The sequence below is a fragment of the Larimichthys crocea genome, chromosome X (assembly GCF_000972845.2).
Source record: "Larimichthys crocea isolate SSNF chromosome X, L_crocea_2.0, whole genome shotgun sequence".
Taxonomy (NCBI): domain Eukaryota; kingdom Metazoa; phylum Chordata; class Actinopteri; family Sciaenidae; genus Larimichthys; species Larimichthys crocea.
In genome coordinates, this window is record NC_040020.1 from 38,334,665 (window position 1) to 38,406,753 (window position 72,089).

The 72,089-nt window shown below is 41.4% G+C and overlaps 1 protein-coding gene across 2 annotated transcripts; it reads right to left on the reverse strand.

The window, feature by feature from the left end:
• Positions 1-6,379: 6,379 nt before the first annotated feature.
• Positions 6,380-26,200, reverse strand: pcdh10a (protocadherin 10a). 2 transcript variants are annotated; one of them, XM_027283456.1, is made up of 5 exons: positions 23,045-26,200; positions 21,699-21,757; positions 21,026-21,132; positions 10,346-10,506; positions 6,380-8,041 (listed from the first exon to the last, which is right to left on the reverse strand). In XM_027283456.1, the coding sequence occupies exons 1-5, from the start codon at positions 25,589-25,591 to the stop codon at positions 7,988-7,990; spliced, it is 2,928 nt and encodes a 975-aa protein (XP_027139257.1). In that variant the 5' UTR covers positions 25,592-26,200; the 3' UTR covers positions 6,380-7,987. The 2 variants fall into 2 exon arrangements, with proteins under 2 accessions (XP_027139257.1, XP_027139256.1); XM_027283455.1 differs by having other exon boundaries at positions 10,123-10,506.
• Positions 26,201-72,089: the final 45,889 nt, after the last annotated feature.

Genomic DNA, 72,089 nt, shown 5'->3' on the forward strand with positions numbered 1-72,089 from the left:
CTACTCAACGGCGTGCAAAGATCCTGCGTGATGAACCGAAGATTTGAAATTTTGATTAATCAGTCCATAATACCTTCTTCCAGTCTTCAGTAGTCCAGTGGCGGTGTTTCATTGCCCAGGAGAGCCTCTTTGTCTTATTCTGACGTCTTAGCAATGGCTTTCTTGCTGCAACTCGTCCTGTCAAACCTGCAGCTCGAAGTCTTCTCTTCACAGTTGAAACTGAGACTTGCTTACTACGACCACTATTAAGCTGTGCTTGAAGCTGTTGTCCTGTGAGCCGCCTATCACGCAAGCTGTTAACTCTCAGAAACTTGTCCTCTGATTCAGTTGTGGCTTTGGGTCTGCCAGACCGCTTCCTGTCAGAGTTTCCCCCAGTTTCTGAGTGCCTTTTGATGGTGAAGAAAACTGTATTCACTGACACCTTGAATTTCTTTGCAATTTCTCTGTAGGAAAGACATTTTTAAGTGTTATAATGGTCTGTCTCTTGTTCATTGTTAATTGCCTTTTTCTTGCCATTTTTGTAGCAACACACTACTTTTTGCAGTATGGTACTGTTCACCTGATGCTCATGAGGGTCTGGTACCACAGTGTGTTCCAACACTGCTTTTATGCAGACAGAGGGGGTTATAAGTAATCCAGAAAAGTTGGAACACCTGTAGGAATTAGTAGCACCAGCGTTCAAGCCTGATTCAACCTTCATTGCTACAGAACAACTTTACATTGTTAACCCACTTTGTCTTCCCTGAAAATGGCCTTTCTGTATAATTCTAAAATGAATTTTTCAGTTTTGGGTAACCAAACCTTTTTATTAACCTCTGGCTGTTCAGTACTTACCTTTGTACCATTTCAAGCTATTCATTGGGCTTGCACGACTTGAATTGCAAAAAAAAAAAAATTTTTGGTTGCTGAACAGCTGCCTACTGCCAGAACAGGAAGTTGGCATTAAAGCTAAAACAATTAGCTAAAAAATGTCAACACAGTCCATAATACTTTGATTAATGCGGCTTTAAAATGAACTAAAAATATGTTATTTGAGACTTATAGAGTTATGCAGAGTTTTTTTTGCGAGTGGATGCTAGACACGCATGCAAAAACTAGTTTCAGGAGTCTCACAGAGGATACAATACGTGCAGATAGAACTAACTCTGGCTTCAGTGGTTTGGAGAAGGTCATCTTAGGAAACTGAAAGAGTACCTGACTCCCATTCATTCCTGGGGATAGATAAGAAAAGCAGAGATGGAGGTAATTTCAACCACAATGTCTTTCTGGTACAGTCTGTTCACAGTGTTATCAGACTGTAAAAGAAGATGTCAACAGCATCTCTAATAAGACCTGTTAACTATAGGAAACATTAATAAAAGTAGAATGTGTGAACCGCAGATTAAATAACCACATCATGTTTCATCTAAACTAATAAAATCTCTTTTGTTCTGACGTTGAAAATGTTGACATTCAGAGGATTAAATTCTTAAAGCGATTTAATTAAAAAGTAATCTTTGGCGTTATGATGCGACATTATGCATTCAAATGATTGTTTTAGGTTATAAGTTTGAAGGTGTGATGATTTTAGAAAAATTGAACTGAAACATGATTCATGCTGACAGGTCATTGCTCTTCTGTAACGTCCTGATCGTGACAGTCCAGACAACTATTTGGCCCAGGTGGCAAACACAATGTCAAACCCGTCCTTCTGCCTAAGGTGAAATGAATAAAATGAAGTTGTTGTTGGATGGAGTTTGGCGGGTGAAACGATAGCAGGCATTCCGTTAAACGCTCACAGAGTATGTGCAGGTCAACGGGGCAGCGAGGCTACGTCTCAGGTCAATAGGTTGTTGCAGTCCAAACCGGCCAGCAGATAAGGAAAGAGATGGGAGGAGAAATGGGCATCGGAGCACACACTGTAATAGCTGTCTGGTCTTGCCTGATGAGGTGGCTGGGGAATAGAGCCCAAGGATGCCTGAGTATATGTGTCTGAAAGTGTATGTGCGTGTGCGTTGACTGATAGGATGGTGAGGAATAAGAAGGCGAAGGAGAAAGGAGAAGCAATATGTGTGTCCAGATCGCACATGCAAGCCTGCATGGGCATGCCATGTAGTGCATGTGTGAATAGCAGGGTGTGCATGTCTGATGAGATGGCCGTGGTGAAAGGTGATAGGGCTGGGCTGTGTAAATGATGGCTGATGGGGTCTCTTGAAAGTCTATTTAGCCAGTGTAATGAAGTGCGTCTACCAGGGGAAGAATATGAAGGACAGGCTCTGAGGCTCAGACAGACAGCTAGGTCACCTCACTCAACCTTGTATGGAGAGAAGAGAAGAGATGGACAAGATGATTCAGTTGTAATGACTCCTATTCTCTCTGTCTGCCATGGAGGCGCCTTGAAGGACAACCAGATCAGGTGAACTCACAGCCATTGATAGAATGTCAGTCTCCACCCGGAGGTTGTCTGGCTCGCCCTGTGAAGTCAAGATGTTTGCCTACACTTAGAATTTTTCAATTCTAGCCTGATGCACTCTTGATCACTCAACAATATGGATGGTCCAGGACTGCATTTTACTCCAAATAGATTTTTAAGTAATGTATGAAATGTTTCTGTAGCATTGTAAAGTGTGAAGTATCTGAAACTGACATTGAATGCTTGGCGTAGATTCTCTGACTTGTGCTCCCAGTATTTGATTGAAAGAAACAATTCAAGAAAGATTTCATCATCTACGATGAAGATACATTTATCAGTAAATAACATGCCTTTATCAGTGATGCATTATGCTACATTAAAGAAAAAAAAAATCAACTATAGTTATGCTTTTTTTCGGCATAATAAAATATGTGAATGAAATTGCAGCCCCAGGCAGCTTACTGTGTACTGCCTCTTCTGAAGGCAACTGTTGCATCTTACTTCTTTTTAAAAGGCAAGCTTTTCACCCTGGCTTCAAGTGTGGCAGTTCAGAACAGCTGTAAACACTTCACAGTCTCGACTGATGTCGTCAGACAAACTATAAAAGCGTTCCCCAACCTTTTGGCTTGCTTACTTATTCATTGATAACACAATTGTTCATCAAAACCAGAACTCTTTTCTAACTTCAGTTTTTTATTTAGGCAAAATTATTTCCCAATGATGCACTAACCAGGTTGGCAAAACACTGTAATAGTTGGGTAATGCATGGTCACACATGTTTAATAACAATGAGAAAAGGGTCAGGTTATAATTAGAGTAATTCTATCAGTAATAATGGGGGAATGTCAGTGTAAAACCGTATTAGAGTAATAACCCTGGCATGGGTGATGAGGGGATGTGTTGATGGTAACCGCCAAATCAAGGAAAACCACAGTTTTACCCATGGTTACCAATATATTATTAATAACTTGGTCCTACCAAGCTGTGACCTCTTGCTTTTTCTTTTCTTTGTTTCTTTTTTTCTTTCCCACATGTTCTAGTCTCAAACATAAAGTGAATTGTGTTTGGGTGAGATTTTAATCAGAACCCCAAAGGCCAGTCATCCAACCACAAGAAGAGCACATGCACTGGTCACATGTATCCTTCTCATTAAAAAACAGATGTCCCATGATAGACACAAACACATAGTCTCTGTTTTTAGGTTGTCAAGTGACGGACTGCAGTGTATCCCCCATGACCCCAGACTTCAATCTTCTTCTTCTTCTTCTTCTTCTTCTTCTTCTTCTTCTTCTTCCTGTGTCTATGATCTTGTGCCAGGCCTGGGATTGGGATGTAGAGGGATGATTTTTAAGGAAATGGACAGAAGGCTAGAGTGACAGGCACCAGAAAAGTTTTTTGATAAGCTATTGAGGTCACCAAATGAGGAAAGTAGAGCAAAACCATGGTGATTACATCTTGAAAGTCCATGGGATTCTTTTGGGATAGCTGAATCTGTTTAAGAAAATGCATGTGCTAAAAACAACAGTGAAAACGGTGGCTGTGCTCTGTGATGATTTAAAGCAATGGGAAGGTCTTTGCTTTGACTGGACAAACGGTTCAGCATGTTTCATCCAACTGTGACAAAGGAGTCGCTTTATTCCAGGTTGACAATTTTATTTTTAGCCATGCTAGTGGCATCGGTCTATAGGGATGACAATGTCCATGACTTTGGTCCAAACTGAAATATCTCAACAACAATCAGATGGATTGCCCTAAATACGTGATACAGACATTCAAGGTCCCCAGAAGCTAAATCCCACTGACTTTGTTGATTCCCTGACTTCAACTCTAGTTCCACCAGCAGAATACCAGCATTTTTTTTTTGTGTGTGTTTTGTTTTAAGTTAATTATTTCAACAGCTATTAGATGAATTGCAATGGAATTTAGTACGCTCACTCATGTTCCCCAGAGGATAAACTCCACTGTTGTTAGTGATCCTCAGACTTTTCCTCTGACAACAGCAGGTCAAAACGTTCTCTTATCCTGTGGAATATATAGAGAGAATTTGTACAAACATCCAGGGGTCCAGATGATGGATGCCAATGACTTTGGTGATCTGCTAACTTTTCAACAAGGGCCACCATGAGGTCTATTTGCACCAAAATCTGCAACAAATAACTTTCCATTTGGTCTAAATTTGAAGTTGTCATTTTACTCCAAATACATTTTTAAGTTATGTATGAAATGTTTCTGTAGCATTGTAAAGTGTGAAGTATCTGAAACTGACACTGAATGCTTGGGGTAGATTCTCTGACTTGTGCTCCCGGTAAATAACATGCCTTTATCAGTGATGCATTATGCTACATTAAAGAAGAAAAAAATCAACTATAGTTGTGCTTTTTTTCGTCATAATAAAATATGTGAATGAAATTGCAGCCCCAGGCAGCTTACTGTGTACTGCCTCTTCTGAAGGCAACTGTTGCATCTTACTTCTTTTTAAAAGGCAAGCTTTTCACCCTGGCTTCAAGTGTGGCATTTTTTTGTGTGTGTGTGTTTTGTTTAGTTAATTATTTCAACAGCTATTAGATAAATTGCATTGGAATTTAGTACGCTCACTCATGTTCCCCAGAGGATAAACTCCACTGTTGTTAGTGATCCTCAGACTTTTCCTCTGACACCAGCAGGTCAAAACTTTCTCTTATTCTGTGGAATATATAGAGAGAATTTGTACAAACATCCAGGGGTCCAGATGATGGATGCCAATGACTTTGGTGATCTGCTAACTTTTCAACAAGGGCCACCATGAGGTCTATTTGCACCAAAATCTGCAACAAATAACTTTCCATTTGGTCTAAATTTGAAGTTGTCATTTTACTCCAAATACATTTTTAAGTTATGTATGAAATGTTTCTGTAGCATTGTAAAGTGTGAAGTATCTGAAACTGACACTGAATGCTTGGGGTAGATTCTCTGACTTGTGCTCCCGGTAAATAACATGCCTTTATCAGTGATGCATTATGCTACATTAAAGAAGAAAAAAATCAACTATAGTTGTGCTTTTTTTCGTCATAATAAAATATGTGAATGAAATTGCAGCCCCAGGCAGCTTACTGTGTACTGCCTCTTCTGAAGGCAACTGTTGCATCTTACTTCTTTTTAAAAGGCAAGCTTTTCACCCTGGCTTCAAGTGTGGCATTTTTTTTGTGTGTGTGTTTTGTTTAAAGTTAATTATTTCAACAGCTATTAGATGAATTGCAATGTGATTTAGTACGCTCACTCATGTTCCCCAGAGGATAAACTCCACTGTTGTTAGTGATCCTCAGACTTTTCCTCTGACACCAGCAGGTCAAAACTTTCTCTTATCCTGTGGAATATATAGAAAGACAAACAAACATCCAGGGGTCCAGATGATGGATGCCAATGACTTTGGTGATCCGCTAACTTTTCAACAAGGGCCATCATGAGGTCTATTTGCACAAACATCTGCAACAAATAACTTTCCATTTGGTCTAAATTTGAAGTTGTCCAATACTTTGGTTTGGTTTCTGACAAAATATTTGAGAAACCCATCAACCTCAGCTGTGCTATTTAATGTTAATTAGCAAATGTTAACATGAGATGGAAGACATATCTACTTGGCATATATTCTAGCATTCTCCTTTTGAACATGTTAACATGCTGTCTCATGTACAGCCTTGCAGAACTGCTCGCTAGCCTGGCTGTAGGCGTCTTGTTCACTGATCAGTGACATGATATTATGAGATCACGACAAAACACACATTAGAGAATTTCAATGACACTGTTTATTTATCACCACTTGACCTGTGTGTGTGTGTGTGTGTGTGTGTCTGTGTGTGTGTGTGTGTGTGTGGGTGTGTGTGTGTGCATATGTGTGTGTATATTTGCAATACTTTACGCCTCTCCAAGTATTGCATGTTTATGTCCACATTTATCTGTGTATGTCTCTCATGTATGATTGTAAAACCTTTGATATCTAGCTCGATTGTGATAGTACCCCTTCCTGTACATGAACACATAGTCTGCTAGTAAAAATTACACAACAGGCCAAAAACAACTCAACTGGTGTCTTCGCTACACACAACAAGGCCCAGCGTCTGTAAACGGTGAAAAGTAACAATCAAATAAGAACATCAACTTAATCCTTGGTTGGTGTGAAGGAGTTTGCTTTTTAGGCTGAAGCACTCCTCCTCCTTTTAATCGATACAAGTCTTGATTTTGTAGCACTTGGTATTATTAGATTGAATGACATTATGAGGTGTAGAAACTAACCAATGGTTACACAGTTTTCAGAAAAAAGTATATTGTATATATATATATATAGTTATATATAGATTTATATTCATTTATAAGCGTTTTAAAATAGCACAGTAAACACTTTGCACACATGATAAAAACCACTGAGTGTGTCTGATTGTTTATGTATAGGCCAATGGCATCAAGGGAACCACATCCTGGTAAAGGGTCATTTCACTTTGTGTGGAGTCAGCTCAGGAAGGAAATAGAGAACTGTTAATCACTAGTTTGGAAATTAGAACATTCATTTGTGAGATTTTACTGATCAACTCAGCATGACGCTTGTTTCGTCTCCTTTCTCTACGCAGTGTGAGAATGTTAAAAAAATCTCCTTCCTGAAGTGGCTAAACCTGAAAGAGGACTGAACCCTATCTCCGGACCGCATGTTCCTGTCTGTAACGGTAAGTTGGAATACATTAGAGTCTGCACACTTTAACCACACAGAAAGAACAACAGAAACGAAAAAGATAAGTTATATAAAGACAGTCAAGTCAAAAAACCGGAGATGCAGAATTTAGAGTACTGCACATCGTCTCTGCTTCTCTCCCTTTCCTTCTTTTTTTTTCTGTGTCATTTTATACCTGTACAACACCTGTTCTCCCTCTCTCTCTCTCACACACACACAAACACACACACACACACACTCTCGCTCTGTCTAATCGTCCCTCTCAGTCTCGCTTTCTCTCTCTCTGTCAGTCTCCTTTGTTCAGCCCCCCCCAACACAGTCTCTGTACAGTTGGCTTAGTGGTGACCATAGAAATAGCTAAAGGGTTCCGTGTGACATTGGTTGAAGTTTGTACAGAAACATCAGTTTTGTTTTGTTTGTTTTTTTGTTTTTTTTTCTTCTTCTTCTTCTTCTTCTTCATGTAAACAGGCACACACAGATCTCTAGAGGCTAACTCCTCAGTCCAAAAAACGACAAAACGAAAAATCAAAATCAAACAAAACACCTCTGTGAGTGAATCGGTTCCTCTTCTTCTTGTTTTATATTCCTCTGTCCGTTTCAGTTCCTCTCTTCTTTTTGCTGATGACTTTATATTTTTCACATGTTGAGTGTTGCGGCCCCGGTCTCAGTCCTGCTGAGAGGAATAAGGCCTTGGATTGCTCCTCAGATATCTAGAGGTTTACAGCTACTCAGTATGTATTTCTCCTCTCCTTCCCTGGTGACCACCGCCAAGGCTTTGTTACAGTTCGCCACCCAAGATAATGAAGCTTAACCAAGGTTGCTGTTGTCCAGGTTGCTGTATGTTTAGTTTTATTTCGCTGTCTCTAGCATCAGTGTAGGTGGTCTAGTACAGAAATTCACGCTGTCTCCGACAGGTCCACATGGAACGAGCTAGCAAATCCTTTTGCGGGCTGAAAAGAGAGAGAACACACTTGTTAAGACAAATGGCACCCTTTCCCTTGAGACTTTTTAGTGACACAACCGGCTCGAAATACCATCTCTTGAAGGATACATGCCACAAAGGACTCTCTCTGAAGTTATTTATAAAGCCTTAAGGGCCGGTTCTCACAGTGTAATGGTAAAACTAATTTAGGAATGGAGTAAAAACATGTCCATCAGTAAAGATTAATGTTCAAAATTCAGTGGCTATGTAACGCATGCATAGAAAATACACAGCACACTAATTGCTTCATTAATTATCTATAAATGGATCATTAAACATTTATAAACCCTTTATCAAGGCAATCCTGGTGATCAGAGCATTGCCGTAGCCAGTAGTAGCATACAGTGCTATTTTTAAAAACTGAACCTGATGCCTGTTGGTTAATACAGCCTCAGCCTCTGGGACTATTCTCATATTTTTTACAGACTGATGAACAACAAAACCTTTGCTGTGGCAGCAGTAGGGTCAATTTATTTCAACAGACCAGGAAGAAATGGTGGAATCGTAAATCAAAAAAAAAAAAGAAAAAAAAGTAAAATGAAATATAATAAAGTTGTGAGTTTTGGACTGAGCGAATGTGGAGTGCATTTATCCTAACCCTGCGAGGCAAACGAGATGAGCAGACGCGCAGGCAGCTTTATTTGGAGCAAAGCAGGCTCTAGCACCTAAAGGCTAAACACAAATTATTTTTTTTTCTCGCAGACCTGATGTGCAAGAGGAAGATTGCTTGGTTGTGTTTGCTAAGTCGCAAACAAGAGGAGGAAAAAAAAATAAAAATAAATAAAAAATAAGCAGGTTACGTTGCCCGTCGTTTACCTGAGAGACAGCCCACAGTCGGCATGCAGTATCATGGAGGATGGTGGTTAACATGGTGGTGACTTGACTGGAAATGACTTCTCTACTGAATGAGTATATCGAATCCATTCTCTACTCTTAGAGCTAATAGAATATTCATGTAATGTGAAGCTTGGAAAGCAATTGAAAGCGGCAAGAAGGGTCCTGCCATCCTTTTCTAAAGATCCTCATTCTGCTTCTTCACAAATGCAAGCTGAATTCATTCCAATGGATATCAATATATTTCATTTATCAAATTAAACTCTCATCGTATTGTAATAGCCCCTCCTTTTTTGCACAAACTTGTGTGCGTGACTTTTCCAACTGAAGAATCTTGACCTCGGGGTTGACAGCCCACCTCACCCACCATTCTTTATGTCAGGTATTGATCCGTAGGCAAACAAGTATAGATACTCGAGACTTCCTTTTCAGAACAAAATGGACTTCAATCCTTGTGAAAAAAAAGCAGAAGCGTGGGTTGTGTGTTTCACCTTTCGAGCTATTCAGTAGGGAAGTCATCATGCTCGAGCAAAAACTCAGTTGCTGAGCAAATGGAAAGAGATGTCCTTCACAGGCATGAGATGATCTACCTTATATTCCCTATCTGTACACTCAAATAATGTCTTCAGTCATACGTAGCATTTAATTGTCGAGGTGTGTGGAGATTCGATCGAAATGAATCCAGTGTACAGTGTACATGTGTTGCTGACCTTTACTTATATGAGCATCAGATTAAAAGAAAAGGCTTGTTGGAGAGAATTTCGAGGGTAAATTTAGAGAAAAGGGGAAAAAATAAAAGAAAGAAAAAGGGGCCACAGCAGTTTAACATGGGTCCAATTTAAATTTTGTTTATTATTTTATAATAAGTCACATGTTTACAAACAGTATTTAGGCTTATGATGAAGGCTAGGTTGAATTTTTCAAAGTGGGTTTTGGAGAAGGGGAGTTAACAGTGATATATCACACTTTACATTCGCCAAACCAAATTATAATTTACAAAGAAAACCAAAACGAAAAAAATACAAAGAAACATAAAGCCGTATTTTAAATAAAAAAAAAAAAAATCCTTCATAATAGAAGAAATAAAAGTTGATGAACAACATTAAAAAGTCCAGATCAGAATCAAGAGGCAGATTCATCGTCCCCTCCTTTAGTATCTGTACTGGACCAGACCAAAGTCATAGGGTCCCAGGGAACTTTCATACTGATACTCACAGAGAAAGGTGGGTTTGTACGGTAGGGTCCCCCTATCATACTCTTTCCTCTCTAGCGTGCTGGAGCTGTACTGCTGCTGTTGCTGATGGAGGTGATGGTGAAGGCTGTGGTGTGACTGTGACCTTTGACCGTCCTTGCCAAAGGTGGAGAATGACCTATCGCTGGACGAAGCGGTGGACGAGGTCATGGTGAGTTGGTCGGAGAGGTTGACAGACGGGGGTACCTCAGTGTCGGGCAGCGTGGCGTCCATGCCGGGTACGTGCAGGTTGCTGCGGTAGTCCGGTCCCTGGCGCCCGTCGGATGGCATGAAGGATGGCATCCAGCAGCGGTCGGAGTGGCCCAGGGCCTTGCACTCCTCCGTGCAGTTGGAGAACAGGTCAGCACCTGCAGACAAGGTACAGATCGAGGGATGGAAAATGGAGGTGCGGTGAAGCAGGGAGAGATGGGTGAAAGGTGGAAATACGGATGGAAGATTACAGAGATATAAGGGATGATGGGTAAAATGGAAACAAACAAACAGAAAACAGAGAAAAGGTAGCGGTATAGATATTTGAAGTGGAAAGTGGAGACAGAGGGGGAGATGGGAGAAAGAGACCAGAAGAGAGCACATAAGTTAGCAATCATTTGCCAATGTCGCGAGCAGAAAAAGTGCAGCAAAAGCTATTCATCAAAGCGACAAGGCCAACATTGATGAAGCGAATTGTTTGTTTTCCTCCTCACCTCATTCATTCCAAATGAAATGTGCAATCAAAGTGATGTGGTGTTGCGAAAACATTTCACCCCCTCTCCACATCAACATCCTCAGACTCACAATTGATTCCCAAACACCAAGAGATAAACTGGGAATCCATATTCCATCACCCTTACACAAAAAACGCACAATTACCTTAAGAAACGCGCCACGAAAACCTACGAAATATTCAGTGTGCGCGAAATCACACTCTAATGTCAATCATCCCTATACAAGCCGACAAAGTGTGTAATTGACACAGGGTGACGTAAAAAAAAAAAAAAAAAAAAAAAAAAAGATTAAATTAAAATCTGAAATGATATAATAGAATAATGCACACACACACGGCCGGCATGAAAGAGGTACCAGTTATGTTAATTACACTCTCTTAGAGAGAATAAAGAGAGCAGGACGAGGGGAAAGAAGAGCGCGAGACACGTTATAAAAGGGAAGAGAAAGGAACCAGAGGCATGAACAGAGTCATCATAGTAATGAGACTCCGCAGCCATTCTCTGCTCGGTGTTCACATTAGATTTTTTGTAGCTGTGCCGGTTTTCCAGCCTAGCCGGGACAATGTGGGGAAGCGTCGGAATGATGGGATCAAAGCAGGAGACGAGCATTTTAGGGTGGGAAGAGGAAAGGAGGATAAATCGGGTTGGGAAAAGATAGAGAAACAAAGAGAGCGGACAAACTATAATCTGTAATTCCCTGAGGCTGAGAGGGCTTCAGATCAAAGGGCCCACTTACACGAATCTATTCTACTGATCCCTCCACCTGATAATGCAACTGTTTCTCTATTACTAGAAGCAGGCATGTGCACACAAACAATGCAATGTAAGCATATACATATCAATAGATATTACTCTACAGAGAAAGATAAGACTATGCAGAGTGTATACACAGAGAGAGAGAGACAAAGGAATAATGTCTCATGGGAGAAGTGGGAGAATACCATATATCACCTTTAATAATTATGAAGATCAATACAAAGCAGACCAGTGCAGTCTGGAAACATAAATAATATTATGTGCCAGATATCAGATGGTAAAGATTTTTTTGTTCCTACTTCAGCTTTAAAGGAAACAAAAACACTCCACTCCGTGTCCTTTCAACCTTCTCCTCCCCTGCATATTAAGACTGAATCTCAAAATATCAGCCTGTCACAGATTATGGATTATCTCAAGGAGCAAGTACGGAGAAAGCGTCACTAGTCATAAAAAAAAACAACAACAACAAAAAAAACGGCAGCATACTTCATCACAGTTTTCACTTTTGTTTTGTTTGTTCTGTCAGATTGGATGCCGCCGCTCTACTGGTCTGTGCATTTCAGACATGTTCGTGCAATGTGACGCTAAGTCTGAGACGAAAACATTGAGAAAAAGCAAACAAGCTGTGTATTGGAAATACTACATTATCATGGTGAAATCATATGAACTTAATGACTAGGCATGGAGGTGAGCCCACCTTTTGAAATCCGTTTTTTTTTTTTTTTGGTTTCAGGTCGATTTTCTTTCTTAAATCTCCCTGAACTGTGTCCTCTTTCTGTCTAGCCACTATAGTTCAGATGAGACAGCAGAGGAGCTGTTTGAAATCGTCGATATGCTCATACAGAATGACTCGCCTTCAGTTATTACTGTGCGCTATAACTTAACGTAACCACAACTAAATATAGAGATATATGTATGACTAAATATAAACCATTCCTTTTTTGCATGAAAACCAGCAGTGGGACAGGAAGTAGGATATATATACATATATATAAATATGTATAAATATATATTTTTTGTGTGCTTGTGTGCATGTGTTTTCCTTCTTGTGTCCCCCTGCTGCTGAAACCAAAAAAATAAACCCTTGAAAATCAGCACAAAAATCCAAGCAGAGCAGCTACTAAATATGAAATCAGCACAAAAATCCAAGCAGAGCAGCTACTAAATATGAAATCAAAACACATTTATATCTATGATTTAATTCATAATAATATTCCAAGTTAACTGCAAATACCATCCAGTTCACATATAAATACCAACCAGTGCATTATTAACAACACGCTCTGTCAACACGTCGTCTCAGAACCACCACTGTGGCTGATTCTATTTTTTGCATATGTGTGCATTGTGTGGATCTAATCGTGTTGCTAATTCAGGCCTCACGGGGAGCGAGACAGGCAACAAAGACTGTGCACTGGCCAGAGAGCCAGAGGAGACATGCTCACAGACAAGGGACGGCGAGGGCCGAACAGACGGGGGGAGTCACAGATTTCACAGACAGAGACAGCAGGCAGGAGAAGCAGCAAGACTGCAGGAACCATAAGGAAGGAGAGAGGAGACCTGGGCAGTCACAGATGGAAAGAGCAGTGGCCAGAAAAAAGACAGGGGGAGACCTGGACCTTGCAGATGGAGCTGGAAGATGGGTTACACAGAGAGGAAGGGGAATTTGATTTAAGCACCAGAAGTGAACAAATCTTCAATTAAACATTAGCTTTTTATGTACTTCAACCCGATCATAGGGAGATGTTTTCAGCATCCATCCAGCCACTCTCTTTCTATACCCTCTTATCTAACTATCCAGGGCCACGTGGGGCTGAAGCATATCTGTTTAATAATGAATAAGAATACATGCAGAGAATGTAAGAAAACTGTGGCTGTCAAATTACGCTTCCAGTTTGATAGAGTTAGTTACATCAACCGAGGATTAACAGCACAATCTTGTTTTCCTGTGGGACGGAAACTGCAGAAACTGAGAGAAACTGCAGAGAAAAAAATAAAAATAAAAAAATGGATTTCAGGGCAAATAGCTGCATATAAGAGCTGACAGCTACTTTCTTTATATTTTATTTGTGTTTGATTCAGCAAGTTTTAAATATGTCTGTTTACCTCTGTCTCATCTGCCTTGGCCCCACAGAATCAGCAGCAGTCAGTGCTTTCGCAGCCAAAAGGATCCGTTTGTTTTTATCACCACCGAACACGTTGGTTACTTTTGTCAATGTCAAGCACTCTACGCTTAGAAGAGAAGCCATGATCGGAGAACAAAGGCAAGCAATTTCCTACAAGAGCGAAGCAACTCCAGATCTGTGTAAATGCTAATTCAAACCCTCCGATGCTCTCCGAGAACTAACATATAAACCATGGTATTTCTGTTAATTCCCACCTTACAGTTAATCTTTAGCCTTTTTAATGGACTTATTGCAAATTAATTTCCTCCTCAGACACACATGAGCGCTGACCTCAGGCCCTTCAATCAAGGATGTGCTGTTGCGCAGATAAAGCAGTTAGTAGCCACGATGCACACGCTTCTAAATCAACCAGTGAATCAGCAGAGGGACTGAAGCACAGGTGCAAAACCAAACACGACTGTGCAGACAGACGCAGACATGCATACAGAAAAAAAAAAAACTGATTAAGAAAGCTCACTTTGTTCCATATTTGTCATATCTCAGTATATCATTTAGCATGCGTATTGTGCTCTGGAGATGATTGGTAAATATAGTCTGGAGCAGTCACTCTTAACCGTACATCAGGCTCGGAGAATCTCTTGTCACATGCACCCAAACTACTCAGGGAATTTTGCCTGCCGGCTCAAAAACATCGACATCAACACACGTGTTTGCAAACACACACACACACATATACCTGCTTAAAAAAATACTGTCTTAACGCGAAGATATGTAAATGTACACGAGTAAACAGACAGAAAGGCCATAACACCGTGTGACACCCAGTGGCTGTTGATTCCCATGAAGCACCTTTTTCTTCCTCGGGCAGGAAGCAAAACAACAACCAAAACAGTGACTGGCAATGACAGGCCCTGCCAGCAGCCCTATCTCTCATCGTGACCTCATCAGGCAGGAAGAACACACACAGCATGCACTCCTGTGTACACACACACACACACACACACACACACAGGCACAGACACAGGGAGAAGTAAACGACGCTACACAATGCAAACATAATCTACTTGCTAATAAGCAATCAGCACTTCTGTTCGTTTTTTTTCCGACTGCTTCTTCTGGGTTTTTTTATTTTTTTATTATTACATCTCTGCGTGTTTCCAAAATCCCACGTTGGTGTGATTTGACTAATTGCGCTGGCTGACATACATCTAGCAACTGGGAGCGGGGAAATGAAGGAAAACAAATCCTGGGAAAACATGGGCCCCGTGTTTGAATTCACTTTGTGTTCTGCTGCTTGCTGCACTCATTCGTCTGTTTGTCTCACCCCTCCCTCTCCTGTCTCTATTAGTCCCTCTGTGTCTCTTTCAGTCTTTCGGTGTCTCTGTCTCTTGTTATTTTCTCCAACATTTAATCCTCTCTGCATCTTCCTCTCTCTTTTTCTCCCTCTTTTCTCCCTCGCTCATAAAAAAGAAGCAAAAAAACCAAAACATAAGAGAAACATAACAAACACTTTTGGTCCCCCAGGTGGAGGGTGTCTTCTATCCATACCTCTGTTTTTCATCTTGTCCTCCACTATTCCGGAGAGAACGCAGACACAAAACGTCAATATTTGGACAGCAGCTCAGGACGGCAGGGGAGTAGCATAGCTTCCTTACACGAGTTGGCCAGAGAGGCTGTGATGAGTAAACCAGAGACCTCCCAAACAGTGCAAGATGCTTCCCGCCATATCCAGTAATGACAGTCAAGTTTCTGAGAGGCAGCTACCATTTTCGATGTTTGTTCCACAGCAACTGGGCTGGGAAGCAGAGCCAAGATGGCCACTTGCCCTAATAGTGTCTGTTTGATTAATATCACCCCTTGGATATTGTTAGAGCAAAGGTTCTGGTTGACCACTTGTTATTGATCTCTGGTTTGTACACTTTTCAACACTTAGTCTTTGAATGCACTGAGCAATAATGCAGCATAAAGCCTTGGCCAGACTACCTAATTCAAGCATGCATACACTGAGACCTCCTCGCTGCATCATTTAGGGGGAATTCTGGGCCATTACAGCTTTCTCATTTTCTTAATTTTAACCATCATCAACCTAAATAAAGGTTAGGCTAGTCACAGTTTGGGATATTAGAGCACACGCATTAGAGCTTTTATGACCTCTCCACTTGGTTATCCAGCTCGCTGCAATAAGAACAGCACACAAATATGAAGCTGCTGCATAGCCAATTTTCCGTGGACGGGGTTGTGGCTTATTTGGAAGGATAACGCCGCCTGAGTACGACAGACCATCAATTTTACATTTCACAGGGAAAGCTTTGCAGTGATGACACGTTTCCTCGTCCAAATAAGTTTGGCTGATGTGAGTTTTCGGTAAAAAAAACACGCATCTGTGTACGGTGTAGTTTAAGTTCTGTATAACATTAGAGAACTGTGTAGTTATAACCACTTGTCACAGATCAGATTCAGAACAGTTGAGCTTGCTTTGAGCATTACCAACAGATAGCTTCACATCATAGTTTGTGTTTTTTAATGGGAGTTCCAGCTTGACTGGAACAGATGTTCACTGACATTAAATCTCCAGGCAGAAAGGATGATATGTGTGTTACTCATGGCCAAACCATGTCTTTTATGACTCCAAGGACTTTGCTGAAATTTCCATTAGTCCTAATGCCTCATGTTCAACTTCAGTAATACATATCCAAGGCCCCTCTCTGGCAAATGAGTACAACTCTCCTTTAGCCAGCTTGAAGTGTGTTCAAATATATTTTGTACTGAAATGAAGATGGCTCGTGTTTCCCTTTCATCCATTTCAGGGTTGCTTTATTTGCTATTCCATTCATTCACAAAGCACAGCCTATTCATACTAAGAAGATATTCATCAAGACACTCAACAAAATGTGTATGGGTAATCATTGCTTTCCATATTCTTAGTGTGGTTTTGATTCATTTCCACGCTGAATTAAATGCACTCCATTCTTCATCTACTTCAGCCAAATTATAAAAAAGGGTGTTTTTTGTTTTTTTTAAATGCTTAGCATGAGACAAGAAAGACACATTGCAGAGATCGAAGTAGTCTATTGAATTAGTTAATCAAATGGATTGATCTTTCCCTTTGTCTCCTTTGACTCTTATTTTTTTTATTGATATTCAACAAGCCAGTCAGCTCAGAAGAAGAGGTGACATCTCCACCTGTTAGAAACTAAATTCAAATTGATTTTTATTTTTTATTTTAATGAGGCGATGTTTTTAGGCAATAGATTTTCACCTTTTCGTGTCACAATGACATACTTTCATTCTGTTTGCTAGTTGGATTTGACGGCTCGAGTGTGAACTTTAAACTGCACATCCTCTGATGTGCAGTTTAGGAAGTGTTCTGGTCTTAGAACATTTGACAGAATTATTATGTCATTCTTTAAGTTGGGTAATATTCCGAGTTTGCTTCTCAGATACAAGGATTTACTGATCTTATTTGTCTTCGCAAGACTGACAACTGAATATCTTTGGGTTTTGAACCATTGGTTGAATAAAACAAGCAAATTAGACAATCCTGGGAAGAATTTTTAACTATTTTCTGACTCTGAAATAATCATCGCAGCCCTGTCTAATAAAATTCTTGACTGCAATACTGGAGATGTTTTCTTAACTGTACGGTTTTCTGTGAAGTGACCTTTTTTTCTCTTTTTCGCGCTATTCCTTTATTATTTCATCACTATGTGTGCACAGTTATTGTCTTTTGTGAGCATTCTTCTTTCCCTTCACATTGAGCAAGGTCTCTTCATTTCTTTCATTATGTGAGCTTTAAAATAAACCTGAGACCTTCTTTACGGTGTCACGGATCACAGACTTATCCCCCAGTTTTGTCAGTATTTAATGCTTTGGAGGACGGTGTTTCAAAACCATGTATGCTAAATTCCTCTGACAGCTCCCTGACATGGGAAACCGCAACACGTTGCCCGCCACTAATTCATAATCAGCCATCTAATACACCGTTGCCACAGTGATTTAATTGTCCCATTTGTCACGGCTGTTGTTCTCCCCAAAACAAACGTCATGATAATGATCATTTCCAGTCTCCCACCCGTCACGCCACCTTCCACAGCTGATCGAAGGTTTCGGAGATGCCACAGTTTTCCGCTGATGAATATTTTATCCTCTCTTATCTGTCACCTTTTTTGTTTTCCTTGCTCACTCTTGCCGTCATCTCCTATTACAGTGATGAGGGAAATAATGAGAAAAACGGTGTCTAATTCGTATCAAACAACCTAAAAAGAACGGAGGGTGTGGGGGTGGTAAAAGGTGTGGTAGTCAATCAATAGTTCTTTGGCTCCTGACGCAGCGGTGCCTCACTCCAGACACGGTGCTCTCAGAAAAGCCATTTGCCCACTTTTTTAAAGGTAGCTGCTGATATCCCAGCCTCACAGGCAGTGTCCCTTTGATTTAAAACCACATCAGGAGACTTATTTTCTAAAGTGTCAGACGAGCGGCCGAGCGGGAAGCTACGGCAGGTGTAGTTGATGATATGCCAACTGGAAATGGTTTTCCCTTGATTTGAAATATTCCGAGGTGCACCAAAAGGGAGAGTGTGCCGCGCGGTCCCGCGAGGAAACCTTGCCTCTAACCCTCCTTTGATAATTGCTATGCAAAGGTTCTAGAAATGAATTACTGATCAGCCGAGTGTTGCGGAGAGCCAACGTGTGGGGGAGACAGAATGAAGGATGAGACCCTGCCACAAACCCTGGAACAGAATGCAAATATGTGTCCTGTCGGCGCATGCTAAACATATGTGTGCATATGCATGTGCACATGGGGATTTGATTGTAAGCAAAAAAAAAATTATATATATATATATATATATATATCTATATATATATCTATATATATATATATATATATATATATTATAATTATAAATAAAATATAATATATGATATATACTATATATAAACATGCATAGTCTATACATAGTTCTGGCTCAGACTTGCTCAGTTTGGCACTTTACCACCTTTATGCAAAACTGAAGAACACGCACACACATCAAACTCTCATAGGTGAGCGCACACAGTAACATGGACAAACATAGCATACAACCCACATGAGAAAAGCTGCAATATCCTCATCCCTGTAATGTTTACACAGTAAAATAAGTCACACATATACATAGAGAGACAAATGAGCAATGAGTATGCCTATACTGAGACAATATACACGTGGCAGCATGCCAAGCTACCAAACTGAATCTCATTTAAGCTTCCCTGAGTACGGTCTCAAAGGAAAGCTCCTTTCCAATACAGACATCATCACCTTGCCTTAGTTTCTCCTGCACAAAACACACACACACACACACAAGTGGATTACATACAGGTATCATGTATACACCCACATATTAATTTAAACAATGGTATACCTTTACACACACACACACACACACACACACACACACGCTCCGTCTAGTTTTCTTGCTTACAGACGTCTGTGAAACTCAAGTCCTTCTTTCCAAAGTACCATTCGTGTGATATTACCTCCCATGGAGTGGTAAGCTGTTCCCTTCTAAATCCAACATGAGGAACAAATGTTGGTTTCCTCGTATGAAATACAAAGTACAGTACCAACTGGGTACACTCCCAGGCCAGTGCCAAATGAGCATGTTCAGAGCCAAATAAAGCTGATGAAACATGTTATCTGTTCATAAATGCGGTTCTGTTACCAGCAAGAAGAAATTCAGTGCAGAAGCCCACATATAGTGAGTTTTAAGATGCAGTGGCAGACCCAGGACATCACCAGATTCCTTACTGAGGTCTGAGGTTAACTGCTAGATGAGTAGATTAAGATGGATATCACATATTCACACAACCTACATCGCTTGTTATCCCTTCTCTTTCCTGTGTGTCTCTATCTCTGTACTCTGTTGAGTACAACTGCAAAAAAGAAGCAGCCAAATACCGCACTGACTGTGCTGTTCTAGATATTCCTGGATCACATTCTGACTGACTATATCTAACTCTAAATGCATGTTCAAACATCCGTGTTAATATTATCTCACAGTGCAATTAAATAAAAATAAAAAAAAGAGTTCACCTTTGGATTTCTTCCAGTTCCACATTTTCAGTCTCACACAGTTTGACCTTTGCAGTCTGTTTCATCAGCGAGGGCATGAAGTGACACTGCGACTGCTGCATATTGGCTTACTAGTTAGGCCTGGTTCATTAATAATGTCAAACACAGTAGAGCCTGATGAGAGCCATTCACTATCCTACAACACCTATCTAATCTGCTCTATTTGTATTCCCAGCACTGATATGATATTTGGCAGTCTCCGGTCTAGACAGGGGTCTTATGCGAGCTGTGTGGAACAATCCCTCAGAAGAAAAGGGCAATTCAATATGAAATGAGATTTTTTTTTTTTTTTTTTTTTTTTTTTTTATTGCTCTACTTTTTGTCTGACTCCACTTTGATCAATAAACAGGTACTAACCTAATAGAATTTTAGAGAGAACAAGGAGTGGCTTATGATAAAACCTAAAGCGTGGTTGAAAAAAAAAACAAAAAAAACACTGTAAAACGCAGAAGAGAAATGTGAGTCAGTGAATAAATTTGAAGTGAGTGTGTGGATGGGGAAATGATCCCCAATCCCAACATTTTACCGGTCGCCTCAACTTCTGCCAAATCTTCAACAATGTGGATAACAAAAACAAAGAAAGCTGCTAATGTGCTTGATCAGCTGAATCTATAACCAACAGTACAATACGCCGACTGATTGAAATGCATCTCATTATATCAATTTAAGCTTCCGTGCCTTTTGCTTTTCATTGAGTGGACCTATTGATTTGTGCCACTGAAGCACTACAGGCCTCACGATGCCTTCGCTGTGAGTCGCTGTCCTTTCAGCACCACTCGGCAAACTGCAGAGGGGTTAGAAATGAGAAAGAGAGAAGGAGGGAAGAGGGTGGGCGACAAGAGGCAGAGGAAGAAAAGAACTCTCCCCCAAATTTGCCTCCCTTTCAGCCGGGTGTGAAATACATTCAACACCTCTGGGGGTCTGTTCATGCCAGCCAGCCAGCCAGCAACACCGGAGCCCAGGCCTTTGCACACTCTCAAATTAAGGAAATTAAAAGTCACTGATCCGCACCAACAATTCAGCATTATCCCACTCGCAATCACAAACACACACACAGTATGGAAACAGATTAGGAGTGTGTGTGTGTGTTTGTGTGTGTGTGTGTGTGTGTGTGTGTGTGTGTGTGTGTAAGCACTGAAATGTGTAATTATGTGATGTGCGGGAGGACTCACCGGCCGAATGACCTCGGTTGGTGGCGTCGTGGTCACTGTCGCCCTGTTCGCTGTCACCGTGACCACTGTCTTTGGAGCTGACGATGTCTGCCTCTTGGAAGGCCGAACTGAGAGAGGAGGACAAGGAAGGGAGAGGGCACACGGGCGGGTCAGAGAGAAGGGAGAAAGAGGTCCAGGTACAAAATTGGGGAAAGGGGGAAGATGAGGGGAGGGGAGGAGGATTAAATGAGGGGCAGAGAGACGGAGAAAGAGGAGGGGGGAATCAGAAATCAACACCGCATTAATACAGTCACGGTGGCCGTCAAGACTCTAAATTGGATGTTACACATGGCATATAATGAAATCCAGCATTAGAGCTTTAATAGGCGCTGCTCTGCCAGATATGGGACTGATGCCAAATTGAATATGAACGTTATGGACAAGTTGGGAACCATGTAGCCTCTCAAAACCACAATTAACGATGCGGAATATACAGGATCTACACTGATGGGTGTACTATTCAATTTTATTGATATGTGAATAGGCCGTGGCTCCGTGAGACCTATTGGATGTTATAGGTCCTCTGATGGAGGATGGTACAGTATGTGGCTCACTTGGTTTGCACACTGGTAATAATACAGTGTGTGTGTGTGTGTGTGTGTGTGTGTGTGTGTGTGTGTGTGTGTTGCACTACCTGTTGACACGTCTGGGTCTGTCCACCAGATAGCTGAGTTCTGCTCGTTGGTGTTTTGTCTGGAGAAAACGCACAGAAACACAAATTCCATCACTTTTACTGGCAGATACACACATCAATGCATACATGAGGAGGAGGAGGAGGAGGAGGTGCAGATTAGATGAGAGCAATAGAACTGACCACATACGCATGTCAACGTGTAATTGTGTTAGAAGGAGCGGTTGCGCCGACGGTGCGGCGCATCCACTTGGCGAGTGAGTGGGCGAGAAGAGACGGGAGCAGGGGGGAGAGGGGGGAGTGGGTTAGGGAGGCGATTGAATGCGTAAATGATTGAGCCGCCCGTTGCTGAAACTGAACAACCTTTGTTCACGGTGCTGCCGTGCTGGCTCGTGCGCGGAATACTTAACGCGCAGCAAAGGCAAGGCTGTGACTGGCTTTCTGGCTCCACTCCAGTCACACCGCAATCAACAAAAAAGCCCCAACTCCACAGCTCCCCTGAGCAGAACGCACAGACTGAACACAAAACAGGGCCGTCAAGTAACTCGTCTCCTTCTTTTATTTTGGTTATGTTCCATAATCTAATAAGAATATATCAAGTTAAATGTTCTGGGCTTCAGGGTGGCCAATTAAAGACGCCTGCTGATGTAGCCAAACTATCTTCAACGCACAGATAGGCTCTCTTTCTGATTAATTTGAGGTTTTTATGTTTCTCCTCCAGAATTTTACATCATTTGGACTCTTTATTATAAAAGCCTTGCCATACATATAATATACACATATTACCCAAATATTCACACTCTGGTCACATTTTGAACAATAAAAATGCTTATCCAAGCGTGCGCGCTTGTGCCATAATGAGTCAAATTAAGCCAAGCTCACCAAACATGAAATAAACACATACAGTCCAAATAAATATCCCCTCCATCTTTGTGATCTGACTGGAAAATGATGAACTTTAAACCCAAAGTCAAAATCTGTCACACTGAGCCGATTGCGCACGATTTAAAGGTTGATGTGACAGCAGTCCATTGCGAATAAAAACTAAAAGGCCACATGAGATTTTAACAATTGACGTGTCCAATCACCATTACGCATGACAATGATTAAAGGCCACAGAGCAGAACAGCCAAGTCAATAAACTCATACCACTTCTATCCTCCCGGAGACTTTTTTGCTGCGCGTGACCTGAATGCAGACATAACACACTTTGACATGAAGCAGTCACAGCTGCTGATTTCTAGAGAATCTTTAAAATGAGGTTAACCCTTTAAATCACGGTTTGAGGACTTGTGATGGGGAGTTCAGTGGAGCCCTGGGCGACAAAAGCTGATTCGGGTTTCTCTTACCTCATTAGAGAGAATACTGCCATTGGATATGATGTCCGGTTGTTGGTCACTGTAACCCGTGACTATGGCGCCGCAGGGGTTGGTGTGATCCGTGTCAGTGCTGCGGGACGGGCTGCACGGTTTGAGGAACATCAGATCCGTTTTGGCGGACTCAGGTGTCAGACACACCTGGTAGCAATAGGAGTTCTGATTCTGGTGGTGGTGGGAGCCGAAGCCCCCTCCCACGCCGCCCACACCAGACTCCTCTACGGGCACCTGCCCCACGGGCCCGACCCCTGTCGTGACGTTGGTGCTCTGAACGAGCATGATGTCGGATTTACTCAACTTCTTCTGTTTCCGGCCGCGAGCCTGCCTGCTACAGCACGAGCCGCAGCACAGACAGCAGTCACCGGCCAGCAGGCACGTGTACAGGTTGAGCTTCTTGTCCTTTTGGCAGCGCACGGCCAGCACGATCATAGCCAGGAGGAAGATGAAGGACACGGAGCCCAGGGCGATGATGAGAATGAGGGTGAGGTCAAGGGAGGTCTCCTTTGCCTTGGAGGACGAGCCGCGATCTCCGCTGCGGCCTTCAACCACACTGTCCACTAACATTACACTCACACTCGCCGATGAGGAGAGAGGGGGCTGCCCGTGGTCCCTCACTTCGATCAGCAGGTCGTAGTAGCCCTGCGGGTCCCGCTTGGGTGAGATCCGGCGTGCTGTCCTCAGCTCCCCCGTCCTCCAGTCCATGCGGAACATCCCCATCTCATTACCCCGCAGGATGCTGTAGGACAGCCGTGCGTTCTCGCCATCGTCCGCATCCATGGCCACAATGCGCGTCACCAGGTAGCCGGGCTCCGCAGAGCGCGGCAGGTGCTCTTTGGCTGTGCCGTTTTTCCCGATTGGGGCTATTACAGTGGGTGCGTTGTCATTTTGGTCAACTATGATCACATTTACAGTGGCATTTGAGAAGAGCTCGGCAGCACCAGCGTCTTTCGCCTGGACCATGAAGCTAAACTCCTTCAGCTGCTCGTAATCAAAAGAGCGCAGCGCGTAAAGGTAGCCGGTGTCCTGGTTTATGGACACATACGTGTCCACAGACATGCCCTGTATGTCACACTCCAATATGGAGTAAGTAATGAGAGCGTTCTGTCCTATGTCAGGGTCCAGAGCGCTCACAGCGTGAATGAAAGCACCGGGCACATTGTTCTCAGTCACATACACATCATAAACCGCCTGCGTAAAACGGGGCGCATTGTCGTTCTCGTCGGAGACGTGCACTTTAATGGACTTGCTGGTGGCGAGCGATGGCTGACCCTTATCTTTGGCCACCACGGTGATGGTGTATGAATCTGTGTTCTCTCTGTCTAACGGTCCGTCCGTCACGATTGTGTAGTAGTTCTTAAAAGATGATTTCAGCTTGAAAGGAACGTCTCCTAATATCTCGCAGCTCATCTGTCCATTATCACCAGAGTCCCGGTCCGAGACGCTGAAAAGTGCGATCACTGTGCCTGGGGCGTCCTGCTCGCTTACGGATTCAGTCACAGTGCTGAAACCGATCTCCGGTGTGTTGTCGTTCACATCCACGAGTTTGACCAAGACTTTGCAGTGCGCGGGGACAGCGTTAGCTCCAAGATCTTTAGCCTGGACGTAAATCTGATGCGTGCTGCTCTCTTCATAGTCCACCTCACCCGCCACCTCTATCCTACCTGTTCTGGCATCAATATTGAATAAGTCCTTTATCCGAGGCGCGTTGTGGTTGCTGAAAGAATAAACTATTTCCCCGTTTTGCCCCTCGTCAACATCCGTGGCGTTGAGTTGGATGACCAGAGTGCCCACGGGAGAGTTCTCCCGCAGGTTAACCGAGTACACAGTCTGATCAAAGGTGGGCGCGTTATCGTTAGAGTCCAGAACTTTGACGACCAGGAGAGCCGTCCCGGTCCGCTGCGGGATGCCCCCATCCACAGCCGTCAGCACATAGCGGTGCACCGCCTGCTGCTCCCTGTCCAGCGACTTCTCCAGCACCAGCTCTGCGAACTTGTTCCCGTCGCTCTGTGTCTGCACGTCAAGGTAAAAATAGTTATTATTCGTTATGGCATATGTGCTGAGCGCGTTCGTGCCCACGTCAGGATCGAAGGCATTCTCCACCGGGAAACGGGTCCCGGGGATGGCGCTCTCCGATATCTCCACGGAAATGTCTGTCTCGGGGAAGCTGGGTGGATTGTCATTGATATCCATCACCTCGATCTCCACGCGAAAGAGCTCCAGCGGGTTCTCCAGAAACACCTCCAGGTGCAATAGGCACGGGATGGTCTGCTTACAGATTTCTTCCCGGTCAATTTTCTCCTTCACCACGAGCGCGCCGTTCTCTAAGTTCACCTCCAGATAAGGTGTTCGTGAGCTTGGCACCGTCTGAAAGCGACGAGCGGAAAGTTTGGTAATGTCCAGCCCCAAATCCTCTGCAATATTCCCAACCACAGAGCCAGGCTCCTGCTCCTCTGGCACGGAGTAGTGTAGCTGAGAGACAGCTCCATCCAGGATGGAGAGTAGGAATATGAACCAAATCATCTCCTCTCCCTCTCACAAAGTGCACTTCAAGACGAAACAAACAAACAAATGATAAAAAAAAGTGTTATTCCTTTTTCTTACAATAAATGAGCATGTCCCTTTTGCTCTGTCCGTAAAAAGGCAGTGAAATAAACAGCAACAAAGCTGTCCGATTCTGAAATTCCTCTCCTGTGCCTCGGGTCAGTGGAACATTGTGTCGTTTCAGCTGTGAGAAGCACAGCCATTTGATCCGAGCTTCTCTGTTTTAATCAATTCTGCACCGGTCTGTGAGTTTTGGCGTCAGCGCAAACATTGCAGGCTGGAGCCAGGACGCATAGCCAACACTCCCTGTGCACAGAACAGACTGCCCCTTCTTCACATAAAGTCACACAACAACATGGCAAAATTCCACACGAGCAAGAAAAAGAAAAGAAACCAAAAAAAACTCCTATTTACGCACCGACGACACCGGTAACGAATGCAACTTCTAAATAAAGCCCGGAGAATAAACAGGACTTTCTCTCTTTCCTTCTCTCTCCCTCTCTCTCTGTGAGGATGTAATCACTGCGCCTAAGCGCTCAAAGCGGATGATGTTCTCAGCTCGGCTTCTGTAAGGCGAGTGTGAGCAGCGGGGTTGGTTTTGCGCACAGCTCCTTTCCCCACCAGCCAATGGTATTCTCAAACACCGGGTGTAATGGCACCTGATTGGGGCTCCGCGACGCCAGCCAGAGAACACATCGGGCCCTCATAACAAAACCAGTTAAGTTCCGCTGCGCTCCCTCTCCTCTCCTCTTCTCTCTCGCTCTCTCCTCCAGGCCCGGCCTCAGTTGTAGCAGGGAAATTAAATGTTTTACACATCCAGTGAATTAAGAAAGTCGAATAATGGCGGGTGACAGTTGGAATCGGAGTGGCTGTGTGCAGATAATGTTGCAGCTGCCATGCTGGTGTTTCAGAAATACAATATTCTGCAAAAAAAGCATTTATTTATGATGATCATGGATAGGTGTTTTTTTTTTGTTTCCCCCTTTCCTCCACAGTGTGACAAATTGCTCTCAACTTGCTAAATGAAGAAGCGTGACCCTCACGAGGTTGCCCTTGACGCAATTATTTTAACAGTTTGGCATTAAAGCAGCGCTCTGATATCAGTGCGTGAGTCAGACTGGAGCAAGGATGCCCACAGCCAAAGACCACCATGTAAAGAGCCTGCGCAAGTAAAGACTAGTGACGCAATACCCCATGGTGCCATGGCCATTCTCTCTCTCTCTCTCTCTCTCTCTCTCTCTCTCTCTCTCTCTCTCTCTCTCTCTCTCTCTGATGAATCTAGGCACAATAGGGGAAGGAGAAAAAAAATACAACATTTTGAATAAAGTAATATCTCCACTGTTTGTAAGTGAGCATCAGTATGATAGGTTCAATCAGAGCAGGATCACACATGAGTTACTTTAATTCAGTGTAACGAAGCGTCATACTTTAGTCCTACCGTGTTGCTAATAGCCTGGAGCCTATTAGTTCCCCTATCTTCCCATTCTGATCATTTACCCCCTCACATGCTGCCCTTAACTGGAATTCAGTTGCATCATGTGCTAATTTAATTCATAAAGTATGAATATGCAAATGTGAGAGTTGAGAGAGGAGACGCAAATAGTGGGGGTCTAACTACTTGCACATTTGGAGGATGATGACAAAACGATGAAAAAGAGCGTAATTGGAGATAATTAGCATAAGTCTCTAATTCCAAATGTAATAGACGGAGCGCAACAATATCGGCCGTAATGCAAAGCGACGTGCCCATTGTGCAGTGGATTAAACAGCGAGTGATTCGCGTTTCTGCATCTCGCCATGCAAGTCAGGAGAAACAAAGAGGAGACGTTAGATGAATTTCCAGCCATGTCTGAGCCGGAGCTGTGTGACTGAATCGAGCTGACACTGGAGTCGGATCTCCGAGCAGAGCGCACAATACCTCCCCTCTCTCTCCCTCTCCGTCTCCCTCTCTGTTAGGGTGTTACAGAGACCAACGTCGCCCCCTCGCGTCTGCCCGCTCTCTTTTTAAATTTCCTGGAAATGAAGATGGGGGGCACAAAGAAGAAATACCAGGAATAACAGAGCATATTAAAGTACTAAGCTTTCTTAGTATTCTTTACATACGCAAAGTGCATTGGATTCGTTTTTCTACCCGTGCCCTGCATTCCCTCTGCATGCTTCTTCCACCACTTTCAAGACAAGCCAGCATGACATGTCAGAAATAAAACATGAACATGCATAAAAATGTATAAAATGTATCCAAAAGCTATAAATATACTAGAATAATACCAATCAAAACACATTCTTATTTTTTAATATATATATTGCATGTATATTTTACTAAACATTATTTCATTTCTATTGTCATATTGTTTTCCTTTTGAAGTGTTTCCATTATATGTAGAAGCACTACATTCACTTCCAGTAATTGAAAATGTGAAGGTATTTTCAATCCGGAAAGCAAAAGTACTTACTTACTGCATGAACGCATAAGTTACATTTTACTCTTGTAGTTAGTTGAGATGGACATACAGCTTTTATACATTTTAAAAGCTGAACATATCTTTTCTATATATGGGTAGGTAACAAGTACAAAAAAAAAAGCGGTATATAGTGTGCAATAAAATTAAAGTCATCTCGTAAAGTACATGAAAAATGCACTTGAGTGCAGTACTTGAGTAATTGTAGCTTAGAAATCTGCCTTTTATTCCTTCAATGGTCAGGGCCAGTGCCAGGATTGTAGAAATTCATGAAATCGTCTTACTCACCTGAGAAATATGTGACTAGACACAAAAACCTCATTCTTTTTTTTCTTTTTTACAACTATTTTCATTAAGCTGTTATATTGTGTAAATGTTATCTCCCAAAGTAATGGTCTAAATGCTGCTTTAAAGAATTCATCACACTGTCAAGATTATAGTCTTGGTGAAGAAATACTAACTTTCTTTATTTCCTTAATTTAAATGTAACCTTTAAGGTTGTTTTTTTTTTTTTCCAAATTCACAACATACTGACTCTAAAATCACAATCAGCCCACTATGTGTACATGTTGTGTAACTGTACAATGTAAACTCCTGCTTAGATTGTTACAACCACTAAATTCTCAGATACAGTACAGATAGTGTGCCTATTTTTTTGTTTAGTGATGGTAGCTACAGCCTTACCTATGACAGTGATTTATTTTTCTTTGTGTGTACACCTGAACACTACTGACCTGTTTAAAGGAAGTCGGACTGTGGTATTGACTGAGCTTGCACACTGTTAAGCGTATAGCTAAACCACTCATGCTTGTTATTCTCAATCTGTTACAGATGAATACATTCACAGTGACTACAAACTTCAGGAGATGTTGACTTTGAGCGTGAGCCGCTTAACCTCTCAATTCAGTTCATCAGAACTGTGTTTGTGTTCCAGTACTCAACCTTTATTTGTGATGTACATGTGGTTATAACTCAGCTTCCCATGCCGACAGGTGTTGACTAGACCTTTAGTCAGATTGCTCGTTTGTGCAGCTATGCTGGATATTACATGAAGTCACCAAACTCTTTGTACAAACAGCCCCCTTTTTTTCCACAGCAGACATTTTGAGTTGTAAGAATAGGAAAAAACACAGGTGTTACTAATAACATTATAGCTCAATAACAGTGTGACAGGGAGGCATGACTGTGGAAACCCTTAATTGTATCATTTACACCTGTGACATGTCAAAATGGTTTCTGTGAAGAAGAAAAAAAGACTATAGAAATAATAAAGGTGTAATATTTCTGAGAGGTCATTAAATCAAACAAAACATATAAAGACTTCTGTGTTTGGGTGTGCAGGGATTTTTTTAGACTTTAAGTTCTTAGTTATATAAAAGATATGCAAAAAGGGATCACTGAAACAGGCACTAGCAAATATCCAACTGTAGTCGTGTCATATTGTTAATTTATTCTTGAATCACAATGAAAGCGAGAGTTTGGCATTTTGAGAAATATCCCTATTTGCTTACTTTCCAAGAGTTAGATGAGAAGATTGATGCCGCTCTCAAATTTCAGCTAAAACACTGCCAGAAGCTGGTTAGCTTAGCTTAATTAGCATAAAAGCAGTGACAGGGGGCAGCTAGTCTGGCTTTGTCCTCAGGCAAACACAGCTCTGCCAATCAACACATATTAAAGCATGTTGCAAAGTTTCTAGCATGAAATCACATGTTAAAGCAACACTGTGTAACTTTTCTAGCATAAAATAACAGATTTAATATCATCTTGATGCAATACTGACATATAATTAATTGAATGCTGTCTCTGTCAGTAAAGTAAACTACAGTCGTCCCTCGCTATATCGCGGTTCACTTTTCGCGGACTCGCTGTTTCCCGGATTTTTTTAGTGTAATTTTGCATGCTTTTTTTACAGCGTACTGTACAGTATGAACACGCATTGTGTTTAAAGAATTCATCACACTGTCAAGATTATAGTCTTGGTGAAGAAATACTAACTTTCTTTATTTCCTTAATTTAAATGTAACCTTTAAGGTTGTTGTTTTTTTTTCACGCATTGTGTTCTGCATCCTGATTGGCTAAGGGAGTACTGTACAAAATGCGAGTAAAAAGGTGTATAAAAGTGTGTGGTTAGGGGTTTTACGGCCTTAACATGTATAATAACTGTAAAACTTACTTCGCGGATTTTGTTTATTGCAGGTTATTTTTAGAACGTATCCCCCGCAATAAACGAGGGACTGTACTGCAAACTATGGCTGCTGTTAGGCAATGTCATCTAAAGTTAGCTTAGTTTGTTAGCCAGGCTACCTGGACTTTAAGCTCAAAGCCGTGGAGTGTTAATGTTTGTACCATAGGTGTTGTGGACCATTAGGCGTGGGGTGTGGGCAAATGCTGATGGAGAGCAGAGCCAGTGTCGTGCCAGAACAGGAGCTGGGTGAGCGAGCAATGTAACCAGGCTTAGCAGCCTCTATGGACATAATGACCCGGGAGAAGAGACTGAAGAGGACGTTGGCAGAGGACGATAAGAAGAAAAAAAGAGTGACTGAGCAAGAGGCTGCCAGACAAGAGTAAATCTTGGACTGACTTTTAGATGTTGGAGAGAGCTTCTTGGAATAAAAGGCTGAAAGAGAGACGTCGAGCTGGGCTTCTTGCAGTTGGACTAGTCAGTTATATTAGCTGGCTGCTATGTCTTGTGTTGATGCACTTGCTTGCAAAGTAGTCAACTTTCTAGTTTTTCATCATAAGTAATTATATGTAATTATAATAAATAGACAGGGTTACATTAATGACTGTGAAATGTTGCTCGCAACTTTTCATAGCAGGAAAAACACACATGAAACTAATTTAATTAACGATAGCTGTGTTTCATCAGATGTCTCGGTAAGCATGGATAGTGTGACAGCGCCCTGAAAACTAGCTCATCTAAACTGTATGCAGTTGTTTCTGTTGTTCTTAATTACTCCTTTGTTTTTGCCGTAATTACAAGCCAAAATGTCTGCTGTGAAAAAGGTTTGTTAGTGAGCTTTACAGGTGGTCGTAGGCAGAATGTTTTATGTTTGGACAGAGCTGTCTCCCCCTCCTCCAGTCTTTCTGCTAATCTAAATTGCTGGCTGCTGGCTGAAGCTTCATATATAACCCACAGACATGAGAGTGGTACCAATTTTGGCAAGTGTATTTCCCCAAATCTGAAATTATTCCCTTAAAGGGCCCTTACATTAATGCAATATTACTTTCCATGATGAATCTACACTCTATAAATTCAAATTAGCATAAAAAAAATATACTCCACACAAAGATTTTGGTTAACTGCATTTGGCTTCAGTCCTGGTTGTTTTCTCATGGGCAAGAACAACATCAGTGGTCATTCTCCTTTCACTGTTGGCACATTTATAATTTAGTGGCTTCAAAATGACAAATGGAGTATAATTTTTGACAAATGATATCATAACCGGCCATGATGTGAGGGGGTAACAGACTAAGGCCTGGTCTGTAGGTAAAAGCTCAGCAGGCCATTAAAATTTCATAATATGAACAAAAAGGCAATTAAGATATCATTAAGGGGTTTAGCACCCCAAGGATATACCTCAAGCCTGTAATAGTGCCCTTCAATATGCCTGTACTCAGCCACCGCTTAAAAACTGCACTTGAGAGACCGCAATAGAACTGAGTTGTGGTCCAATGACAAACTAGTAAATGGGAGGTATACTCCCTTTTAACATGTCAACAGGAGTCTCTGTTGTTTGGATTTAAGCATGCAATCACTACTCAGGAAAATTAGTAGAAGCTTGGTTTAAATGCACTCTTGGTGATCAGTACAGACAAACAAGAACCTTGTTAATTTCTGTGATGTTAACTCATTGGCTTACTGAAGCCCAGGGGTCGTAAATGCCTGGGAAACAGAAAAGAGAACAGAATAGGTCAATAAACAAACGATACAAATGTGGACACTAGAGTAAGTCCCTCTGATTGTTGCAATAATCAAGGCTGAGAAGAAAACTAATCCATACTCAGCAAATACAATTTGCTGTTAATAACTGTCCCAATCCCCTCGATTCAGGCCTGTAAAGAGAAAATGTACAAACAGTGGGAATACAGTTGTTTTATTAAAAGCACAATATTCGCTCTTTAACTCCAGTGAGTGTGAGCCGCCTCATTTGTACCATTTGGGCTCCTATAATTGCTTCAGCCCAGAATGTACAGTGGGCTGTGAGCCGGATGAGACCATGTACAAAATGGATGGCTGTGCCCTCAGCCCAAAGTGACTGTGTGTGTGATCAGTGTCTGTCCCAGACAGCTGCAGGGTGACTCCCTGCCCTGATGGCCATTACTCAGTCTGATGGATGGAGGGGTAGCGGAGGGAGTTGTGGGGAGAAAAAGCAAGGGGTGGTAAGAAGGAAGGAGGAAAAGATGGGGCTCAAAGGAAGCAGTGGACAGTAGATTAGGGCAGGATGAGCGAGAGAGCGTGAGGGAACACTGGTATGGATGGAGGAACAGGGCACTCAGGAGGTTGAGGTGTTAACGTAAGATGAGGGGAGGTGAAGAAATGGGGGTGGAGAGATGGCAATCTGGGATCTGAGCATGACAGAAGTGAATGGTGTTGATAAAAAATAGAGAAGGAGGAGGAAGAGGGAGAGGAGAAGAAGATGAAGCTGATGCTACTTTAGGTAATTGGTTTATTTTCACAGAGAGAATCCGTCACCATTTCTGTAAATATATCAGCAGCTGTAGCGAGATCATTTCCAACTCTCGCATCGTGGCGGGATGCTAAAAAAACATTTTTAAAAAAACAAACCATAAAGAAAGCCGTTGCTTTAAAGCAATGGAAAAAACAAGCTATATACTATATGAACAAGCATAAAACAGAGCAAGCAAGTGCATGCACACACTGAATAAAACAAGTGCAAGCAGTGAGTTACGATGTAAAGCACAATTTTTAGGACCATGAAGTCCAAAAGTGTTATTTACCAAAAACATCACTGAATGAAACAACACACATAAAAAACAAAACTCAGAGGAAAGTCGGAATTTACTTCATTAGCTCCTGCCTCGCTTCTGAGAAGCTCACAAGCCACATCACACATACGGCTCTGTAACAATGTAACAACAGTTGCGCACCAGCCTGTTCTTTAGTTTTTGACAGCAGCCAGTATTTAGAGTTTGCAGCCCATATATTGGCACTTGAGTTAGCAATATCAGACGGTCTATTTTCAAATCTCATGTCTTTTGGTGGAAGTGAACCTTTTTGAAATCACAGGGAAGTCGTAAAGTAGCAATCATTGATTTTTTTCAGCAGCAGGAAAGGCTGTAAATACACCATTGTCATATTCTAACCATATAAAGTGCTCGCAAACATTTGCTTATTTACACATTCAACAGATATGAAACATTAGCAGTGATTTGCATCACGCCATCTGGTGAATGTAAATCCAGTTTTCCCTCACTTTTAGCTGTCTCGATTCATCCACATCAACTCTTGGGGGGATTGTCTGTCTCTTTAGCTGCTAAATGTTTCGCTATATTCACCAGATAGTTGTTAACTTAGTCTGTCTCCTCTTCACCATAGGTGGCTCATCAGAGATTTTCCGCTGGAAACAGCTGCCTGCTGGGACTGGAAACAAGTGGATGAGAGCAATGAGATGAGAAAAAAAAACAAAAAACTTTAAAGTTGCAGGCCGTTAAACCAAAACAGTGACCTGAAAGAGAATAAAACGCTTCATGGAGCCGAGAAGGACGGCAGGGTTAGGTGATAATTATCTGCAGGTTCACCCCTAAAAGTGCTTTCTCTTTACAGTCAGTATTTGATCTACTGATATTGATTAGCCTAGCTTTAAATCTGCTCGTGTGATTGGTACATCTATTTTGCCATTTATTTGTGATGAACTCAATGCAAATAGGTTTTATTTTCCATATAAAGAGAGCAGCGGATGTCTAGCAAAGAAGCAATACAACACCAAGAATAAATGATGGCAGTCGCGATCGTGATGATAATGATGATGACGGTTTTAACAGATTAGCAGTTGATGACACGGATAAATGGACACAACACCTCATGTGCCACGCTAATGATGATGACAACGGAGAATATGGCGGAGGAAAGAAAAGATCGCAATAAACGAGCAATATCTTATTATAATACTAATGCCATTATATAACAGCAGGGAAATGTATTTGTATACAATCACCATCTCCCAGTGGCATACCATCCACAAACTCATCCATAGACTGTCAAAGCCATAGAGCATGAGCTGTGCTGAGTAAAACACTTCTTCTCAGCCATGTGATGTTAATACCGTCACTCTAAAAACAGCTCAATAAGCAATCTGTATCTGTCTCTGCTTGGCCCTTGGCTCTGATGTGCTCCGCTCGGGGTCTGTTTGGTTATGCAGTGATTGCCTCCTTCCCTGCCCTCCTCACTCGCTGCCTCCGAGTCTCACAGCTTCAGCGTACACAAAACTGCATTTCTGAGTCTCCCCAGACAGTAGACCAATCTATGTGCTCATATTCATCTTAGCTGGAACTGATCTATTCTCTGTCTAATGCACTGGCCTTTCCCCGGAGGTTAGGTGAGGCCCCCATCATATTCCTCCCACTCTCTCTTTCTCTCTGTCTCTCTCCGAGAAAATGAAAGATTTAATCCAGTGAAGAACTGCACGCACACTTAAAAATATACAGCGGCCAATATTCGTGCGGGTATACTGTACATGCGCTTGATGCACCTGCAGGCTCAAAGTGACATGTGCACGCTGCTCGGGAATGATTGACAGCGAGACAGGGAGGTCCCTTTCATTGTCAGAGTCAGGGGAAAATGCTTGAAAGATTCAGACAGGGGGATTGGTTTCTATCAAATCCCTTTTTAAAAATGGATGATTTGTCTAAATGACTCAAGAGGCCATCTGCCCCACCCCAAGCCCCCCCATCAGAAAATAGATGTTTATGTTCAATATCCTTGTTTCCACCCCCCTCCCCACACAGTCTGACTCTCCTCATCCCCCGCCCCGGCCTCATTCAATCCTGAAATTGTTTTGTTATGTGGTTGGCATAATAAGTTATGATCGATCTCTTTCTCGTGTGCGTGCGTGTGCGAGGCTATGAGGCCTATACGCCTCGAGGCTGTCCATATAATATCTGCTAAGCACTCCATCTTAGCTGGAAGACAAGAAGATAGAACAATAAATATAACCTGATACTCTTGCCGCTGTGATAATTGAAGGATTCACGGTCTAATGGATGCGCAAACTACCACAGTGATAGAGCATTTCAGGGAGCAGAAGGTTTTTTGAGTGTGTGTGTTTTTTTTTGGTATTCAGAGCAGAATCCAAAACACAAGTGCCTTACCTTCAAACTTCTATACTGAATGTTTTCACTTTCCTTTGGGCTTTTTTAAATGTTTGAGCACATCTTTGTTTATTCAAGAGTGTTGCATTCAAAGTTCGTGACATTGGATTGGTTCTGCAAGAATGTGCAGTATGTAATGCAGTATATCCCCAAACCTCATAATCACCAAGGTACAGCTTGCTTCTTCGCTGTATTAAAGCCTCAAAACTCCTGGCAGTCAATTAGGGACCGTTGTGTGTGTCAACGAAGCGAGGAGAGTTTGCTTGCTGATATTATGGCTAATTAGCTCAACTCAGCTCCCCCAAGACGGAGAGGGAGACACCGAGGTATTGTTGTGGTTTCAGTGGCGTTCCTGCATAATCCTCTCCTCAACACTTCCTCAAGTGAAAAAGTGAAGATCCTTTGCACAGTTGAGAGTCGGTTGTCTTTTAGAGACAGAGGAAAGCTGAGATGATTGGAATTCAATAGTTTCCCCCACATACTTTAGCTGTTCCAGGATTTGTAAGAAAAAGTAAATACAGAATTTAGCATTGAATTTCCTGCAGCTGTCATGGGTTTATTGAAGTTTCCGAGTTGTCGAGAATACTTCAGAAACACAGTCGATGCATTTAAGTATCCTGATTATCGTCTGATATACACAGGACACTGATGTACACTGTACTAATTTGTCCAGGTGATGTCAACGAGAAACATTGCTTCTAAAAGGAAACCAGGTTAACACAGCTACATTCCTGCTGACAAAACCTGATTTATTGCTTATGTATACACTTGACCAGTTTCCCAGTGAGAGATTTCAAATAAGTGCATGCGCAGCCAGAGAAGCGAAAGTATCGCGGTTGCACCACTCTGGTTAGATGAAAGAAAAAGCTCTGCTATGTTGTTGGAGCAGTATGTCCTCCTTGCTTGCAAAAGGAATCTTATATCATTTGAACCTAAAATAAATATGTTAGATAGACAGATATGTTGCCCAGTTGAGAAATATAAATACATCACAGCAAGGAAAAACGAGAGAGTGGTCTCCAATGACAAAACCAGCCCAAACACTCACACCAACAGGAATCTCTTCAAGCTGCAGTGTCATGTGTCATTAAATGGGTTTCTTGTTTTACTGGAACTTTTAATGTATCTAAAATGTGCCAATGGTGGTTAAAAAATATAATACGGCGCAGTGAGGAAATCTGATAACGCACCAACTGATTGTAAGCTGAGGTTTTACAGTAATCGGGTCATTGTGCTGCACGTGTGATTGTGTTCTTCAGTTCCCGGCATGATTTCGCCAACTTCTTTTCTATTGGTTTGTGAGAATGCAAACATTTTCAATTCTCATCTCAATTAAATTCATATTATAGTCTAGGACCTTTGGTGTCAGAGGTTTGCCTTGTAGTCCAGTGCCTCTTGAATCATTTTGTCTCTTTGCAGTTCACACTCTTTGCACGCTTTGGAATATTTATGGTTACAAACTCTCTCCACCTCCTTACACTTTGATTTTAGGTGTAATTTATTTGGCCAAAAAACAGACAGAACACATAATGAATGTTAAAGATCAATTTGACTTACAGCACTTCTTTCAAATTTTTTTTTAGATATCATGATAATATTGTTATTGTGAATTATTTTGGGCCATGATAAGCATATAGAAAACATGAAAATCTATCAAAACCTATACTGTGTCAACCCTAGTAGGATTAATCATTTGCAACATATTGGTGTGGCCGTTTCACAAAATAAAAGTGCACTGATGTACTGTGATGTTTAGCAGTTAGGCCCACATTGTTTAATATTTTTGGAAAATCTAGATTAGCGAATTTACATTTGCTAATTAGCACTAAACAGAAAGTACAGAGTGCTGACGAGGATGTCATTAGTTTTCGCAGGTCATGAACCAATAGATCCGAACTATAAATCCAAATTATTGGACCAATTAAAGTTTTAACCAAAGTTATTACAATTCACCCTGGAGGGGAACATGAAATTGCACTGCAATCCGTTCAAGAGCTGTGGAGACATTTCACTTGAAATGCCAAGGTCATGTTGTTGGTGGAGAAAAAGCCGGGGATCGCCAAAGTCCGTAAGATTTTTCCACTCTGGACCATGAATGTCAGTTCTTGAAATATTTGGGTATGGACCAAATCCACACAGCCGTGCCACTGGCATGACTAATAAAAATGTGATTTAAGATGATGTGGAGATTTGCTAAATCATCCAGCTTCAGCACTCTGTTGAAGCAGATCGCAGTGTTACATACAAACACACACCTTGCATTCAGGTCAGGCTGTAAAACACTTCAATTAGATTTTAGTAGCTTTTTGGTGCGAGACAATCAAAAATGACTCACTAGAATAGCCTTCTTCATAGACCCTTGGTTTATGCCATTAAAAGTCTGGCATCAGTCTTCCTCATAATCTCTCTGTTCACGTCTGTATTAGAGACAGCCAATTAGTATAGATTGGTGGCAGTGAATAAACTTTGATTAAGCCAGGAGACGACTGCTGGATCCCAAGTCATTTGGGTTTACTGCCAGTCACTTTTCTTTTTAGATCTTGATACCCTCTCTTCTTATCAAAAAACAACACTACAGGAGAAATTGTGATTGAGGGAAGCTCCAGTCTTCGCTCTTGGTACATCTGATAAAGAGCACAAGAGAAAAAAAAAGGAAAAATGGGAGGGAGCCATGGATTGATTTTGAAAATCGTTATTTTTTTTTTGCAAGAAGCTAGTCACACGGGATCACTCAAGACTAATGTCAGATGTGTCGTCCGAAACATAAATCCAAAGGCTCAAATTTTCTCTGCGCTCATATCAGATAAGCACTCATGCAAATGGCCTCGGTGTGGCTCATAGAGAAGGAGCGAGAGAGAGGGAGAAGGGAAGAAAAAAAAATAGAATCTTACTTTGAAAGAGTGAACAGAAAATGATGAAACGGGGCTGACACACTGTAGTTTTGGTTGGCTGAGTGGGATGAAGGGAGGGTAAGGGATAGAGTACAAAGACACAGGTAGACAGAGGGCTGTTATGTGTGGAAAGGAAGTGAGCACAGAAGCACACACACATTCAGTGGCTATAGTTAATAACAGCAGCTCTGTGGTAGGGATGGCATTGGGGGCATCAGCAAGTGGGAATCTTTTTCAGTTAAACTCATCACACACACACACACACTTCGACATAATGCACACCATTCTGCACTGCTGGTGTCACCATTAGCAGACCACAGCAATCCCTTTTTTCCTCCCCGGCACTCTCTACTCCTTCTCAACACGGTGTGAGCGAACACATCTCAGCGTGTCTGTGTGAGCGTGTGTGTGTGCGTGTGTGTGTGTGTCTGTGTGTGTGCGTGTGTGTGTGTGTGTCATTACCACAACAGTAACAATCAACAAGAGGCCGATCCATCAGCTGTCAGTCCTGCTGTGAAGTTTTAATTAATTACATGGAGGGAGACGAGGTCAACGCTGCACACCACAGTGGATTGCTGGCCTTGCCTTCCCTACAGGGGATCAATAGGGCTTTACACACGTCTGTAGACTTCTATACAGAGAGTTATTAAGGAAGTGGGACCAGGCCTATTGTGTCTCCAGCAGCCTTGTCAGAGCGAACGGGCGTAAAGGATGTTGGTTTGGTTTAAGTTCACAGTAGGGGAGATAGTGAATGGGACTTAATGGAGCTAATGGATCTGAAAGGAGTGTTGAAGAGGAGACAGACAAGAGAAGGGGAGGTACGCGGGGAGAGCTAATGTAGTGTGGCACGTGCAGAGAGGCAGTTGTTTGTGTTTGCGAGTCTCTAGGATTTCACTTACAGCATGCAAAGTGCGCCATTTTTAGACTTTTTATTTTATTTTTAAATATAATATTAAAAATGTAAAGAGTAAATTTATGTTTAGCATTTGTTGCCCAGGCTATAAATCATTTCAAAGGGCATATCACTGCACAAAAGGTCTGGTTGACATCTCTGGTTCGCGTTCCCGCCGTCCTCATCAGTCAGTCTCGTTGGATCGTTAAGTGAAAATGAAGTACTTGCAGAGAGGGATTAAGATCTCCACTTTATTATGAAGTGCAAAGGTACGAAAACACTTGAGACACTGTACGGACGGGAGCCCGGGCACCACAAACACAGTGCGAGAGGGGAGAGTGAGCAAGGACGGGAGCGAGGGAAGCAGGTTTTGAACTGGCAATGCATTATTCATTGCAGTAAAGCACACAGCTCATTGATTTAATGGAAATACGATTCTTATCTTTAGATCTCTCAAGACAAAGGCCTTATTTCTCACCATATGTCACTGTCTGATTGGATAATGCTCTGACCGACGGGCAGAGACAGTAAATGTCATCCTGGAGTATACGGTCCTGGCACTGTAACGGGATAGATACCTTTTTATTGTAAAGTCTACTCCATAAGTACTTAACTCCACAGGGTTCACATAAACTCCATCTCTGTGTGTACTTCGTTCTGTAATGCACACTATTTGTTAGCCTGCATAAAAAAAAAATACTATATCTAAAAGCTGAATTTCATGATTAATCGTGTTTTATAAAACAGTAATCAAAGCACAGTCACAGCTTTCACTTTTCCACATAGGGACTTTGCTGTATTATTTAGTTCAATTATTCCTTTACATTTCAGCTATTAGTCACTTTGTAAGTGTAGGTGTAGCAAAATCACACATAACGTGTACTGACAGCTCAGATTGGTGTGATTTAAACCAATACCCAATCTGTCTGTTTTGCATGAGTGCAGTCGTGAAAGAAACCAAATGGGTCGTTTTGAATGGTTTTCAATCCGACGTTTCTTCATGAATGAAGCTTGTTTTAGATCACGGCTTTTCAAAGCTGACACTGTGGACTCCCACTCAGATAAGATGGAGACAACAGGTGACCTATCTGCAACATTGTCATGGGTCTACAGACTGCTCTGCAGCACTGGATTACGTGATAATTCTCAGACTAGTTCTAGAGGAACAAGGAGCTTTTTTATTTCTAAGATTTCAAAGTGAATTTGTAGATATTTTAAAAAAAAGTGCACATGTAACTAAATCAAAATGATTTATATATAATATGTATATTTATGTATAATTCTTATGGGGTTTTATTGCCTTTATTTAATGTGTACAGCTAAAGATAGACGTGGAAATGTGGGGAGATAGGAGCAGGGATAACATGCAGCAAAGGGCCACAGGCCACAGGCTTGCCACTGCGGCAAGGACTCAGCCTTGGTACATGGGGTAGATGCTCTACCAGGTGAACTACTGGCAGCCCCAAGGAGTTGGATTTCTTACACTAATTACGACAATTGGGGGTACTAATGATGTTGAAGTACCTTAATTGCCTTTTTGAGCTGTGTCACAGCCAGTGCTCCGACTGCTAACTGACTGTGTTGGTGCCAAATCAATGGTCCAAACTAGGGCTGTGTGAGATTAAATGTTGCATACTCTTGGTTGTCAATGCCAGAAATACTAAATGCTTAAAGTAATTCGAATAGTAATATCATGAACACCGTTTTTATTGCCTTTATAATCAGTCATTGCATTGTCCAGCAGGAAGATATCATCCATACGCTTCCCTTTTCAGCAATATCACAACACATTTACTCGGATTTATATGTCCATAATGTAGTTAAAGTGTTTTCTTACTTTTGGACTAGTCGACTCATCTCCATTTAAATATCTATTTAATCAACAACAAAATTAGTCATCAATAACATTCCTAGTCCAAACTCCAACAACTAATTCCCTGTTGTTTTTTAAACATGCACCTCATGCAGTATTTTTGCTCCCCATGCCCCCCTGTGAGAGGGTACCTCACAGTTTAAAAATCCCTGTTTTACATGGAAAGAAAGCCAGTATATATGCGTCTAGTGTATGTGCACTTGGTTAGGACAGGTATGGTTAGGTCAAGGATTAGTCTGTATTGGGAAATAGGAATGCATGTCGGTTTAAGCGGTTTATTCCAACATGAAGTTTTTGAACATGAAGGATTATATTCTGTAAAGACGGGTATGGTGAAAGTGTGTTTCGTCTGTGCCAATATTGACAGATCCAGTTAGATGTTTGGCTCCGGGGGGCTTAGCTAGACTGAGATGCACTAAAGCGAGAAGAGCCAGGGGGCGATGCTCAAGTGTCTGTCTATTTATTGCAGACAGAAACGAACACACACACACACACACACACACACACACACACACAGATCTCTTTCTTACAAAAACACACGCATAAAGCTGAGCCACACACTCATCACCAGTCATACACTCACACCAGCTTGTTGAGGCGAATCAAACCTGCATCTCAACCTCAGTGGAGGGAATTTTTTAACCCCTTAAAGCCTACGGGGGAGAAATACCTCAATACATCTCCTCTTCCCTTTACATAGCCCTAAGGCTTTCACGAAACAGGGCTTAACCCTTCCAGAATGAAACACACTTAACTCTGATTCCAATATCACTTTTTTCTAGTGGTTACCCAACATAGCCTGAGGCGATCGATGCAAAAGCAATGGGCTTCTTTTGATTCTTCCATGGGTTCATCCTCAGGTGGGTGTAATTCTCTGGGTGGCAGTGACTTCTGAAAGTGGCATAAAAGGTGAAGTTGTAGGTGGAGAGTAAATGACACTGGGGGAATAAATGATGGGCTCAGGATATATCAAGTTGGTGGTTAGCTTCAGAGGCACAGGGCTCATGATTTGTAGTCTGAATAGACCGAGCTGAAAAGAGTTGAGTGAAATGGGAAAGGTGAAGGTTTCGGATTTTGGTGAGTGTAAAGCCACAGTGAAGTTCAGTTCAGACACAGCTTGAAATACAGCTAGAGAGACTTTGAAACCTTAAAACAAGCTGCGTTTTACAACGCTGACACAGGCTCCATGAGATAAGCAATCAACCCTGAGAAGATGATTGAAGACAACACCGGCTTCTTCTTCACAGTTTAAAAAACCATGCGGCCCCAGCAGAGTGTAGTTGGCTGCAATCTCAGTGAAAAGACTGAAATTGGCAAAATGAGCGGTTTGTTACACTGCGGTGCTATCATCTGCTGCCCCAAAAGGTTAGATGAGTATGTACGTGGGTCAGCGGTATATGAGAGAACCTGGTCTTATCAGGTATTATACAAAGGTAATTTCAGACTGGTAATCTCACTGGTTAAAGACACACTCCAATGCTTTTGATAACTCCTGAGCTTTTCTTTTTTTTCTTTCTCTACTCACCAACTGTGAGATTGTTAACAAGATTTTTCACTCTCTCCTGTTCTCAGAAGTATTGAAGACAATGAGTTGGCCACTCTAGACAAAATGTCAGTTCAAGCTGTGTGAGAGACAGTGTATAAAGGCCGTGTGCAAGACGGAGACTGTCGAAAACAATATTTGGCATTTCTTTAAATCCCAAAAATAAGCTGTTTATTTTCTATGACAAGGAATTCTACAGGCTGTATCGATAACTCTTTTCCAACAAGTCTGACAAATTTGTTAACTGCCCTTCAGAGAGAAACACATGTTTTTTTCTTTGTTTGTTTTTGTATCTAACACCCCTGTCAGCAGGGCAACATAATTTGTTACAAATCACTGTAATGATTAAGGTTTGGTCATGTTTTGGTCACATTTAGGCACAAAAACAACGTCAACTGTGAAAAATACCAGTGCTGATTAAAGCATTCTTAGTCTGAGACTCCACTACAATAGCTTTGCATGATTTACTCTTCAAAAGCATTCATATTTTTCTTACACTCACCCTACATACAACCCCTCAGTTCATCTTATGTCTAAAACCACCCATTTCTTTAAGCTCATCTGCTTTAACAGCCAGTTGTATCTGCTGTTAGCTAGTTAGCCGTGCAGCAATCCTATTAAGAAAAAAGAGGATGTGGATTTTTTTCACTCAAGTTTATACACTGTATATACCTTAAATACAATCACACACACACACACATGGCCTACACCAGTGGTTCTTAACCTGGGTTCGATCGAACCCTAGGGGTTCGGTGAGTCGGTCTCAGGGGTTCGGTGGAGCCTCCGCCCTGGAATTTTTCATACCATTTGTTACAACATATCTTTGTGAGCAATCGTTTTCGAGGATGCTGGACATAAAAACTAAGAAAAGGAGCAGACTTTGCTGTGAAAATGACATGAGACTGGCACTTGCCAAGGTAAAGCCACGCATATCTGAACTGGTCTCTCAAAGGCAACAGCAGAAGTCACACTGAGGTAAGTTGTTGTGAGTTCATGCACTGTGTTGGTTTTGTTATTTGAACAAGGTGATGTTAATGCACGGTTCATTTTGTGCACCAGTAAAAAAATCATATTTTATTTTTTACTAAAGAAGGGTTCAGTGAATGAGCATATGAAACTGGTGGGGTTCGGTACCTCCAACAAGGTTAAGAACCACTGGCCTACACACATACCAATGTGAAGAGATGGTGGTGTGATGGGCTGCGCTGGGAGGAATTATGAGATCAGTGCCTTGCTCAATGACATCTTGGCAGTGCCCAGGAGGTGAACTGGCACTTCTCCAGCTACCATTCTACACTACTACTGTGGTCTGTATTGTACTTGAACTGGCCAACTGGCTCAGAACACCGGGGTTAATGTCTCTAGAACAACAGCTTTAACTGCCAGAAGCATCAGCCCTTCGAGCTCCCATTACACTTGCAGCTTGCAGCTAAATTAGATATCCTCAATTAAGTATGTCCATCAGTGACTTCTGTAAATACCAGAAACTTGAGGTAGAAAAGGCAGAGGACACCAGAGGAAATGCCAGAAAACATGTAACTTCACAACCAACACAACCGACCAACACTTTCTGTGAGACAATAACTTGTAGAGTAGTCCTGAAGTGAGCAGTTGAATACCTCGACTGAGCACATGGATTAGATTAAATTAGATTCAGTTCAGTCATTCTGGGTGGATGGGGAACACCTCAGGGTAGAGTTTCGCAGGGTGACAGCTGACGGAAAAAAGCTGTTCCTGAGCCCGCTGGTTCTGGAATGGAGAGACCTGTAGCGCCTCCCAGAGGGGAGGAGGGCAAACAGTCCGTGACTTGTGTATGAGGTGTCCCTCAGTCGTGGGAAGTTGTGAACTGGTCATGCTCTGGGCAGTTCTCTTCTCATCTCATCTCTCTGTAAAGGTTTACTAGAATCTGAGGAGACAGATAGGTCTTCTTAAGTCTTCTCAAAAAGTAGACACGGGATTGAGCTGTTAAGGCTCCAAGAAAGTTCCTTGAGTATGTGGATACCCATAAACATGAGGCTAGAGACATGCTCTACATCTGTTCGGTTGCCACAGATGAGGGTGTGTGTGTGCTGTCATTGATTTTTCCAAAGTCCGCAATGATCTCTTTGGTCTTCTTGGTGTTGATGGCACATCCCTGTACTTCACGGCTCTGTCTAGTCAAAAACAAAAAAAAAACATTATTTTGTCATGAAATTCCAATATGTCCTCACTCTCAACTCATCGAATAGCACAGGTCAGTGCCCCTACAAAATATGATGCTGTAGATTCCCCTCTAGCAGAATTTCCCATTTCTTTGTAAATGAGAACATACTGGGAATTCAGAGGATTTGTTGATAAAGTTAGCCTATCCAAAGCCTGTCCAGCTTGAGTTTGATTAAATGTTTTCCTAATCTTTTTTTTTCAGCTCCAAAAATAATTCTTCTTTGTTTCACAGCCAAATAAAAGCACATATTTTAATTAAAACACCTCTGGTAAAAAACAAAAGCTGTGATTAAATGATTGTAGTTGATGAGTTCAAACTGGCTAAAGTATGAGCCATGGCTACAGCCGGCTAATGGAGAAGAAAGTGCTGACTGACAGAGGCGATGATGATCTCTTTTATACCCAGCTCTTTGTTCCTTTTAACCTCAATTATTCTGCACTGCTTTGTATCCTCTACACTGGGCAGCTCCTAATGAATTATCAAAAGTTTCATGCTATCCAAATAAATTAAAAGCGATACAGATAAAATACATCATGTAAAGGTCTTTGACACAGTGAATCAGACCACTCTGACTGATTGCATTTGATTTGGTTTGTTAGTTAGTTGGCTGAGTGACCACTGTTGCTGAGAAAAGAGGCACATGAGTCCAAGGCAATGTCTGCAACACCAGAGTTGTAAATCGGCACAGCATGACACGCTTGCTAAAAGGCAGCACTGAAATCCAGGAGGACCAGGATTACACAATCAAAAGAATTGAACATAGACCATTAGAAATGAAGAGAAAAATACTCTCTATCTCAGAGAAACAAGAGAGACCAGCCTAACTAGTGTATTTATGTAATATGCCCACTTGTGACACTCCCTATCAACACATTGCTACCATTTGATATGCATTTTATTTGACTACATGCATACATTAATTAGAACAAACAAGGTTTAAACAATTCCCTGGATTGTCTGGTGTGAAATGAACCCCTTCCTTTGAATTTCTTTATCTAAAAACCTCACAAACAGCGAGCGCACGGCCGCGTTGCTCCATTGAATTAACCAGCACATCGAGTGGAATTAGTGTTGTTGCCATTTCGTACTCCTCTTTCCTTTCTTTCCCATCTCATCTCATCTCTACTTTCATCAGGAGCAGATGTTGAAGTCCACTTGACAGATAAACAGCATCTCTCATCGAGGCTGTAAAGAGTCTAAAACAGCCCCTTCACTGTCACTTTGAATGTTCATTATCATGCTTTATCCTGACTGTCAGCAACAGAACACAGTTGTCTTTTCAGCAGAGCATATTAAGGACGACAGCCTTGGTTGGTTCTAACATGCTAGCTAGAAATTAAAGAAACCAACTAAGAGCAGACATTGAACTACCAATCTGATGTAATGCATGTTGATTTGTTATGCAACACACACCAGTTCCTTTGCAATGCCAGCAAGGAATGAATGTGTAAAAGAAAATAAATGAACCAAGATAAACGAATGGAGTCATTTTATATATTCAAACACATATTCACTGCTGTATGAGACGTCGTTTTGAGTAAGTACCAGTGATAAGCTCTTCAAAGCTACATTATTTTAATTGAAAGGTGCATAGTACGAACAATAGTACAATATGTCTTTCTTTGTAAAATGCATATTGTTTACATACATCATTAAGCCAGTAAATCATAACATGATCCATCTGGGCATATAAATGTTGAATGAGGCCGTAATCTGCAGTCGCTGTGGAGAGCAAGTCACTGTATTGTTTGGCTGTGTGCTCGGCTTTACGGCCTAACGTCTGCTTCAGGATCAGTATTGGAAAAGTATGATAACAATTAACAATTTCTACATTAAAATTCCAATTTTATCAACTGCAGTTAAGTAAAACTGTGTTCTAGAGATAACTATGTCTAGTGTACTCGCCCAACTTGACAAAAGTTGTAAATAACTAAAAGTGAAAGATTTAGTTTAGATCTGTCATTTGTTTGTCCAATTAATGGTCAGAAGTTGTGTTTATCTCTGAACATGAGATGGGCACAGTGGTAAAATGTAAGTAGTTTTACTCACATACTGTATTTAAGTACAGATTTGAGGTATACCTCTACTTTACTTGCTTGTCTCCACTTATATTCATTTCCATGTCATTTTGGGGGCAAATATTGTACATTTACCCCATTACATTTATTTGACAGCTTTAGTCACTTGTTACTTTGTAGATCCAAACTATGAATACAAAACCAAACTAAACTAAGAAATAATAATGGTATCATAATATGTGAAATAACCCAGCAATATAAATATTTTAACATCAAGTCCTTCAAATTAGCCCCCTCTTTATCAGCTGCAACATTAAAGTGAGGATTATACATGAATGCATCACTAATAATAATAACCCAATAATATCTAAAATGGACCACTCTTTATAATGAGATTGGTTCAAATAATAATAAAAAAAAAATCTTAAAAGACTCCCCACTTTACATAAACACACAGTCCACCATGCTTCTACCTTTAAAAAATGACATATCTTTGGTTGAATTTAGCCAGCAGCCAAGTTTCCTAATTTATAATGAATAATTTCTTAAACTGTAAACTAGAATTATTGTTCAGCATTGTTTCAAACTGAGAACTGCTGCTTATTTTACATGGCTTTTATATTGTTTGAGATTAGTGACGCTGTCATTTGCAACAACGCTCAGAATTCCTTTTGACATATTTCACTCATTTAAAAGAAACACCACATGTGTGAGCCATACATGAACATGCAAATCAGTGCAAGGACAGGACCTTGGCACCATTTGCGATCAGTTAACAGTGAACACTCGCAAATCACTTTTGTGAAACGGCCTCCAGTGTATTTGGCCAACCGGGAACCAGACAGCAAATGGAACCAGCCATTGTAACCTAACTCCACTCACATTTAGAGTACATTTACATACCGTATTTAATTTTAACAAACTGATTGCTAGACAAGGCACAATACAGCAGGATGTCTTTAAATATGTGCAAAGCCAACTGCATGTTATCTTCCTTGACTTGCCCCAATGTGACACCTACTGTATTTACAGTCAGATCATGGATAAACCAAGCGAGTAGTTCATGGCAGGTAGTTCATGGACCCTCAGATTAGAGCGCTCACAATATAAACAGAACTGCCCAATGAAAAAGCTTGAAATCTCAGCTTTCATTCAGGTAACAGAGGGACTGCTGGTATTGATCAGTGAGCCCTGCACTCATGAATTATCATCAAAGTCTGCTATGAACATGTATAAATTATGCAAACTGTGCTGGGGATGGAGAATAGATAGGGACCATGCTGTTTGTCAGTTGGGATGATGCAGGCTCATTGATCACGTGCCAACATCATACACATACTGATACTGAAGATTTCCCAGTCAGTCATATTCAACTGAGATCCATTTTATTTAATAAATGCACGTTTCTCTATAATTGTGTTATAGTTTTTGGAGTGCATCTGATATGTTTTAAGGTTGATAGCAAGAGTAAATTGTGGAGTTTCGGAGATCCACAGTAAGTCTTGACTTTTTTTAAATGAGATGACTTTGTTATTTTTGTCATTTTCAGTCAAAACATTTCATTTTAGGAGGTGTGGAAGACAGAGATGCCAAACCATAATTGTCGATCCAAGACAACTGCCAACTGCTTTGTATTTGTAGCTATCCAATCTTCTGAATCAACAAAGTGTCCCCAAAGTAAACTATAATGGCATTTTGACTTTCAAGTTTTTTGAATTTTGTTTTCTTTTTGTATGCCTCTTTCACAAACAATATCAAATATGTGTTATTTATCCATAGCAATGCATTGCAGTATTTTGTCAAATTTGCCCCCTATGAGTACACCAGGAGATTCAATGCTGCAGCAGTTTGTTTGCCTGTTTGAACGCCGTGGGTGCATGCAATTGGTCATTAATGTGACATGGGGGCCACCCAGTCGCAAAGTTTGGTCTGTTGGTTTCACAGATATATTGCTGTTTGCTTGTTTGCAGTTTGATAGCACAGCCTCATACACATACCAAAAATACATTGCCTCAGCCCTCTGATCTGTGTTCCTGGAAACTAGCAGCTGCAAGCCGTCACACACATTGTGGGGTTAATTGCTCAGATGGTTTTGACCAAGCATCAAAGTGACTGGGTCTACTAACGGTTATAATATGAGTTTTAAAATGGAGATGATCTTCCCTTATGAGTTAATGACAGGTTTCAGTTTCCACCAAGCGACATTATCATCCACACTAAATCTGCATAACATAAGATGTAAGTGTGAAGCTTTTGTTCAAGATACAAAGGAGCCTTTGTGGCTGTATAAATGCAGCTATATAAATACACACTGTGTAGTGTGACTTCTAGATGAACGAATAAGTGTTTCTGTGCCAGCTGTTCATAATTGAAAATAGATCCCTGTCTCACTCCTATGCTTGCAAACATTACTGACATAAACAAACCCACAAGCACAAGTCTGTGAACCTGTGAAGATCTTTCAATGAATTTGAAAGTGAAAGCAGGTCACAGCAGGTTTTTTGATGGCACCTCAGCCCTTTTTGTTTACATTTAGATCACGCATTGTGTCTTTAAAGAAATGAGGCTATTTATGTTTAATGAAAATGCATGTCATAAACAGATGTGGAAGAAAGAGCAATCATGATTAGAGCCAAGGCAGCCATTAACGTGATTGCAATTTAAATCATGCACAGATTCATTCTCGTTTAGTTTTTGGCTCTCTTAAGGCCAAATACTCTCAATCATCTGGCTCAATTATACACTGATTGTTAGTAAGGCTTATATCCTCATCACGAGTTCCTCGTGATGTGGAGTCACATGACCTAATTGTATTGGTTGGTTGTGAGTGCTTCTCCCTGAGCGAAAGAGTTGTATTTAGATAAACCAGTGACAAGTGCAACATCACGGCGGCAGGTAGTCTTGTTTTATGTGTCCAATCAGAGCCATGGTGGAGGAGGTGTAACTAATTTGAGTTGCAATATGAGCCCCATTCACATGCAAGGTATAATTTTGAATCTCATAAACAAACAAGAGGATATTAACAACAGTTTAAGACCGACTTTAGAAACACGTGAAGCAATTACGAATGCAGATTTTTCATCGTTTCTCATTAGTGATTGTGATGCCTTCATAAAAGGACTATAAAGCAAATAACATAATTCTAGGGGCAGTGGTAGCTTGTATCTTGAGCGAGTAGAACTCTCAGCTGGTGTTATCACAATAAAGATCACATTTCCCATCCATTTCCACATTGCTGCTCCCTAGTACAATAAGGTTTGCTCTGTGTGTGTGTTTTCTTCTCCGCTTTACTGAAGGAAATAAACCCTTGTGTTTTCTGCTTTTGGTGTGAAAATGACTGCTTATCTTGCATTAGTGAAATTGAAAGTAGAGAATTGTCTTCTTTGTGATACTTTACATTCATGGCTGCAGCCAGGATTTTAGAAAGTCTCCCAAATGCATCTATCCATACCCCTAAGATTTTTCAAAATGTTATTTTTTGGATTGTTTATGTTTTATTTATTCAGATAACAGTTCAATTAAAATGTCTCTTTTATTTTCTTTTAATTTCCAAACAAATCAAAATGTGATTTTCTTCCCTAAAACTGTTTATTTCTTTTCAGATAATCCTTCAGGACATTGCCCTAACACACAACTAATCAACGCCTCACACTTTACCTACCCTGAAATCTTCCTTGAAATGTTTTTTTTCTCTTTGTCCCCTACACCAGTTCTCTCTGTAATTTGAATAAAAAACAAATGCTAAAAATTACAAGTGGACTGCTCACTCTCCCTCTTTGTAAAGTGTTGATGATCAACAGCCTGATAGATGCAGGGCTTGGGCTCATTGTTCAGAAGCTGGGGTAATGGAAGCCCCTCTTCCACTGCATCGTGATCAAACTGCCTTTGTTGCTACTCAAATAAAATGAAAAACATGTTAATCATGAAAGTTTGTCACACTGTCAAATTAATGGGCGCTCCCCAGTGAGCTTGGGGTAGTAAGCAATAAAACTCTTTCACATTGTTTGTCCCTGTCTCTCTAATTGTGTTCACTTTTTTCATGTAGCTGTTTCAAGCTCGTCTTTGAAGTAAGTAAGAGAGGCAATTTTGGCTCATCACTTTTTGTTGAGTCAAAATCGAAGTCAGATCAAAACAAAATCAACTGATTAGAGGCTGCATCGGAACTGTCACCTATGCCATCTTTGATCCAATCAGCTTTCACCTTGCTTCCCGGTCTTCCTGTCTCCTTAAACCAGCACTCATTCCCACTGGCATTGTGTATCTGCATATATTCATTTAGTTACTCCTTCACTCTTTATTTTCTCTGAATAATCTCATTCACTCTCCCCTTTCTCCTCTACCACCCACTGCATTATCTGTTAATAAGCTGAAATTTGTTTGTCACTGTGGTGATATAGAGGGGCGCTGCCCGTCCAACCTTACTTGGTTTATAAGACCTCTTATTGAGTCTGATCAAAAGCCAATTGAATCCCAGTCAAATATTTGTATTTCCCCCTCGTCTGTTTGATTTAACTGCCAATGCTGTCAATCCTGCTTTTGCAGCTACCTTGCTGAACCTTGCCACAGCTCACTGCCCCGCAATCTAGTTTCCAGATTTACTGTGTAACAGCTTCTAATGACAAAGAGAGTCCCCGGATCCCCAAGTGGTACATTCAATGGCAAGGCAGTCAAGGTTATTCAGAAATATAAAGCAGGGATTTGTTGGAACAATAGGCTTTATAGAATGAGAATAAAGCAATGTGCACAGTATATCGAAATACCAAGTAAGAAGTTTTTTTTTTTTTTTTTTTTTTTGCTGAGTGAGACATCAAACGTAGTGATGTACATGTAGAAAAATGTGAAAGTTGGGAGCGATGTGATATCATTTACTTTGAAATAGCTTTTTGTATAAGTCATTTTTTTTCTTCAATATAGCTATAAAATATTGCAAAGGACAAGAAAATTCAAACTTGTGCAGAAATGTACTGCTTTGCGAATGAGAACATTCTCATACAAACACATGCCCACGTATATATACCGTATATCCCTGCTGGTTTTTTTCTAAGTGCTGCTCAAGAAAGCAGAAACAGAATCCCACCACTATTTCTCAGGCTGAAATGAGTGTGCCAGAGTTTTGAATGGTACTCATCTGTTTCCTTTACGAGTGTTGAGGCAGCGGTGTTACCCCCTGGCCAGCCGTATCAGTACTCTCTATTACACTCCGAACTAGAAGAGAAGGAGTGGGGTTATAGCTGTTAAAGCCTGCTAGTAGCCTGGTGCAACCTGATTCTATGGCCTGTTGGAGTGGCTGTAGCCATGGTCAAAGACACCCCAGGGAACGACACGCATAGACTCTCACACACATACCCAAGCACGGATAGAGACTGACTCATACTGTATGTAGGGCAAGACCTCATTCTTTTCCTTACATCTAACCATTCCCATTTCACTTTTGCAATCCAGCATATTTCCTTTTGCTTCTACTGTTGCTTTCTCACCTTGTCCCCATCTTTTTTGTTTAGCATTCATTACCCTGCCCTTTTTGTATCATGATTTATCTTGCCACTGCCACCATGCCAGCCTTAGAAAATTTCTAACCCAAGTGAAGCTGGCAGCCCTGGACATTGCTAGAACCCAGGGGGGGAACTGCCTTCTACCAAGACCTGTAAGGGAAAACACTGCAGGTGTTCTCCGCCCTGACATCAGTGTTGCAGCACATTTACTTTACCTTCACTACTGCTTTAGACAGATGGTTTGGATGTAGGATGCTGACTGATCATTTAGGGGGCTGTTGTGAATGAACGCTGACACATTATCTGTGGCACTATCCCATCCCCAACTGTCCTGCTGAAGCATTTCCCATCTGTAGTTTTTTTTTTTTTCGTGCCCAGAGCTACCCAACAGCAGAGATGGTTGCAGTACTGAGACATCTCACTTGACAGTTTTGACAACCTGTCACACATGATAAAGTAACACAATAAGTGACATAATCGTCGATGTAACTGAAGACCGTAGCATGAGACGCTTGCTTGAGAGTTTTTTTTGTTTTTTTTCTAGAGGGTAGTGTGTCCTTGGATATCAAAAAGATATAAAAAAGACACATTCACTGGTCATCCTGTGCAAACAGCCCCATTCATCCCGGCCCCCCATTGATCACACAGTTTGAATTACACATTTTGGCAACTGAGGGGGCCAAAGATTTTGGTGTATATGGGCACTTGTTTACTTCTAGAGAAGAAAGATCTCTGTGTCACGAAGGAAGAAACATATCCTTTGTTACACCTTCAAGGGATTTGCCTTCAAATACAATTTGCAGTTAAGCTATTCCTGCTCACCCAACACTTTTTCAAAGTTTGTGGGCATGGCACTGGAACCATTTAAACACCAGGGGATCAGTGTACTCTTGTATCTGGATAACCTCAACCATTCTGTCTGATGATAATAACAGATGTGATGGGGTCTATAGATGAGAAGTACTAGAAATACTTCCCCCTATCTACCCTTCTCTATGCACACATGGTTTATAGCCATGATAGCATACATGACAGTACCTTATCCGTTCTGCTTGATCCAGGGACAATTTATGTTCACTCAGTGTTATGAGTTGTTGTGAGACAATCTGATGGTGTAGGTGTTTTTGGTTGAACTCTTCCCTGAAAAGTTGCTGTTTGCATTTCCTTTTCCATCTGATTCTTCCACAGTCTTTGATGGTCTCTGCCTTATACACTTATGTTTACAGACATGTTACCAGTCTCACCAGGCCAAATCCCCATGAGGAGAACAATATCACAGGCGAATGGTGCAATAGTTGCATGGCCCATCCAGACGGTTACAACCAATGCAACACATGCAGCTGCCCCTTAAAGCGAAAATTATTAGTGCTGCTTAAGATAGCAACAGGAAGAAAAGCTGCATCAATGACGTCCTGCACATGTCATCTCATGCTACAATGAATTCACAGCTGTACTATGCTGCGAGCAGTAGCTCTTCCTCTGTTATGCTACCTTTAAAAGGACTTGCAGTGAGAGACCACCTGCAATAACCAACAGCAACGCTCATGCGTATCAATCTCAAGAGACTTGGACAAGTACAGGCCTGGACTGGTGGTGCTATTACCAATGCCTCAGTGCACCTGCAGAGATCTGTAATTTCAGTTGTTTGCCCATCAAGGTCACAAGGTAACTGACATCCATCACTATGACAGCACAGTTATTGTCTATAAGGTCCATAGTCATGCCTAATACTGTATACAGGGCTGTCTATTGGCCAGTCTCTATGGACTATAACAGGGGTGGCACAGAAAACCAGCTTTAATTTCAACTGAGCCCTCACATGACTTTGTCCCCTCTACTTGAATGAGTGCTAATCAGTTGATGGAGTCGGTTGGTTGGAATTAAAAAAAAACAACAACCTGCAGATGGTTGGCCTGACATGGCAAATGTTTGGTCTCCCTTGTGCCTTTGGTTTGCATTGTCATTAACACAGCAGGGGGTTCAGGTATCAAGTTTCACCCCCTAATCCCATAAGGCCACTAGTCTCTGAACTTTAGTGGATGCAGTGTTCAGTTATATGAGGCTCAAATTTAGGGGCTTATCATGGGTTGGCTGGCTTAGCGTGCATTATTCAAATTTTCAATGTGCACATCTACAAGCTTGAGCGTTAAAACCCATAAAGCTCCGTTAGAGGGCTTTGCCTGTGTTCATACAAGTAGAATTATAATAATTAATCATTGTTACTTAGCAAACCAGTGCAGTGTCGGAGGTGGGGATCCTTCACTTAAATAATTACCAGCCATGGTGGTATCTGATTGGGACCTATCACAGAATGTTTTCAATGCCACCAACAGCACAAGAGTGGTTGGAAATAACTACCATTAGGTGTTAGTCAGAGGTCATCAAGTTTGATTACAGTAAAACTGTTCTTAAAAATTAAATTCTTAACAAATATAAAAATCATATAAGTGGAACATGATTAAAATATATTTTAATTATTATAAGGTATAATCAGATAGCATATTATAATGTGATAGACAGGTGAGTAATAATGTATCAAGTGTGAACAGGTTGAGTAATTCTATATACATAATGAGGTTGCAGATAGGTATGCATGTAAATATATATCCAGGCATATAAACAGGTTGTAGACAGTGAGGTAACCGGGTAAGTAAGCAGTTACAGTCAGTGCAGTAGAATCATTATGTATTTACATTTTACACACTACCGTGACCGCACGCGCCAGACTTTTTTTTTCACCTTTCATATGGTTGTAGCCATTAAACTGCAGCTTCTGCGCCTCCCAGAGGGTCTCCACGAGGTCTCAGGACCCTTGCGACCCCCATTTTTTTCACCCTCCCCTCTCATTTTAATCTCTCACGTTATAAATACATGGAGAAGGTAATTATCAACCATCAAGGTACATAGGTCAGCACAATTACACCATTAACATGCCACCCTGGCTGCCTGCATGGAGTTAGCCTCTGCCAATAGCGAGTCAGCACCTGGGCACTAATGAGTAGCTAGGTAATTAGAGGTTGGCTTGATTCTACCTCACTCACAGACAAACATACACACACACACACACACACACACACAGATAAACACACGTCTCTACAGATGCAACACATATCTAGGTTTGGGTCTGTATCTCTCTGTCACGTTTTCTCTCAGCCTGAATGGGTGAACATGCCATATGTCACAGCAGTTGTGCTGCGTTAGTGCAGTGGGCGATATGCTTTAATGAACCCGGTTGTGAGGAGCGAAGGGGAGGAGGTGTGCTTCTTACATTTGTTTTAAATTGTAATTAATGTCAAAGTTTCTGGAGGTGGGCGGGTCAATGACAGTGGGGGGCAAGTGAGAGCATTAGTCAGTGGTTAACCAGAGTGACTGATTGCAGGTGTGGAATTGTGAAACCGTGTTGAGTGGAAGCAGAGTTATGCTAAAAAGAACATCCATGCTCACCAAGCACTGTATACACTGTGTTCTGTGTTTCTGTTGAATTTAGCTTCAGTATATCACGGTCTAACATTTCATATGGAACCTGGGAACTGGCACAGAAACTCGCAACTACTCTTGCAAGTACATGGTGTTTCAATGAAGTACACACCTGCTTCTAGACCTTATCTTTTCACAGGAATATTACCACCTTCACTATATCATCAATCAACAACGTGGCTGTGATATCACACAGTTCTTAGCCCTGGTGTGTCATTAGAAGTGGAAAAAAGAAGAAGCTCTGCTGCTTAACATTGTTTGTCACATTCTCTATACTTGTCAGTTTACTTTATTATCATGCTCAGTGCCATTTTTTTCTGACTGTAAAATATGTAATGATGCAGTGTAAAATCCATTTGTGACGCCTGTCACTGGCATTCCCTGGCAGCAGGAATCAAATGGATGCAAGGACAGTGGAAAATGTACAAATATCATCAAAACATCTTGTACTCAGTGTTTCCCACTGGTGGTGAAACGAAAGCCCAGGCAGCACTTTCTATGTAGTGGGAGCTTCTGTGATAACTGTCACACTACACTGAGTTGGATTCATCACTGGAGATCACTCTCTATCAAACCCAGTAAGAATGAAATGATTTCTACCAAATGTTGAAATATGCGTATGTCTCGGTCTGAAGGTGTTCCCAGTGGTGAGGGAATCAGTGGAGCATGCAATGACTAAAATCCAAAGAGATACAAATCAAATACAGTAAAAATGTAAGCACTTTGGGGAAATCTGCTTAAAACATCTGCTTGCTTTTATAAAGCTTTGTTTCTGAGATAAACTACACAAGGTTTTTAAATGTATAGTGTGTAATTCTGCCACTAGGGGCCTATCACAGCAAAACAATTACAAAACATGTAGTTTGATAACGAAGTGAAGTATTGTGGGATTGTGGAAGCTGCCACAACCACCAATTTTGATGAACATCTCTTTGACATGACTCAGGAAAAATGTTCACAGATGACGTCATGTGTTAAAGTTTTATTCACATTATTCAGTCACGTTCGTCTCATGTTAAATATCCAAAGTGTCCCTCGTAATTTGAAAACAAAGGGCCGTTAAGAGGGTGACGCCATTGACAGGCGACTAAATGAAATAATAAAACTATAGATTCCTCTGGGTTTAAACACTGTTGAAAATATATAAAATACAGTAAATACACAACTCAATGTCTTAGTAATTTTAAGACATTAGACATTTTAATATATCTTTAATGCTGTGGCGCTACTGCTTCCTTCCACAGTCCAAAGACATGCAGTTAGGTGAACTGATGACTCTAATGGCCCATAGGTGTGAATATGAGCGTGAATGGTTGTCTGTAATAAACTGGTGACTTACCCCTCCTCTTGCCAAATGAGGCATGCCAAATAAAATCCTGCTAATTTGCATAGACTTCCAAAACAGAAATCTGAACGTGGTTCAAAATTCTTATTTTGTTTTGTTGACGTTTCTGGATGAAATCAAAAATAGACAAAGTGAAGTAAAATAAACGCCTAGATGTATTTGGGGCATTTTCTTTCCACTAGTCTGAAAGAAGACATGCCTTAAATCTCACTTACGAGATCACCTCATAATTTACTCAAGAGCATTCCAATCAATCACACTGTTATTGAGTAAATATATTTCTGAATCATTTTTGTTGAAATCTAAGGCTCATCCGCTGTGTAAATACCTCCTCCTTTGTAAACGGAGAGATTAATCTGACCAGTCCTCTCTCTCAGTCGTACGAGAAGAGAACCTAAGCTGCCGTGAATCACAGTTATTTAAGAGCACGGGGCAGGGAGGCTGTTAATGCCACCCTTGCCCTCCTGTCAACTGATAAGACGGCTCATTGCTATGCACACGTGAAATGAAAAGACATAAACTGACGCACACAAATGTGGCACCTTTCATGATGAAACACACAATCGCATACACGAACATAATCTCACACAGACGCACATTTTCTCCGTCATATTTTGCCGAAGCAGTGACTGACAGAGCACACAAATGTCAGTGCTGACACTCTCTATCCCTTCTCTTAGATGTGTGTGCACCTTATGCTCTCTAAATGGCTTAGTGTTTGTGTGTGTGTGTGTGTGTGTGTGTGTGTGTGTGTGTGTGTTTATACAGTTCCCTTTGAGATTATGCATATGTGTGTATTCATACATATGCATGTGCCCGTGTCTATCACTGTCTTTGTCTCCATGCTTGTCTCTAGCTCCTCGCCCTCCGGATTCACCAGCCGTATTAACATTAGCCTCTCCGTATGCTGTGGGGATGGGACAGATCTTAGCTTGGAGAGGAAATGAGGGATAGGATAAATGAGGGGGAAAGAGGTCATCGTTGTCAGAGGAGGATGAGGGTGTGAATGTTGTCATGCAGAGAGCACATGGGAGTGGCACGTCCTAGCTGGAGAAAGGATAAAGAGAGGAGGAGACGGGAAGCCAAGCGAACGATTGTCAAGCAGGGAGAGAGAGAGGGAGTGGCAGGTCTTAGCTGGAGCATGGCTAAGTGGAGGGGGCATGGCTTGGTGTCACTCAGTTTGAGTGTTTTAACTAGTCGAACCCAGCGTGCCGTGTGAGTTTAACATGCTGGGTACACTGTCATGAGAAATAGCCTCCCCTTAAAGCCATGGTCTATCAGCATTGTATATAATTATAATATCTATCAAATTATTGATATATGTTTTTTGTAGAAATAGGATGTAGGCCCATTAAGAATGGGTTGATTGAAGTCCATTCCTTCACTGCCAACAGGTCAGAGGGGGGTGAGGTCTGTGGGTGAGATGCTGATTGACACAGTGTCTAAAATGTTCAAATTCTACATAATTGCCTTCTTTATTCATTATTCTTATATATATTTTATACACCCATATGTAGTGTTACAGCAGCAGCATCACCAGACCAGTTGTTGCATCAACAAGCCAATCCTGTGTTTTGTTTTTAGCCATTTGGGGCCAGTATGACAAGCTGTAAATGCAGCATTGACAATCGTGTTGGCAAACAGTTGCATATTTACACATCCAGCAGTCATTGAGCAACATTAGCATTCATTTGAAGTTGTGGTTTTGCACCCCCAGGACATATGTAAGCACAATATTCACTCTCCTTTTAGCTCTGTCTTTGGTTTCCACCAACCCCTGAGGGAAATATCTGGTTCTTTAGCTGCTAAATGCTCCACTCAGTTCATTAGCTAGTTGATTTGCTGAAAACATATGCCTGCTTTCGATGGAAACAAGGCTGATGAGAGCCGTGAGAGAGAACCAAACTGTAAAAATGATGGACGCAAAACCAAAACAATGCTAAAAGTCTCATTATAATCCTGACAGTAAGATAAATATCCGTAAGTTCCTCACACCTTTGACAGTACACAGTGATCTGATCCATTATTGAAACAGTAAGAACTGATGTTCTGCTCCCACTTGAGATCCTGGGAGATGATGGATACCAGTAAACAGAAGGCTCTACTGTGTCAATTGGGCAGTCATACAGGGTAATGAGGGCAGGCACAGCTGGAATACTTCCTTAAGTTCACAACAATCTCCACTGTCTTTAGATCATTGAGCTCAAAGTTGTTCTGGCTGCCCCAGGTCTCCCATCTGTAGGCATATTCATTCCTACCAAAGTGTCCCTGGTAAAACTTCATGAAACTTTAGGAACTTGGCGAACTGATGACTGGAGGTGCAGCTGTAGGTATACAGGGAGAGTCAGATAATGTTTCCCCAGCTTAACATGTTGCTTCCTGTCAGAGAGAAAGTCTGTGATCCACCTGGAGGTGGAGTCAGGCACTACTGAAGGATGACGTGGAAGGCCATGTTCACTGCATTGCCTACAGACCTGTTGGCTCTGTAGGCAAAGTGCAGGGTGTCCTGGAGGCAATCAGTGATGGCTTTGAGGTGTGACAGCACAAAGTGCTCAAACTACTTCATAACCACAGTGGTCAGGGCAACAGGTCTGTAGTCACTGCCCTGTTGACCTTGGTTTCTTAGGATGCTGGTAGAGGTTTTAAAGCAGGCTGGAACATGACTTGTCTCCAGTGAGGTGTTTAAAATGTCAGTGAACAGAAACAGCTGATCAGCACAGTGCTTCAGAGGAATCATTTGAAAAAATTCACACAATTATCTGTTTTTGCAAATTAACTCTGAACTATAAATACTGTTATAATATTATTTTATTTTTTGCCATTTATTTGTAATATACTCTTCATAAAATTACCTTTTCTTCCATATAAACAGAACAACTAATGTTGAATGTAGAAGTAACAATATGCTATATATAAGAATTAAAGATTGTATAAACTGATGATTATGACAAAGAAAACATTAAAGTTGCAGACCAAACCATGATCTGAAAGATGCCAGAAAGCTCTGCAGGGCTGAGGGGGACTGCAGGGTCAGGTGGTAAGTCTCTGCAGTTCGTCACCTTGAGTGCCTTCACAAATAATGACTAGAGCAGTGTTAAGGTGTTGACTTGTTTGGCGTGAGAGCTGACTCCATGTGACTAGAAGACCTAACCACATAAGGGGGCCTCACTGGGATGCTCCCTGTAGGCCTTAAAGATGCAACACTGTCTGCCCTGTTCTGAAGTTGAAAGCTCTGGAAAAACAAGTAAATCAACCTTTAGTTAGGATTATTTAGCCAAACTACTATTTCTAAGATCATGAATTAACTAATTTCAATTCAAGGATTTTAATACTAACTACTGGTAGAGTATCAATTGGGATGTTTGCAATCCACTGTTGAAGGGAATCTCATACAATGGCACTAAACGTTGCACAAGAACATTAATGAATAATAATTTTTCTTTTTGTATTACTACAAAAAGAGAAAAGAAAGAACAACACAAAAGAAAATCTTGTGACCTGTGTTCCAATCCTGACTCACCAATTGGCCTTTAATACAGTGAGGCCATAATAAGAAAAATACTCCATTTGGTACATTATTAATTCACTAAAGGAAAGCTTGTTTGTGTCAGGGACATTTTTTTTTTTTTAATCAAGAAATTCAGTTTTCATTCAATAAAACAACCTTTCGGTCAATGCCTGTTCATTTTACTTGGTCGTCCTCCTCCAACTGTGGAATAAGTGCCTGAGCAAAACGTCCACTTTACTTACATTCAATCCATAAAATGCAGAGCCTTTTAGCTCCTGCACCTGTTACTACATCTTATCTTGTGGGTTCCCAGTTTAAATAAAGTGCCTAGTTTAAATAAAATTCACCGTGACCTCTGATTGACAGTTTTCTTTAATTACATTAGTTAACTTTCTGTCATGACATAGGTTAAAATAATGCATCCAGTTCATCCTGTCATGACACTATCCAGTTTGGGTTGGCATGCTGTAATTAGTGCCCACACTACTGCCTGCTCATGTCACAACATTATGACATCCTACAACAGGCAGATCTGTATGCCCATATTAAGATGGTAAGGTGATCTGAGGAAACTGAGGGTTGCAACATGGAAAGGACATTAAGGTAATAAAACAGCATGTGCAAAATATTGTACAGGGGGAGAATATGAATAAAAAAATATCAGAAAAAAAGGTTTAGGATATATATTATAAGACTGAATAGAAGCAAATAAGAAAGTAAAGCAAGGGTAGCTTCATCACAAAGGTGGCAAGAGGTGCCTGGACTCATTAGTGGAAGCGAGAAAACCAACAGGATTGACTAATAGCAGAAAGCTGGAATAAACCCAAAGGTTCAACAAGTAGGCGTGAGTCTCTGGACTATCTAGGAAAATTAGGTGGTTGAATAAATCACAGTAAATCACTGACCTCTTGAGCAGTCTTGGCCTTGCCCCCCCCTGGCCCCTAGTTGTCTAATTTACTTGAGCACCCAAATATGCTTAAATGTGCGAAATTCTACCTGTTATTGCTAAATTTATATTCTATTTGTGTGCTTATGCTCATTTTGTCTTTTCCCTTGCTGCTGCTGTTACACCGGCTACCTTATTTCCCCACGGAAATCATTAAGGTTCCTTTGATCTCATTTAAAGGTTAATAGAGTAAGTAAAATATTAGGAACACCTTACAAATACTTAACAGATACATGTCATAAATGATACAGTCCCCTAGTAATTTATGGTACTAACACAGTACTCCCCTCTGGATGGCATTAGCATCACTATGTGAGGTCTTATTTGATTTGCAGCTTCAGTCAATCATCCAGGGTGTGGAAATAATTTTCCGTAGTCCCACCACACAACTTTCAACAACAGCAAACTGCAGCTGTCTCCTGAATTATATTAATTTTGCTTCTGCGAGAATCTGCTGTACTTGCATATCCTGCATTTGACCAGGCCTCTCATCTAAATGGACATACTGCGCTACACTGTTTATATCACCCATAATATGCAGATGCCAAATACAGATTTCTATATGTTAAACATCAGACTCAGGCAAGACTGAATTCATTCATAATGCCATTCAGTGATGATGAGTTAACTTAAGGTGGGGGTAAGAAATCCACTGTCCAAAGGTAAAAGTAAATTTGGAGCCTCTCTTTGTACCATCAGTGATCTTTTCTGTGTGGTTATCCAAGGACAGTGCCAGCTGGGGACATAGCATCAAATATGGTAACAGTCCTTGGGAAAACATATAGAAAATTCTCTGATGTACAAGGTTTCTTACGTGTTTGGTTTTGACTTGTTCAAAATCCTTGACAACAAAAAACTAAAGTATGTAGTGTTAGTGTTTGTATGTAGTCTACAACCTTTCATTTTAAAGCCCGGAACCAGCAATATAATAGTCATATTGCCTGTTTTTCAGTTCTGCCCTTTGTGTAACATATGGCCTGATGTAGCATCTATCATTGTTTCAGTTGTCATCAACTAGTCATGTTCTTGATTTCTGTTTCTGTTTTGTGAGACGCTGATGCGGATCCCTCTCTCAAGACTCTTCTGGTGACAGAGGTTGAGTGCTAAAGGTAAAAAGAAAAGAAAATGAATCAAAGTAGAACTTGAACTGAATAAATGGCCACCTGCATTGAAGAGGGGATGGTAGAGGAATGTTGGACAAGATGACTTACTGCAAAAGCTGTGGCTTTGAGATGCCGAGAAAATGAGGGTTATGTCAGAGACATAGACATGGTGTCAGCTGGATTTACATAAGAGACGCAGTGATCTAAGAGCAGCCAGAACCCGGCTTTAGTGAAGGGGCTCAGCTAGGGCTTCAATGGCATGACATGACACAAGACCTGATTTCAATACAGAGGTTCTTAAGGGCTTCGACACAAATGTGAGCACACGAGTGAACATGTGAGTTGTACATACAGCACTCGTCAAAAGTTTGGACACATTCTCATTCAATGTTTTTTTCATATACTTTATCATTTTAGATTGTAGATTAACTCAGAAGACATCAACATTATGAAATAACACATATGGAATAACGTGGTAAACAAAAAAAAGTGTAAACAAAACTATTTTATTTTATTTTTTCTATGTGAGATTCTTTAAAATCACCAAGTCGACAGCCATTTTACTGCTCAGTCACATTATTTCTTTACCACATATCCCATAAAGACTCATGGGTAAATGTGTGCCATGTTCTGGTGTAATTAGACCTTAAGTCTGCATGGAAGACTTTCTGATCAGAAGCCCTATGAACACTCATGCCACATGGCAGCAAGCAAAGTAGCCCAGATTTGCTTCTCTCTGGCCACATCCTCAAGTTGTTCCCAGGTCACGTTCAATATGTCACACATCCAGGGTGCTGCAGGTGTGCATGGACAGCTGCCTCATATTTCAATACATTTGCAAGGAAAACTTCTAAAGGGAGGCACTCATGACATGCCCAGATGATCCTAGATGACTTATTTCAGTGTGAGGGAGCTGTAGTCTGATCTTCCTGACCACCCTGTGTAGTAAACTCATTTCATATTTGTATTTGCATCTATGATCTAATTCTCTTGGCCTCTCAAAGTGCCACTGTGGTCCCACCACACGCAAGTGTCAGGTGCACTTCCAGTTGAACAGTAGGGGATGGCGTCGTCCTCGGCATGTTGCAGAAACTACTTTTAGGGATGTCATCAGACTTCTTTCAATGTGACAGAGCAGTGAGTCTATTCCGTAGTCTGTGTTGAAATGTAAACTGCTTACCTGTGAGCCGTGAGGCTCATTAGATTTCTCCCTAGATGTCTTTCGTTTTGGTCAATACTAGTTCATGAACATAAGCGAGGGTTGGAATATAGATCAGCTGGTAATTTGAGACCTTTGCCTTCAGGCTCCTTCTTCAGAGCAGGAGTCTGGTACCATGCAGCACATGCATCATTTCAGATATGATCAGCTGAACTTGTGATGTTGATTTCATCTTCTCATCACTCATGAGGTGGGAGACACCTTTTCTCCCAGGCAACATTGACATATGATTTGACATGTTAAATTGTAAGCACGTACATACTGCACATAATCATTTTGAAAAACAAAGCATAAAACTTCCACTGTGAGTTTGCTTTCAAGTAAAAAAGTTGAAATATATATATATATATATATACTTCTAAAGGTCTATTCAGGTCTCTCTTACACAGGTGTGAAAGCAACCCAACCATGTCGAAACACACACAGGTGTACCACCGCCTCATGACCATGCTAAAAAACCTTGCCGGGTTTTGTTCTTCTCTTGGGTGTGAGGACCTTGTTGTTCTATTGGTGTGTGTCTCTCAGTGTCACACACACAAACACGAGGTTGCACAGTAACACATGACACAGATTCACATAACCACATAAACGCACACAAACTAATTCATTCTCTCACACATGCACGCACACTCACAAATTCATATACACACACCATGCCGCGCCCCACTTCTGTTTAGGGAAAAAAGTAATTACTTTCTCTCCCTGCCTCAATGCCTTCAAAAGCCTCAGTGGGGCGATTCCCCGGTGAGCCAGTGAAATTCACTTAAACAGCTTTTGAGAGAGTAAGCAGTCTTATTGTTGTGCACTGAAACTTTGATTGGAAAGGGAGAAAAAATGAGAGTAGGAAGAGGAGGGGGCAGAGGAAGATTGGTAAATAAAACTGTTGGCCAGTATTATTATTATTATTTTTTTATTTTTACACATTTCTTTTACCTCTCTGAGTCTCTGTTCTCTTTGACGCGACTAACGATTGTAGGCAGACAACAACGGCAGGTTAAGCAGAGCTGCACAGTATCGTGCTGCGTCTTTTAAAACACAGGTGTGCCACAGCGCGCGTCTCTTTCATGAGTGTGTGTCGTGCTGCGCTCACGCATGCACGCCGCCGCAACCCCTCCTCAGGGAAAGATCTATATCTCTTCAATCTTTCAGAATCAATTTTCATCACAAGTCTTTATGAACTCACAACTCTATTTTAAGATTGCTCAACCTTGACTTTGAGCTTCTTGCTTGGTCCACCTGCAAGACTTTCCTTTCCTTGTTGGAGCATCAAAGTCGGCACGCGAGATGAGTAATATCCCGCAGATTCCCGCTCTGGGCGGCTAACATGAGAATCCCACTGCTATGCCTTAGGGAGAAAAAGGACTAAATAAATTAACAAAGCCGAGTCTAACTGCTCTGATGATGCATCCCATGGCGGAAACATCATTGTATCACATACAAGTCTTATGATGCACCGGAGAGATTTGCAGCGTTGTGTTAGAAATTTCATCACGTTGCTGTAGTGATAATATTCTTCTGAAGTTGTGCAAACAATATGTGTCCATGCACAGCCCTTATGAATACTTTAAATGGACATTGCAAGACGCTCGCACAAATACACACGCTCTCTTGGTGTTCTTGATCATGACACATATGTGTGTATCTGGCTGTGTTTGGAGACTCTACAACACTCTAGGGGAAATGAAAAGGGATGAAGCAGCTTGGAGAACAAAGAAAGTCTATAGGGACTTTATTAACATATAAAGAGTTTGACTGTATGTAGGGTGTATAGTTGTGTGTGTGTGTGTCTTTTTACATGTGGGTAAATGTCTTTGCACATGTGTATGTGCTTATTATTGCCATTTGTTGAGGTGTGCTGTCGAGGCATGTTCTGTGTGAACATGTTTACGTGCCAACAGCTAACTCCCCTGCCTTATGGTTAAAAAAAAGAAGAAGAAAAACAGACACTAATAAGGTTGTTGTTGAATTCTAAAGAGAACAGAGATGCCTGGCCCTCGTGGCAGCTCCAGGGGCTAAGCATATCTATGTATGTGGGAGCTAGTCTCTATTCTCTCCTGCGATCCCTTTCCTTTTTTTTATTTCATCTTGCAATCTAGTGAATCTTTCAGAGAGAGCTGGTTTATCTTTTGCGTGTTCCCCACGTGTCGGAGTGTGTTCTGAGCGATTCCCTGGACTGACATCAAGTGTAACGACACAAATTCAGATCAGAGAGCAAAACAGGAGGAAAAAGGGGTAAAAGAAGAATGTGGCGCAACGGGAAAAAGACAGTACAAGTGAGATGGCAGGGTTAAAAGTGTAAGAGGAAGAGGGTAAGAGGGAAGAGAGAAGAGAAGAGAAGGGATGAGTATGTCGAGGACATGTTTAGCCGAAGACAGACTTAGATTTAGCAGCTACAGTGGGAAAGAAAAGAAAAGTACAGGGAAGATATATGTGTGGGGGGGTTAGCTTTGCCTCTTCCCATCTCTTCCTCTCTTTGATCTCGGTGACTTCTTGCCTGCAAAGAAAGTAGGAGAAAGTGAGCAAAGGTAAAGAGAAGGAGCGAGAGACCGAGTCATGAAGGAACAGAGAAAGATGAGAGGGAAGGGAGCAATTGAGAATTTGGGTGAAAGCAGAAAAGAAAAGGGAAGTACAGCGACAGAGAGAGGGTGAATTCATCAAGAAGTGCAGGGGAGGTGAGAAGGAAGTGCGAAAATTAGAGAGAGGGAGCTTGAATTACAGATATGGAGCGAGAGAGAGAGAGAGAGAGAGAGAGAGAGAGAGAAGCTGAGTCACAGGCAGAGATGGAGATAGATGAGACGACAGGGAATAATGTGTGAGGGGAAGGAAAAAAATGGTGACAAAGTTTCACAGCATTAATTATTATTAAGCAAAACGATCAACGTCCGTTAGCATTTGAAATCGAATTAGCTGGTGATGGTGCCGGTGAGGCTGCGTGCATGAGAAAATGGAGCTGAAAACAGGCTGTGACCCCTGGGGAGGAGTCGCTGCTACGATCTGTATCATGGCACCTTTCAACATGCCACACTTCATATGTATTTAATAGGAAGGTTATGGCTGGATAAATTGCTCAGGAGGAAGGATTTTAATCATCGGAAATAACCTGATTGGATTAAGACGACCTGGGGGTGTAAAGGGGTTGTAAAAATAGAGAGTAATGGAGTGGGAGGAATTATGTTGGTGTCCAGGTTCCTGTAAATATAAGTCCTTTGTCTTGTATCTTGAAGGTGAGTGAGAATTAGTGTTCTTAACAAAAAAACATAAAGCTGCAATACTCAAAATGCAAAGACCTTCAGCAGTTACCTTCATCTCTATGGGCCATTTTAGGGTCTTTCAGCTCCCCCGTTTAAGTTTTTATGAGTAGCGACTTGACTGTTTTAGTTCAGTTTCACCGCTGTCATCAGCGTGGATTTTAGCTGCACGTTTTAGGTTGTTGTTTTTGCTGAAAAGCCCTAAAAATAATTACACACAACCTGCTTTGCATTAAATGGCATACAGGCCAAGTTGGACAGATATTTTCTCAGGAGTTGCTGAAGACCAAAACAGAGCTAAAAGGAAAGTGAATATTGGACTTAATTCATCGGCGAACTCAAGTTCAACTACGACTCTCGGAATTTCACTAGTCTGTTGCATGCATCACTAATAACAAGCGATAAGCTAATAATTATGTTTTGACTCTGGGACAGTGTTGGATGTATTTAACTGTTGCACTGTGTTTTGTTCCCAGTTGTAAAAAGAAGAAGAAAAAAAACACGAGTTGCCATAAACAGAATTGAAATAATTAAAAATGATGGGCATAATATAAACTTGTAGCACTGTCATGTAATCCAAGAGAAGATGTAGGCCTAATTAAAGACATCCAAAGGGAAATTTATAATGGTGAAAAATACTTCATATCTCTATTAGGCATGTGTGAGGCGGGAGGCCTCCATGAAGTGAAGTGAACCTTTGCTGCGGCCCCATTAGCAGTTTGGAAGAAAGACGCTTTAAACATGAAAGTGATTCACCCTGCCGCTCCATCTTCCTCCTTTCTTATCTAGACACAAGGCTTTCCGTCTCATTCTGCAAATTTTAATATCTAAATATTAGTAATTCAACAAGAAAGTGACAGCGTCTGGAATTAAACAGCTGTGCATGTGCTGTATGATTCCTTCCTGCAAATGAATGTGCCCTGTGCGTTTGTGAGACTGTGTCTGAATCCCTCCCTCCATGCAAACTCTATGGCTTAAACTCCTGGGATCAGGTGTGTGTACGACAATTTGCCCTCAGTTTGTTGGCACATCCGACAAACAATTGATCGGCTAATTGAACTTGGGAGCTCTTTCATGTTTCGACATGTGTTCCTGGGCAGATGATGGTGATAGGACGTTTGAAGAAGAAAGCCGCCGCCGTAATCAGAACGCCCTGTCAGCTTCAAATGGATTAGCGCTTGATTTGCGTGCCGGCACTTCAGAGTTCAATTGGGAAGGGGTGGAGGGATATAGGGGGTGGGTTGGAAGACAGAGAAAGGGAAATGCATGGCGCTTGGTGGAATTCGAAAACAGGATGCATCCTTTGCTCATTAGCAAGAGGGGAAGCTGTTTGAAGTTGGTATGTTTGGCAGTAAATGCGACAAGAAGGCTCTGCAATGAAATTTAGAAAATTTTCTGACGAGCTTCGAGGAATGAAAGGAACATACCACAATCCCCGAATGACAAAAATCCTGTGGCTAAATGTTTGCTTCAGATATTAAAGTGGAACTTATTTTTCTAATTTAATGTGTTTTTTTGGGAGGGGGGCAGGGGGTTTGTTCTTAGATGAGTCTGTGGTTGGTTTCACAGCACTATATGACTTTAGCTATATGGAGGAAGGTATCACTGAAGCTGTAAATTATACGCAGTGTGAAATCTCAACATTTCAGCACTGTGCCATCTGTTTATCTTTGAATTTGGTATGCAGCGCTGCCTTACACATGCTGTTTTGTTTTTGTCACGTTCATTTTTTTTCGTGCATTCTCAGCAATTAGACAAAGGGGGCATTAACTGAAATTCAGCTTTGAGCCTTTACACATGTTACACGCGTCTTTGCACGTCTGGACGGTTTAGGTGCAAATGTTTATGTGTCAGTTTATGTCCTCGACATCTGTCGAACGTACACGGTCAAATCTGTAAACTAGTAGTTGTTGTGAAAAAAAAAAGGACTTCAGCTACAGCTCAGTTTAAATTTATAATAATATATAATTTATAAATGCTATAGATGATATACGAAATCAACAGCCCCTTGACACATGATAATAACATAACTCTTTGTTGAATACCTACTAATATAACAAGTTGTGGTTTATCACTCTGATCATCACTCAGAGGGGCCTGCAGTCCACACAGACTGTATTAATTTTGACCCAGCTTAATAAGTGATGAGACAGGAAGCAAATAAAGAATAAATAAATGAAATGAAAAAGGGACACGGTTATTAGATGCAGAACTGCAGACTTGACCGATGAGTGTGGCGCAGGCCAGCTCGTTAATTAATTCTAATATGAGTCATAATATCAAGCAAATTATCCAGTGTCATAAAGGAGGGCTGGCATCAGCAGCCAGACCGTTTTGTCAATTACAGGGTTGCGGTCCCACTTGATGTGGGGACGGCGACAGGGTCAGATGTTTAGTGACAAGTTGAAATGCAGTGACAGTTGGTGGGGGGGTGGGGGGGGTGGGGGGGGTCTTTTCTCAAAGTAAGCATATGCTGGTTAGAAACAAGAAATTTGGTTTCCTCTAAGGGTTAATTAGTTCTTTTGGGACCTAACACAGAGCAACAACTTCTGTTCTGCTAGTGTTGGATGACACAAACAACCAACAGTTACTCATACAGAAGGTGAAACACAAGAAGACAAGACATTTTTAGTGTGGTTGTTTAAAAAACAAAACAAAAAGGTTTTCTGGGAGGGTTGCGTGAACAAATGTTTCAAGTCAGTTTCAGAAATCTCTCTTAACTGCACAAACTCATCATAAATCATTCATTTAAACCTAACAAATGCCCCGCTGCTTCAGTAGTTCATTAGAGGAACTACTGATCTAAAATAAAATAAAGAAATAAAGAAGGTATAGTTTGATCATCAGGTTAGCGAAGAAGAAAAAAAAGAAGTCTTGCTAAAGCAAAATGGGTCATGACTTATACAGAGACCATACTATGGAATAATCTTCTGTTACAAATCAAGCAGTCAAAATCTAGAGTTTTTAAAGGTCAGGTCTTGCCTCATCTCTGTGGTAAGATGACCAATTAAAATCTGACAGGCAGGTTCTGGGTGTTATATTGCTTAATTATAAACGCTTTTCTATCTTTAATGTCTCTATATGAGTGCCTTATAAATGCTTTTAGGGCCAAAATGGCACGTACAAGAGACCTGAACCGCCCGTAAATTTTGTAAATTTTTGTCTAAGAGACGATTTTAAATCCATGAAACTTGGTTAATGTGACAAGTTCTCTTGAATTATTCATATATTTCACTTAAGGTTAGTCATATATGGGAAAGACTGTTGTTGAGATTGTTGCGTCACATTCCCAGGTTATCAAATGCCGACGTGAATGGGAGACAAAGCGGCGCAGAGGGAGCATGACAGCACAACAAGTCGGTGATCCTTGACCTCCGAATGTGACTCAACTATCTTTCTCACGTATGACCCCACCTTTCAGGGTAAACCTTGAAGGTCGTAGCTGCTTCATGAGTGTCTAGCAGTAGTTTCAGAGTTTCATCCAAAATGAATGAAATTACAGAAATCCACTGTTATCTGTAAAGATGTATTGGTCTTTCATCATATTAATTGAAAAAAGAGGGAAAGAGGAGACAACAAAGAACAGCATGTGAAACGCTAATAGCCCATCTGATGACTTTATTCGCACTATTTATTTATTTATATCCAGTATCATCATGTTCCCAGACAGACAAAAGTGTCTCTGAGATGCTGTGTTGTTTTTCTTTTCATCTGTTGGCGAGGGAACAGAAAGAGGGAGAAAACAGGGTCTTGAATTGCTCTCCCCCATGAGAGCACTGACGTGGTCTTCCCCTGGTGCCACCAGGGACGTCTTCCATCCTCCTTCGCCCACTTCAGGGAGTGTCGTCTGTCCCCGAAGACTCTGTCACATCCCCGCTCCCCGGAATAACTAGGGCATCTGGGTAAAACTTCACAGCATAATTAAAGGAGTGTTTGTGGCTTACACCCTCGTCTCACTGTGTATGTGTGTGTGTGTGTGTGTGTGTGTGTGTGTTTGTACATTCAAGCGCAAAGATACTTTCGGGAGACGAGTTAAGTGATTAGTCGCAAACATGCAACCCAAATGCAGATGACATCCTTCCCACTACCTGTTTTAACTACTGTCCTTAAACCTTGTCCTTGATGAATAGTGTTTTGCATGATGCAACGGTCCGTGATTTTAAAAATCCAAAAAGAACTTCTTCTGTGACTGGTACAAATGCCCCAAAAAACTAACACAATAGAAAACCGTTAAAGAAGATGGAATCCATTTGTTTAAAATCAGGACTACACTGGCAGTAGCATATTATCTTGTTATCATACTCCTTTCAGTCTCTCCCTTTCTTTTGGCCTCATTACCTTTTGTACACTCCTCTCCATTTGTTTAATCCTCACCCCCTTCATCTCCGCAGCTCTCTCCGTCTCCCTGTGTGTTATTCTCTCTCTTCCTCATAACTTTAATGACCTTCCCTCCGCTCTTGTCTTTTGCTGTGGGAGGTGAGGGTGTGTAAGAATGGAAGAAGGAAGACTGAAAGGCAGAAGAAATAAGAAACAGAGTTAGACACTGGAAGCAGGAGCAGCTGCGGAGAAGAAGGTACCGGCAGCACGAAACTCTGTCATTTTCCCAGCCAGTCAGTCGTTAAGTTAGTCAGTCAGTCCGAACAGACTGTACCCGCACAGTGGCTTCCTCTTAACTCTCCATTTCATGGATGTAGAGGGAGAGGGAGCACTTCACTTTGCAAAACATGAAAGAACACTTTACATGGCAGAATCCCCTCGGATTCCTTCCCCTCTTCGCACTCGCTGTCAAAATATTGACACAGGAAGGGCGATACAAGCTGCATTTTACTCTCATGTATCAGACACTTTGTTCTTTTGAATTATTGATACTCCTAGAAGGGGGGTTTGTACTGGACACAGGGCTATCCTCAGGTCTTTTTTTTTTTTTT

Coding starts and splice junctions, on each gene's coding strand:
- pcdh10a (XM_027283455.1), bottom strand. CDS start 25,591: ATGATTTGGTTCATATTCCTACTCTCCATCCTGGATGGAGCTGTCTCT. Junction 10,507..21,025: donor CAACCGAGGTCATTCGGCCG/GTGAGTCCTCCC, acceptor CCTTGTCTGCAG/GTGCTGACCTGTTCTCCAAC. Junction 8,042..10,122: donor GTACAAACCCACCTTTCTCT/GTGAGTATCAGT, acceptor CTCTCTTTTCAG/CCCGCAAAAGGATTTGCTAG.